At 41.6% G+C, this 69292-nt stretch overlaps 8 protein-coding genes across 9 annotated transcripts in view; 4 read left to right on the top strand and 4 right to left on the bottom strand.

Moving 5' to 3' along the window:
- cenpk (centromere protein K) overlaps positions 1-2349 on the top strand; it is a 5791-nt gene extending 3442 nt beyond the window's left edge. The window contains exon 9 of the mRNA XM_070828365.1: positions 1791-2349. Coding sequence (XP_070684466.1) covers positions 1791-1946 — 156 coding nt within the window. The 3' untranslated portion in view covers positions 1947-2349. The remainder of the gene's footprint in view (positions 1-1790) is intronic.
- Positions 2350-2735: 386 nt separating this feature from the next.
- Positions 2736-11678, top strand: LOC139199274 (stromal membrane-associated protein 1-like). The gene is made up of 10 exons (XM_070828321.1): positions 2736-2992; positions 3461-3594; positions 4512-4597; positions 4707-4782; positions 4902-4964; positions 5089-5164; positions 6662-6792; positions 8234-8441; positions 8752-9089; positions 11007-11678. The coding sequence occupies exons 1-10, from the start codon at positions 2875-2877 to the stop codon at positions 11139-11141; spliced, it is 1365 nt and encodes a 454-aa protein (XP_070684422.1). The 5' UTR covers positions 2736-2874; the 3' UTR covers positions 11142-11678.
- Positions 11679-17100: 5422 nt separating this feature from the next.
- krt94 (keratin 94) lies at positions 17101-20384 on the bottom strand. Its single transcript, XM_070854262.1, has 8 exons — positions 19849-20384; positions 19481-19563; positions 19211-19367; positions 18905-19066; positions 18611-18736; positions 17673-17893; positions 17496-17509; positions 17101-17389 (listed from the first exon to the last, which is right to left on the bottom strand). The coding sequence occupies exons 1-8, from the start codon at positions 20287-20289 to the stop codon at positions 17340-17342; spliced, it is 1254 nt and encodes a 417-aa protein (XP_070710363.1). The 5' UTR covers positions 20290-20384; the 3' UTR covers positions 17101-17339.
- Positions 20385-31392: 11008 nt separating this feature from the next.
- On the top strand, positions 31393-35256 carry krt98 (keratin 98). The gene is made up of 8 exons (XM_070854974.1): positions 31393-31796; positions 32503-32585; positions 32728-32884; positions 33587-33748; positions 33884-34009; positions 34631-34851; positions 34985-34995; positions 35113-35256. Exons 1-8 carry the CDS (start codon positions 31452-31454, stop codon positions 35208-35210), a joined length of 1203 nt encoding a protein of 400 aa, XP_070711075.1. The 5' UTR covers positions 31393-31451; the 3' UTR covers positions 35211-35256.
- Positions 35257-37351: 2095 nt separating this feature from the next.
- krt15 (keratin 15) lies at positions 37352-39816 on the bottom strand. Of its 2 annotated transcripts, XM_070854954.1 has the most exons (8): positions 39581-39816; positions 39258-39526; positions 38926-39008; positions 38664-38820; positions 38276-38437; positions 38030-38155; positions 37680-37897; positions 37352-37563 (listed from the first exon to the last, which is right to left on the bottom strand). In XM_070854954.1, exons 1-8 carry the CDS (start codon positions 39753-39755, stop codon positions 37464-37466), a joined length of 1290 nt encoding a protein of 429 aa, XP_070711055.1. In that variant the 5' UTR covers positions 39756-39816; the 3' UTR covers positions 37352-37463. The 2 variants fall into 2 exon arrangements, with proteins under 2 accessions (XP_070711055.1, XP_070711047.1); XM_070854946.1 differs by having other exon boundaries at positions 39258-39816.
- Positions 39817-45270: 5454 nt separating this feature from the next.
- LOC139223030 (keratin, type I cytoskeletal 19-like) lies at positions 45271-49276 on the bottom strand. Its single transcript, XM_070854964.1, has 9 exons — positions 48926-49276; positions 47562-47690; positions 47272-47354; positions 46903-47059; positions 46600-46761; positions 46343-46468; positions 45846-46072; positions 45716-45744; positions 45271-45601 (listed from the first exon to the last, which is right to left on the bottom strand). Exons 1-9 carry the CDS (start codon positions 49205-49207, stop codon positions 45495-45497), a joined length of 1302 nt encoding a protein of 433 aa, XP_070711065.1. The 5' UTR covers positions 49208-49276; the 3' UTR covers positions 45271-45494.
- A 4531-nt stretch (positions 49277-53807) lies between these two features.
- Positions 53808-54520, top strand: LOC139223049 (gastrin/cholecystokinin-like peptide). Its single transcript, XM_070854983.1, has 3 exons — positions 53808-53846; positions 53933-54190; positions 54329-54520. Exons 2-3 carry the CDS (start codon positions 53935-53937, stop codon positions 54406-54408), a joined length of 336 nt encoding a protein of 111 aa, XP_070711084.1. The 5' UTR covers positions 53808-53846; positions 53933-53934; the 3' UTR covers positions 54409-54520.
- A 60-nt stretch (positions 54521-54580) lies between these two features.
- Positions 54581-67444, bottom strand: hap1 (huntingtin associated protein 1). Its single transcript, XM_070854989.1, has 14 exons — positions 67150-67444; positions 62538-62614; positions 62271-62387; positions 62049-62143; positions 61125-61233; positions 60786-60864; positions 60569-60699; positions 60334-60408; positions 59420-59631; positions 58538-58756; positions 58017-58354; positions 57491-57679; positions 57186-57288; positions 54581-56338 (listed from the first exon to the last, which is right to left on the bottom strand). The coding sequence occupies exons 1-14, from the start codon at positions 67349-67351 to the stop codon at positions 55936-55938; spliced, it is 2349 nt and encodes a 782-aa protein (XP_070711090.1). The 5' UTR covers positions 67352-67444; the 3' UTR covers positions 54581-55935.
- Positions 67445-69292: the final 1848 nt, after the last annotated feature.

Genomic DNA, 69292 nt, shown 5'->3' with positions numbered 1-69292 from the left:
GCAGCCAAACTCTGATATCAAGCTGAGGTTGTGGAAGACGGTTTCATGTCACAGGTCATCATGTTCAGACTGACAACAGCAACAAGACACAAGGCAGTTATACTGTATCAGCAAGGTCTCTCCCAGGCAAAGATTTCAAAGCAGATTGGGGTTTCAAGATGTGCTGTTCAAGCTCTTTTGAAGAAGCACAAAGAAACTGGCAAGTTTGAGGACTGTAGACGCAGCAGTCGGCCAAGGAAACTTAGTGCAGCAGATGAAAGACACATTATACTTACTTCCCTTCAAAATCAGAAGATGTCCTGCAGTGCCATCAGCTCAGAACTAGCAGAAACCAGTGGGACCCAGTTATACCCATGTAGTGTCCAGAGATGTCTGGACAGAAGTGGTCTTCATGGAAGAATTGTGACCAAAAAGCCAAACCTCCTATGTGGAAACATGGGCAAGCGACTCAACTATGGATGAAAACACAGGAACTTGGTACAGAAAAATGGCAGCAGGTGCTCTGGACTGATGAGTCAAAATCTGAAATATCTGGCTTTAGCAGAAGGCAGTTTGTTCACTGAAGGGATGGAGAGAGGTACAATAATGAGAGTCTGCAGGCAGCTGTGAAGCGTGGTGGAGGCTCCCTGCAAGTTTGGGGCTGCATTTCTGCAAATGGAGTTGGGGATTTGGTCAGAGTTAATGGTGTCCTCAATGCTGAGAAATCTAGACAGATGCTTATCCATCATGCAGTACCATCAGGGAGGCGTCTGATTGGCCCCAAATTTATTCTGCAGCAGGACAACGACCCCAAACATACAGCCAATGTCATTATCATCAGTGTAAAGAAGAACAAGGAGTCCTGGAAGAGATGGTGAGGCCCCCACAGAGCCCTGATCTCACCATGAAGAGAAAGAAGGATCTGAAGCAGCTGACATCCACAGAAGATCAGTGGTTATTTCTCCAAGATGTTTGGAACAACCTTGCCTGCTGAGTTCCTTCAAAAACTGTCTAAGTGTACCTGGAAGAACTGATGCTGTTGTGAAAGCAAAGGGTGGTCACACCAAATATTGATTTGATTTAGATTTTTCTTCTGTTCACTCACTTTGCATTTTGTTGATCGATAAAAAAAATAAACAATTAGATTTCATACTTTTGAAAGCATTCTTACTACTTACCTAAAACTTTTGCCCAGTACTATATATGAATTCAAATTAAGTTTAGAAATGTGTCTTTGAGTGACATTTTACAACAATAACACAATCTTATATTTCCCGTCCACCTCATTGCTCTCTCAGCTAAAACTTTGTGTGCGCTGATCTGAAGTCTTCTTTAGCTGCACACATTCTCACTGCACATTTTTCTTTTATAAATACCAGTTCATGTTTGGGGGGGAAAGGTGTTGGCATGCTTTTTGTGCCACACAGCATTCATACAGCTGGCTTCAGCTCTGTCTGCATCGTAAGAAAATGGATTGAGATTGATTGGCTGTCAGTGTTTCTATCGTTCGTCACTCTTGTCTTCACTGTTCTCCCTATAGTTGTGCTGTGGACTCCACCCTCTCCACCATTTGAGTTAGAGCGATTTAAAAAAAAAAAAAAAAAAAAAACCTCTGTGCTGGACATGTTTTATAGTTTTCACTGTTTTATTCTCAAACAAAAAAAAATACTTTGTTACAGGGCTCTGGTGGCCATGGCACACACTGTACAACATCATGTGCACAAAAACATCCAGTAGCATCTGTTTCCACTGTATATCAAACAAACATGATACTTAACCCCAGTCTCCCTCTGTCCTCTGTGCCCCCGCAGCTGCTCATGAACAAGGTCCTGACCACACCGCACGACCCCTACGTGACCATAGATAACACATTCTGGCCGCCGTACATAGAGATGCTGCTCCGCTACGGTATTGCAGTGAGGCACCAAGAAAATAACTTTAAGATCCGTCTGGAAACCTTTTGTTAAGGCAGAGAATGAGGCATCTCAAATGCCACTTATCAGCTAGTGTTTGTACATTGCTATCATTATGTATATTTGTGTAAGCTGATATGAGCTAACTGTGCTGGGAAAGCATCAAGGCTTGAGGTTTACTGTATGTGTATCTCTATCACAGCTGTAGTGTGCATTATGAAATTAATATTTCATAAGTTGTCCATTTAGGCCTCACATAGTATTTTTAGGTGGGGAACTACGCAACCATGTGTCCTTTTTTTAAAAAGTCTCAGCACACCAAAATTTAAGTTACGATTTCAAAATAAAATTTGACTTTTTTGGACAAAGTGCTGGCAATTGCATGTAACACTCAGTAGGGTTTAAAGTGCTTTCTTAACTACTTATTTCCTTTGATCCTATTGTCATAGCTGCTTTCACTGGCAAGGTCTAATCAGCAATAAGAAATGTGTGCTGGTATTATTCGTCATCTTTAAATTGATCTCAAATCTTGAATTTTATTTGAAGTTTGTCAAATTTCTTAAAAGTTGACTATATGTTGTATATATGTATTTGTTTGTATATATTTTCTGTTATGTTCAATAAAATTCTGAATTGCACAGGTGCTGTTGTGTATTTGAAAATAATTACCATTGGTTATCTGAGCATCTAATGGACAAACTTTTACTGGAGATGCTACATTTTTCATGAAAATGTAAAACTTGATTCATAAGAAACTTTGTGCGTCAGACGACGTCACGGCTGTCGTCCAATCCGGTGCCGTCGCCGCGTCAGCGCTAGAATTCCTGTGGGCGGAGAGGGGATTCCGGTTCCGGGTGTTTTCATATCCCTCTCGGAGGCGTCAGTCCCTCTGATTATGGTCTTATAACAGAAACTTCTTTCGATTGACGAGAGATCAAACTAGCGTCCTTTTTAATAAAGGAGTCCAACTAAAACAGCGAATATGACGACCCGCTCGGAGAGAGAGAAGGCCCAGAAACTCAACGAGCAGCACCAGGCCATCCTGTCCAAAATGCTGAGAGAGGAAGACAACAAGTACTGCGCCGACTGCGAGGCGAAAGGTGCGACATTCACACTACCGACGGTTTTCATTTTTACTACAAAAAGTTCACATTTTCCCTCAGAATCCGCCGCTAACGCCAACTAACAATGCGGCATATGCGTTTGTTAGCTTAGCTAAGCTAAGTGGCTAGTGTGCAGCGGGCTCAGGCTAGTCAGCTGACATCTCTTCCCCTTAAGCTAAACTAAGTGGCTAACTAGCAAGCTAACTTCTCTAAATCTACATAAGCTGTCCACAGTGCCTCTCCCCGACCTCCGCCTCCAGCTCAGCTTCCGGGCGTTACACGGGTTTCACAAACTGTGGCAGGTCCTCCACAAGAAACTTGACTCTAATTTTCACGTTAAGTCATTGGTAAAGAATGCAGAGCTCGTTTCTGGCACTTTAAGCCACTACAAGATGGAGCACGTTTATGTTTTCTAAGCGCATCTCTCCAATTTCTAATCACAATCTGGGTTCCTTGCTCTGTCAGGACCAAGATGGGCATCCTGGAATCTGGGAGTATTTATCTGCATCCGGTGTGCTGGCATCCACAGGAACCTGGGAGTACACATATCCAGAGTCAAATCAGTCAATCTGGACCAATGGACCTCAGAACAAATCCAGGTACTGTTTTCATGTGTGTGCACTTTGGAGAAGAGACCCTTTATCATCTGGTTACAGCTTAAGTAATGTTGGTGAGACAAATCTGTGTTAAATAAGGATAAGGAGATTGATTCCAGCATCTTTTTACCTGTGCACATCTGTGTCCTATTGACAGCCAGCCTTTCCACATGCCTCAGAACTGTAACAGTAATGCAAATTTCCATGTTAAAGGGGTGCCCTTAGTAATTGAGCACTACACCCCAGTAAACTTGTCGGACTTGTGAGAGACATTTAAAAAAAAAAAAGCTGAGTGTTGAACTCCTGTGCAGCGTGGTGAGTAGATCTCTAGTTTGGTCCAAGCCTCAAACATACCGGATGCTACACTTCCAATGATGCGTATTGATAACACCTGACATTGTACTGTATGTCATTTGGGTATTACCATAATCACCTGTTTTCAACAGCAAATTACTGTTAATGTAAACACTCAAGTCATAATCTCAACTGGAAAACACTTTTCTGAAAGCTCCAACATGAAGTTTATGACTTAATGACTTAGCACTTTTTAGCCAAGGTCTGTTGTCTGATGTAATTGCACCCAAATATGAGACTCTTTCCTGCCTTCCTGCATTCCTGCATTCACCCCCCTGCCACAAACACCATGCCCCAGGCCATAACACAGGCTCCCTATGAAAGGGTTGAGCTAATAAACCACAATGGCATCACCTGGGATATTTTCCCATCGCATGCGAAATCTCCACTGGAGCAGGAGAGGACATGATTCCACTGTTTTCACAGGCCGATTAGTAGTTCTCCCTGGGATGAGCAAACTGGACGTCATGTGCAAATTCACTGGAGAGCACCTTGAAATATTTCACCCTGCTATTATAAAGAGCTTTTGTTGTCTATTTACCGCTCTGCCCTTCCCTTTTTTCCAGAGTATACAGGATATGGGTAACACCAAGGCCAGGCAGCTATACGAGGCCAACCTTCCAGAAAGCTTCAGAAGACCTCAAACAGACCAGTATCCTTCACTATGAGCAGACCCACTGAAAAGAACATAAACATGGCATACTGTATGTACTGCCAGCAGCCATTTTGTTGCCTTGTTTTACCCTTAACTCTGATCCAAGAGCTGTGGAATTCTTCATCAGGGATAAATATGAGAAAAAGAAATACTTCAGCAAGAATGTGGCCAACGGGAGCAGTGTATGTATCAGTGCATTTCTCTTATACTATATAGCTCTTAGGTACGTGCTTTTTTAAAGTAGTTTACACACTTACAGACAAGTAGTTTAAGATTTCACTTAATTTTTTCTCTTTTTCAGCCTAAAGATGGTAAAAAAGAGAGGGAGCCAGACAGAGGGAGCAAGGTGTCATCCTACACCAAGGTGAGTATCTCACATTTCCTCATGAGTACGGCTGTATAAACATGCTCCTCAGCATTCTTTGACCCATATAGAGTTTGCGCTGCTTATTCTGTACATTTTAACTCCTTTTTTTTTCTTTTTTAAGAATGAAGAGTCCAAGCCAGTTCCCAAAATCAGCCCCGCTAAGACTTCAGAACCCTCTGTGTACCTATTAGGCCTTGGTGAGTATCTTTGCACTTCTTATGCTACTGGAAAATAAAAATGTTGATAAAGTGTCATGTGAATGTGCTTACTGAAATTTTTATGGGAGCAGGCTAATAAGGTTTCAGTTTGTAATTGTTTTCTTTTTATTGCCAATTGTGCAGATCCTTGTGCAGATAATAAATGAATGGATGACTATAAACTCACTGAGTCAGGAGTTTTGTGCTTACAGTGCTGTGTTATCACTGATACTCACGCTGATATTAGTATGCATATGGCATTAAGGATGCACAGAATATTGAAATTTGCTGTATATATGATGAGTGCATGTTGCATGTAATTCCTGCTTGGTCTGTCATGCTCACGCTGTGGCATGTCATGGCTGCGAACTGGGATATTGTGGCTCTGGTTGTTGGTTCTATATGTGTTAATCAGTGCGTCTGAGAGAAAGAATCATCGTTTAAAGGTTCACCATGTTTCCTTTTCCGTCAGTCTCTGAACATGTGTAGCATTGGAGTCACTATGACTGTACATTCCTGTTACTTTGATCTAACAGGCAGCTGACTAACCGGTCGGATCTGCTGTGCCATCTGTATCGCAACTCTAATGATGTCTCTTGTTTTTTTTAAAGTTACTGTCGATGCAAACGATAAAACTCTCTGCTGCTCTGAGATAAAAATGTTGTACCAGTGAACCACTGCAAGGCTTACATGAGAAATGTTTAGAGGAAGCACTAAAGCTGCTGGCTCACTCACTGAGGTTAGCAGCAAATTCTTTTAGTAACTTCTTGTTTGACAGTTTGACACATCATAAAAGAAGGCAACACCTGATCACAGTTGCTCACAGCCCAACATGCGTATGCCAGCCATATAGGAAACTGAGGAGGCCAATTTGTTTTTCAAGACTAGGTTTGCTGGCAGTGTACAAGTGGCAGTTCTGTGGATATGTCTGTGTTAATGTTGTGCCTCTGTTACAACTTGCTGATCCTCGTGGTCAAATGGTGGGATAGAACTACATGTTTGTCTATAAGTGTGTGTACTCGTCCATCTGTTTTTACATTAGTGACTGAATGGGGATTTTTGGGCATAATACGTTTGTGTCATAGTGTCAGTTGCATTTCCTTACAGCAGCTTCATTTACAGTTTAACAGGAAATTACATTTGTGCTACTGCTTCGCTTGGTTTTGCATTATTTGGATGGCATGTTTACTGTAATTCTTGTTTTGTGACCAACGAGCTAATATGGGTAAGCTGATAAATTTTTTATTGTACTAACCGTTATGCTTACTGTGTGGGCAGCTCTGCAGCTGTGGGAGGGCGTCAAAGTTAAATAAGTACAATAACAACACATTTTTATTTATGATCTTTCATAAGTTCTTAGTGAATTCAGGCAGATTATCGTTTGGAAAACATCACTGAACAATGCTGCGTTCTGTTTAAATAGTCTCTGTTTTTTTCTTGTTTCTATAAACTTATTTTCCACCTGTAAAACCGGTTTTTCTCACCTTTCTGTCACAGACGCACCGACAGTTGTAACAACTAACAACGGTAGTACGAGCACAAGCCAGAACAACAATGACCTGGATATATTTGGCCCCATGGTGTCCAACCCCCTCCCCGCGTCCTCATCCACAGCTCAGTTTACTCAGGTAAAACCGAGCAGCGGCTTCCTCATCCAGACTTATTACTGATATCTGAATATCGCTCAGGGGGGCTTGACAGTAACGGTTGTCTTGTTGTAAAACTGAAATTAAGTGTGCAGTAAAGAATATAAATTCAAATGATAACTATCAACAGCCCAGCAGACAGTAACAGCAGTGCTGAGAGACGGAAAGAGAGAACCAGACAGAAAATGAACGCAGCTAATGAGGCAGTCATTTGGCTGAGTTTTTTTTTTTTTTTTTGATAGGGCTGCAACCAATGATTACTTTCATTTTCATTTCATTCATCTGTTCTTGTTTTGCCATGTAACTTTGCGTGCGATCTACTGTTAATTCACAGTTCAATCCGCAATTCTACTGCGACATACTGCTATATCACAGTAATCTAATACTGTAAAATCACAGTTCAGTTAGATCTGAACAATATGTTCATCTAATTGTGTCTAAATGTAACTGTAACTTGTGTAATTTTAGACCGATATTGTGATTCAGTGTGCAATTTTCCTAAACGTTCCTTCTGTATTATTTACGATAGACAGTAAATAATTCTTTTGTATGACCAACACAACATTGGATACAGTCAACATATCGTGTAAACTGCCCTTTCATGGAGACCAGAACTATGTGTTATGATGAACTGAGCATGTATTGGTGTGAAAATCTTTATTTAGCTCCTGAATTATAAAAACCTTCAATCAGTCACAGTAGCATATTGGTAACTTCAAGCCCTGTAAACATGTAATATAACTATAATGACTTAACTCTGTAATCAAATCTGAGAAAAGAACAACAAAGCACTGAGGAACAACAGGCCTGGTGTGAACGTGAATACATGAAAAATGAATAAATGAACCTTACTGATTTCCAGTCAGGTACAGTAACGAACAACACACTGAAGTGCAAAGGAGTATGTCTCTGCCGGGGTCATTTCATGGTGTTGTTTTGAATCAGGTTCACGGGGATTTCTGCTCTCTAACTTTTTGGTCAGTGATCCCTGGTGGGTGGTAATCGGCCTACTGACACATACAGTCAGGTTTTTAGCATTCATCGTACACGGCCTCGTGCTGCTTGTTTAAATGCCGGAACAAATGTGCAGTGCTGCCACCTGTTGTAGCTACGGTAAAGTTAGCAAGGCACGCTCTGCGCAATAGCTTGTGTGTGACATTTAAAAGTTTTCATTGCTCATTTACTTTCACTTGCATGTCACATGACCCACAGGCCCAGTGTTTCCAACTTCTGGTTGGTTAGATTGTGTAGCGTTAAATAAGCAAATACATTTTTCTTTTAATTGTGGCATTTGCGATTTTTCTAGTTTTTCTACAGCAACATACTGCTGTGTCATCATATGCATTTTAAACAAATGAAATTGACGTTAAGTCACACTTTCATCACCAAGCTCTCCAAAACTCTGGACCTTTCTTCCTCTCAGGTGAGCTCTAGTAACGTGGCCAGCACTCCGACACAAGCTCCAGCAGCAGGAGGCGCAGCCAGCTCAGGGTCAGGGCAGGCAGACCTGGACTTGTTCAGTGACAGCAGTAGCACCGCTAAAACTGATGACATGACCAAGAAGCCCCTGTCCAAGGACTCCATCCTGTCCCTGTATGGAACCAACAGCATGTCCCAGCAGGCCCCCACTGGTGAGAACACAAACATTTAGAAAAGATGAAGGGGGGGCACAGAGTCATACTTAGAAAAATAAAAAACAAAACCTTGGCTTGAGTAACATGCTACTCACCAAGGTAATGATGAGATCTGTGGATGTGCTGAGCTGAATCCACAAAGAGCAAACAGATACATGTCTGTCTCATCCTGCTTAACAAACAGGTTCCTTAAACACACACATCAAATATTTAAGTAGTTTTAAAGAGTCTCCCCACAACTCACGTACTAAAATACTGGCTTGAAAGGCATATTTGCATACACTGTGTTGTCTTCTTCCCTCCTCAGCTGGCATGTTCATGGGCCCCTCCCAGATGCAGTTTCCTGTCCAGGCCACTGCTGGTTATCAGGCCTTCCCTAGCATGGGCACGGCCATGCCGCCTACAACTGTCATGGGTGCCATGATGGCTCAGAGCGGAGCAGCCATGATGGGGCCCAGTCCGGGCATGATGGTTGGGATGACAATGCCTAATGGCTTCATGGGAAATGCGCCAGCCGCTGGTGTGATGGGCATGGCACCGAGGATGATGGGACCACAGGGTGGTGCGATGCCTGCCGGCATGGTCCCTGCTCAGGGCATGTACGCCATCCAGCCTGGGCAGCAGGCTCAGTGGAACATGGGTCAGGTATGCCGAGTCTTCGAGCCACGATGATCACTGCAGCATTTTAATAACTTACTCAAAAACCCCACAGTAAGTCTTGTTTTGTTCATTGCTCGTCCATCTGGTGCGATTGGTTTCACATGTGACCACACCCAGCTGTGATGATGCATTGCACAATAGTGCATTATGAAGTGCTTTGCCTCCGGGCTGTGGACAGAGCACCCAGCAGCCACCAGATGGCAGCACAAGCAGGGCTGTAAAACAGGAGCCGTGTCCCAAATTTCTCAGCAGACTTGTATTTGTAGTGTGACACTGACAGGGCGACAAAAAAAAGTGCTCTCAGCCAGATTGCATATGGAAAAGAAAAGACCCTTTTGTTTTCCCAAACCCCAAACTTTTGGGTTTGCTATTAATAGACAGTGTTCTACCACAATGCAATGCATGAAAGAAACAGAGGAGCTGCCCAGAGCGGGAAATAATTAAATCTACTTGTGGTTGGTGATGAAACGGCACCAGGAAAACCACAGAAATATCTAAAAACTATTATATAAATATATATATTCATGAAGTTTAATTAGCAATAGGCTTCTAAAGCTGCAGTATGACTTCCTTCCACGTCCTTGTAGTATCATTTTTAGGGGTTTTGTATACTAGCTGGCACAACAGAATAGTCGAGGGATTACTGCATAGTAAATAATGTATACACTTAGTATGTAATAAGGAATTGGGTCCCAGCAGAGATGTGGATACTCTTTAGAGCAGGGGTCACCAACACGGTGACCGCAGGCACCAGGTCGCCCCCAAGGACCACATGAGTCGCCCGCAGGCCTGTTCTAAAAATAGCACAACTCACCAGTGAGCTGCGTCTAAAATTAAATTTTTTGTTGCTATTCTTTTTTAACCACACTTGCATTTATATAGATTTGAAAATGGCAATATCTTAAAAATAAAATAATTAGTTTAGATAGTTTTAGGTGAACTCTGACCTATTCTAGTTCAAAGGTCAGTGTTGTGCACGTGACAAAACTTTCGCGCTTGTGGAGTGTAAGCTAGCTAGCGCAGCGAAGATGGGGAGCTGAATACGGTTTCTAACCCAAAAAACATGGCAGAAAAAGGAAAGAAAACTCATCATTTTCACAGTGAATGGGGGGAAGAGTTCTTTTTTACTACTGTGAAAGAAAACTACCCACTAGGAAGCGCGCTACGGGCAGAAACAGCCCGTGAGCTTTTTCACGAGGCCGGCGAAAAAATCCCAAAAAGCAACCGAAGCCTCGTTTAGAGCTACACATTTTCTGATAAAGAAGAAGAAGGCATTTTCAGACGGAGAAGTTATCAAAGAAGCAATGATGATAATTGCTAACACTGATGACAAGAAAAATGTAACCGATCTAATCTCCACTCTCTCCGATGTCCAACTGGGGGCTAAAAGAAATTAAATGTGTAATATTGATATTATCTGTTTCCCACCTTGTTAAGTCATTGTTGATAATTATTGTGAGAAATCACTAACGTGATCAGTGTCTTCACATAGATGAGTATCATTAATCATTAATAATAATATATAACTTAAGGCAAACTGAGCAAATTTTGTTATTTCAGAGGAGTGTGACAAACTGGTCGCCCTTCATATGACTCAGTACCCATGAAGTAGCTCGCAGTTTCAAAAAGGTTGGTGACCCCTGCTTTAGAGCGTCAATAATTGATTCCTGACCAGTAGAGGGCAGAAAGAAAACACCAAAGCCGGCCAGGATAGCCTGCAGAGGTAGTTTGAGCTCAAGTTTGACTGATTTGTCAGAGGCACGCTTTTACCTGCTCATGTCTCCATCTACAGAGAACACGGACTAGTTTCAGGCCAGGGCTGAGGTCAGATGTCAGATATGAAAGGTTTCAATCCACGGTGTTATGCTCTGGTGTTTATACACATCTCTCCAACATCCTCAGGTGAATCAGCAGATGTCGGGGTTGACTCTGAACGGCGCAGGTGGCCAGATGGCTTTCAGTCAGCCTCCGTCAGCTATGGGTGGATGGGCTGCCACTGGATCTGGCCAGACTCTGAGCACACAGCTATGGAAGTGAGCCTCTGAGCGGGTTGGTGTTTGGGCAGAGTAAGAGTCGAGGTTGCAGAAAGTGCAAAAATATATGTTGTGCTCCTCTGTGCCTCACTATGAACTGATGCCCATTTCCATCACGGACCAGCCTTCAGAACATGAAAATTGTATCTCTTTTTTCTTTCTTCTCCCTTTCTCTGTCTCTCTTTCTCTCTATTGTGTGAGTGAATTGGGAGTCATGCAGGATTACAGCCTGGCAGTTTCTGCCTGTCGTATGGTTTTTGAACATAACTTTTATTTTCCTTTTTTGGAAAAAATTACAAGGAAATAACAGTCCCAACAAAAATGATATCGACATATCAGTAAAGCTGCAGGACCAGTTACACAAGCTTTTATTGTATCACTGTATCATTATAAGATTATAGAACATTTAAATGAATAGTATTTAAAGGGAGAAGATATGACTATCAAGTCTGTCAGTACTGCTCCCAAATGTACAGCGCTGTATAACCTTCTTTTAAAGTACTTGTGATTCCCCTATAAAAATTAAAGTGATAATAGATTACTTGCTTTGATGTGTCTTCTATCATTCAAGTGGTTCATTTTGTAAAGGCTCAGTCTGAGTTAAATCATTTGCATTAGACTCAACCACAGCAGAGGGAGTGGATATGTTTATATGGGTGTTTGTTTTTTATTTAATTGTAAGTGTAGTATAATGTCTTTGAGCAATATAGACAAAAAATGGGGCAGTCATTGTGGTGGTGGAGAATATGGCTCAAATGGGCTTCAGGCTACATCAATCCTGGGATGGGAGGAAACATATGTGCAGGAACACAGCAGCTTTTATTTCCTGTGCTTGCCTAACATCTGATTCAGGTTTCCACCAAGGCACTGAACCTAGCTAGCACAGCGAATTACACAGTATTTTGTATATTTGTAATCTCAATAGCAACCATTGTTAAACGGGAGCAACGGATATGGGCTCTGCCTCGTTGGTCTGCAGTAAGGAATTCAAAACATCCACTTTTGGAAAGTGGTGAAACTGTTTTCCCAGACTATCGTCATGAATGACAGGATACATAAGATATTAATTAGTGAGCTAGGACCATAGACAAAATATATTTGTAAGACCAACCAAAAAGTAGTAGTTGTTTATATGCTGAAGACATTTATTACTATTCCTGCCCTCTAGATGGCAGTATCATGATATAGGAAAAGTCTGGCATGATGATCGCACACAATTGATTAGAAGAAATCTCTCTTTAAGAGGTTTAGTGGATCCAGACTACAACCCAACACCACCAACAGTTTTTCTCTGTATCACACTTGTCTGCTTGCAGAGAACAAAGTCAACTGATTGCCTTGTGAACGCTCGCTGAGTTAAGTAGTCCACCTTCATCGCCAAAACAATTATTCCTCTCTCTCACCTAGGTTTGACATTTTTGTGAGGCATGGTAGGTAGGTTAAAACAATAAATCACCTTATGGCAACATCCACATCATGTAACACCTCATTCTTTCTGTGCACTGATAATAACCCAAAACTGCACAGCAGATTCAGCCTTTTGTGCATCAACAGGAGATTCTCAATACAAATTTGTTTTAAATTTATGTTTTCATCAAACTGACACTTTAACAACCTCTGTATGAATTGCCAAAACATTGGGTTTTAAAAAAGAAAGGAGTCTAATCTGTTGTTAAAATTAGTTTCTTGTCGATTATGTGACACTTTTCTTCTTTAAAGTACACTAACCCAGCACATGGTGGCAGTATGGCATTATCTTTTAGAAGAAAAGGGAGTTGCCCAGGTTAAGCCTGTGGCCAAAATGAACATGCTGTATGTACTGTATCCTTACTGTATATGCTGTATTAGATTTATATTCGTATTTATTTGCATTTTAATTTGTATGTGCCCTGATTTAATTTAACCACATTTACATTTTACTTGTTGAGCTTCATGCAGAACATCAAGTTTTTTTGTTTTGTTTTTTTCTTGACCAGTGTTGCCTTTTTTTTTTTTTTTATGGCTGGTGCGATGAATGCCCTTTTGTTGAAGTTTCTCATGAGCCTTTAGGGCACATTCACACAAAATTACAGAATTTGGAAAATCAGAGTCATATCACGTGTTTACAGTCAGTAGCAGGTTTGTAGGGAAAATGTGCCTCACTCTGCCTCTAAGTGGTTTTAATCAGTAGTTCTGGGTACTTACTCTGAGTTTTGTGTATCTTAATAGGGATTTCAACAGAATGTATTTCTTTAAACACAAATGTTATCTAGATTTGGGTGTCTCCACCCAGTGCATGCTGGGTTATGATCCAGTACACACCCACCCAGCCCATGGGAATCCCTAATAGTGAATGCGGTCACTTTCACAATCACTACAGGAAAACCCAACAGGACCAAAACCTATTCTTTGCATAAGCTCGTAGACCCTGCCCAGGTAGGCCCATCCTGGTCTACGAGCGTGTAATTGTATCTAGGGTGTGGTCACTCAAACCAACCCTACCTGTTAAACTTCCACATTGCACGGCCACAGTCAGAACCTAGTGCTTTCTTGTTAAAACTAAAGATAACACTCTGTCAGTGACCATTCTTTAATGGTGGAAATGGCACAGTGACTGCACAGGGGGACCAAACTCACAGGCATGCTAATGGGTGAAAAGAAATCACATCTATCTCATGCTTGGCCGGGCCTGTCAGCCCCTGGAGTGTATTTGTTCTTGTTCCACCTCTCATCTGTTCCTACGCTTTGCTGCAGCTCGGGCACAGTGTGAAAACTTTCACAGTAAGGTCTGATGCCATACAGCCCCAGAGACCTTTAGCGAAGAGGTTAGGCATTCCTCTCAGCGTGTGTGTCAAAGCTAACACTGCTCCAGAATAGAGTCCGCCAGCCGAGTGAAGAATGTTCCCCGTCTCCACAACCCCTTAACAAACTTTCTGACCCTGAGACATCAACATTCCTGCTGATACCAACGTCAGCCTCAGATTCAACTGTTGCAGACATGACTAATACTTAACTAAACATTTCACTGATATGAAGGTTTACTGTGATTTGATAAAATCCGTCATTGAAATACAGCAGGCCCACATTCAAGTGAGTTTTTCTAATGACACTTTTTACAATCAATCTGTACTTTAAATCAGATTAATGCTGTAAGTGAATAGTTTCACATTTTGGGAAATGCGATTCATGATATGATGCAAATATGAGAGATACAGAGCTCCAGTTTTAGCTTAGCTTAGCTTAGCACAAAGACTGGAAACAAAGGGAAACAGCTAGCCTGGCTCTGCTCAGAGGAAAAAATTCCACCAACCACTAAAGCTCAATAATTAATACATCATCTCTAATTTTTAAATCCATAACAAATTGAAGTTTAAAGCTAAGCTAAGCTAAAACCAGCTGCTGGTAGCTTCATAATTAGCATACAGGTATGAAAGCGATGTCAATTTTTCTGGAGAAAGCGATTGAGTGTATTTCCCAAAATGTCAAACTATTCCTATCATTTTTTTCTATCATAGCTTACTGCACCAAATAAGAAAACGTATTGTGATTTACAGCTAACACACTATAACTTTGGTTGCAGGACAAGTAAAGGTTACAGACAGTACAGGAAAGTCCCTGTTGCATCCAGTTTCAGTAGCAAGACTGAAAGAATCCAATGTATCCAAAGCACACTGGCCTCCATGTTCTCTCAATGAACTTTTTAATTGTATTGAACTCTGAGTTTGTCAGTGACGTCACTTCAGTAACATCTTCTTTTCCTCATATCTTCCTCTCTCGCCTCAGGCCAGCCATGACAGGGACAAAATACGTAAAGGACAGTTGGTAGCTTGGCACTGCTTTCTATTATATGCCTTTGTGTGGCAGACAGTCTGCCTATTCATGCTGCAAATCACAACCTAACTACTACTCAGTGTTGGCTTTCTTGCTTTCGTGTTTCGCCTTATCTCCCAATCTGTTAAATTCATCATTAACCAGCATTACTTCACGGTTAATTTCTTTATGATGACAGCTCATCATTATGGCAAGAGGCTCCACAACAAATTGAAGCAAAGTATCAAACTGCTCCCACTTCCTGTTATCATAAAACTGCAGTAAATTTGATAACCATCATGACAGGGAATAGGCAGTCCTGGTGCTCCTGAAATCTACTAGTGGCTCCTTTAATTTGTTCATGTTGAGCTGCAGCTTTCTGCCGCACCGCTCAGTATACAAGGCTTTGGAGCACATAGATTGAGATGATAAAACTGTAATAATTGTAGGTCTGTAGGTCATTCAGCACAAGTTTCACATTGGGTTATGTACAGGACTACCACAAATTCATGTTTCAACAGTTTGGTTTTCGGTACAGATTTAAAAATCTATACATAATCACGTGTTAATATGTGAGCTTTAGAGGCGCTGAAGGTGGATTTTCAACTTTTGACAGACACAGGCTAGCAGTTTCCCACCATTTCCTCTCTTTATGCTAAGCTAAGCTAACATCTTCTGGTTACCATATCATATTTAGTGCACAGACAAGAGAGTGGTATCAATCTATTTGTCAATAAGTAGGCAAAAATGTGTACATTTCCCAAAATTTCAGACCATTGCTGTAATATTTGTATTTTGTCTCACTATTGCATCTTGAATCATCCGAAAGAGTACCTTCATAAACACATTCTGTTAATTTGTTTATTCAGATGAAATGATAAACTACATGAGATGTTCAGGTCTACAGTGTCTGATGCATGTAATATAATCAGTGATCACACAGTACGCACAGTATGTACGGGAGGGGACGTTTAGCATCTTTACTTTATCTCCTACAAAAAGAACTGAAACAAATTCCAAAGAAAAATAGACAAATAGATCTGAAATATTGAAAAAGCGACACCATCGAATGACTCATAAGCTTCGGATTTAGTTTGCTCGTAATCAGATGTTCAATTATTGTTTTGCACAGCAACACTGATTTGGGGAAAATGCTCTGTTGTTGGTGCGACGTCTTTTCATGACCACTGCTGTGGATTTTCATATCAAATTACAAGCATAGCTGGATGGGCTTTGTCATCAGCTATCATTATAACAGTGTGATAGAGACACTGATGTGCAACAAAATGGGTCCAAATATGGGTGAGTGCACCTCCTCAGAGGGGGTTGGTTTTTAGAATTTGATCCCATCTATAATCTCTCTCCTCTCCAAAACTAACATTACACCATCATTTGAGAATGGTGAACTCTTCACAGGATTTCACTGTAATTTCAGAGGATGTAACCGCTGACCCGTATAGAGGCCACTTTCTCTCCCTCTCTGCCTCTCTCTCTCTCTTTAAAACACACGCCACATGAACAGGACAATTTCCTAACTCACTGTCTTATAAAACATCCATTAAATCACCAGCAGCCACGGAGCTCCACCCTTTATGGTACTTTATCTTAACAGCTCATTGGTCATTTGCTATCAATCAGAGTTCATAAAAGAGGCCAAAGTGCAGTGCAGATAGCACCTGTTTCCACAATGACTCTCTTTGTTCAGTTCGTCAGTGTTTGCATTCCCACTCAGTATTTCTGTCCTGACTCATGTGTGTTCCTGTTACTAGGTGACAGACTTCATGTAACACTGTGTCGAAAGCCTCCAGGGCGAAGATTAGTCAACCATTTGGGTGTGCCTTGTTTAAAAAACCTCTTTGGGCAAACCCCCAGGCTGTTTGCTTTATTTGGTCATATAACTTGCACTTTTCTTCAAGTTTTCTTTGAGTTCTGAGAGCGATGAATTCAACTCAGTCTCTTCCTAATGCTTTCCACACTTGAGCTGTTAACCATTGTTCACCCTTTCCTGACAACAGCCCACTTATGTAACACAGATTTCCGCAACTCCGTGTCCCACCTCCCAAAATGTAAGGCCGTTTCCATGGCGACTGCATAAACAGAGCGATGTTGTTGAAAAGGACATAGGCTCTCACTTTTTTTTTTTTGAAAGCCCAGAAAAGTCACAAAACAACCTGTATTGACCAGCAGATTTATTTTTCAGACAAGCCTCACACACACAAGCACACACAAGTCGTTTCTTCTCATTTCTGCAAATGTTGTTTCGTACATAAACTTTAACACGGGCTTTACTTCCAACATATCTCAGTTTGTTTCAGTACAGTTTCACTCATCTCGTGTAACAGCTTTTATTAGTCAGACTGTGTGTGTGTGTGTGTGTGTGTCTGAGAACAGCTTGTCCTGCCAGTTGGACCTCCTAGCTGGATGTGCGCACAGTGGTGGTTGTGACTGTGGTCTTTGAGCCCCCTGTTAGAAAGAAGGGAAAAAATCATGATGGCAGTGCTTCTGGCTCTTATTACACTGACACTGCTGTTATGTAATGTCTTCTTAAAGCCTTTGAGATGTCACTTACCTGTAGTCATGGGTCTAGAACGAGGAAGAGGAAAGAGAAAAGTAGAGGAAAAACAATGAGTGAAGTGGGCCTGCGCATTATTTTCCAAATAAATATTAGTATTTTTATTAGTATTAAATAGTAGTATTTCGGTCTAAATGGTCCCATAAATCTGTGCTCCTGTATCATCGTGCCTACCTGGACTCCTCTGTTTCCAGCAGGCTCCTGTAGGTTGCGATCTCCTGTTCCAGCCTAGTCTTGATGTCCAGGAGCATCTTGTAATCCTGGCCCTGCTGCTCAATGCTAGCGCGTACGCTGGCGAGTTCTGACTCAAGCATGTTGATTGTGTTCTGGAAGGCGGCGAGCATGGAGCTGTAACGAGCCTCTGTCTCTCCCAGCGTGTTCTCCAGCGCCCCTTTCTGTCAGAGAGTAAAAGCGGAAAAGGAGCTGAATTCATGCACGTGAATTGTGACACATACAGTTTGCTGTTCGTACTTGCAAACCAGTTTACAGTAGTAAATCTTTTGTGACACTTCAAACCATTGGACGTTATAGACTGTGACCTCCAACCACACCCTGGATTATATATGTCTGACAGACACAAAAGCATGTCCCTGTTTGTCTACAATTTTCCATTCCTTTATGAAGGAATAATTAGCCAAGGCATGGGCATGGTGAAGGTTTTGAATGCATGTGTCTTTTAGCTGCCCCTCCACTGTTACATTGGAGCAGTGTGCTGCTTTCACAGGAGTGTTGAATGATTTACTCCAGCTGGACACAGATAATCCACGGGACTATGGCTTTTGGGTCATGCAGTTCAGCATTCCTTCAGCTTTCTTCAAGCTCTTTTATGTCTTCCAGAATTTGAGCAGATGTCTGTGAAATGTTTTCTTCAGCAGGGGCCCTTCCCTCCCTTCCCTCCCTTCTCCACAGCTCCCATCACTCTTATCTTTCTCTCCCTCCCTTCGTTCTTTCAATAAAGCCTCCTTCTCTTACCCTCCCTTCTGCTCTTTCACCCTCTATCATTGCCTGTTTTTCCATTTCCCCTGACAAGACGGCAATCTGGGAATTTTGCTCATATAAGGAAAGATCAGAGATGTGAACAGATGGTTTGGGTTCAGGTTTTTTTTTCCTACCATGCTGAGCTGAGACTGGAGCTCAATCTCCAGGCCCTGCATTGTGCGCCGCAGGTCACCGATCTCTGTCTTGGACGTCTGGATTGTCTCTGTGCTTGTGGCCACCTCCTTGCTCAGGGCTGTCGACTAGAGCAAGAAACAAAGACACAGCTGTGAAGACCAAGTCTTGGTGATTGCTCATCTTAGGTTCAAAGAAGATTATGTTTAATTACAGGTTAGGCTTTTGAGGGAGTAAGCCTAGTCATTTGCAACGTGTGGGATATGGTGCCTTTGTTTATGGGAAAATCCTTTCACCTTCTCATTAAACCAGGCCTCCTGGTCCCGACGATGTTTGTCAGTGATGGATTCGTACTGGGCACGGATCTCCTCCAGGACTTTGTTTAAGTCTTGCTGGGGCGCGGCATCCACCTCAACGTTGACTGTGCCGGTAAGCTGAGAGCGCATTGCTGCCAGCTCCTGGTCAACCAGGAAGAAGGAAGAAGAAATCAGCTTTAAGATCTATTTGAAGTTTGAGTTTCAAACAGTCGTGCAGGTGGGATAATGCCAGCTGTGTTCATAGTGAGCAGTGATCATTATAACGAGAGGAAGTGCATCAGTCACCTCTGCGTGGTTCTTCTTGAGGTAGGCCAGCTCATCTTGCAGACCTTCAATCTGCATCTCCAGGTCAGCCTTTGTCAGGGTGGTCTGGTCAAGCAGGCGGCGCAGGTTGGCGATGTCAGCCTCAACCGACTGGCGCATCATCAGCTCATGCTCGAATCTTATTAGTTTGGAGAGGAGAGAACGTTGTAATGAGACAGCTATAACCCTTAAGCCTTTTTGTTTGACATTATCAAGATGATGATGGGTCCACAGAAGTATGAAGATGCTTACTTGGTTCTGAAGTCATCAGCAGCCAGTTTGGAGTTGTCGATCTGGAGCAGGATGTTGGCGTTGTCAATGGTGGCTTTGGCAATCTTTAGAGAAGAACAACAATGGGAGTTGTTCAGAGAGATGCTTAGTCATGTCATGTCATATGCTATGAGTCATATTGCCATGCACAGTATTCCCTAATACACTTGACAACCTTCCCTTGATTACTTTGAGGTTTTCTAAATCATACATCATCATTAATTGTTCATCAAATAATCAAGCATTCAGTAGCTCAAGGAATCATGCAGACTCTAGTTATGGCTCTACCCTTTTAAGGCCCTCCCTTGGTAATCATTAACAGCACAGCAAATATTTGGCACACACTATACCTTGTCCTTCAGGTCGTTGATAATGGCCCAGTAGTTGCTGTAGTCCCTCTCTGCCGCAGGGCCCTTCTTCTCGTAATACTCTCTAATCTGAATCTCCAGCTTGGAGTTGGCCGCCTCCAGAGAGCGGACCTTGTCCAGGTAGGAGGCCAGACGGTCATTCAGGTTCTGCATAGTGGCCTTCTCATTCAGGTGCACGGCGCTCTGGTCCAGGGCGCTGGACAGGTCGAACCCGCTGCTGCCCATGCCCATGCCCATACCCATGCCCATGCCTCCGCCAAACCCAGAGGAGACGGTGCGCATGCTGGAAGAGGAGATGCGGGGTCCTCTGAAGCTGAGTCCTGACACGCTGTGGGCCTTCTGGGGAGCAGCACTTGATGTGTAGCTCCGGGTCTGTCTGATTATGGACGGACCACCGGTAACGCTGCTCTGGCTGTAAAACATGATGACTGACTGTCTGCTGGTCAAGAGAAGACACGAGGAGAGAGGACCGTTAAACAGCTGTAGACTGTAGCAGGACTGCAGAGTTTGATAGAGGGAGGCAGGCTCTTGATATAGTGCTGGACCTGGGGCGGGCCTGGCTGGGAGGAGAGAGGTGGAGGGGGAAGGAGGGAGTTTTCCTTTGCAGCTCAGCCATGGGCTTGGCAGAACTTCCATTTGTTTTCTTTTAAGGACCAGGGTTCGGTTTCTTTCCACTCCTGTGAGGAAACTGTTTGGGAATGTGTGTGTGTGTGTGTGTGTGTGTGTGTGTGTGTGTGTTCAGTTTGTGGGGTTCTCTCTTAGTGTTTATATGTGTGTACGTACCCATATACATGTATGATTTGTGCATGCATTGAGTACCTGCAGTTCTAGTCTCAGTCTAATGTCAATGCAAATAGAGAAGGCGTTGAATTATTGTCCCGCCATAAGTCAACATTCAGATTAAGTACTTTGTAAATAATGCCTTTCATTAGTGCTCTTTTGTCATGAATCACTGATCAGGTTACAGTCCAACTGATCCAACAGAAACATTTCATTTCCATATAACCAATACTTACTGCCCAATTAGTTTCATGAATCACTTAAAATCATTACTTGTAGCATCAGTAATTTACAGCAAGATGCTGTTCCTGTGTGAGTAATTAGAGTTTTTAGAGAGGCAAAGAGAAAGATAAGTGCTAGAAGACCATTTGAATTACAGCCTTTGGTATTTAATTAAATGCTACCACTATCTAATAGGCATTAAGGTCAACAAGATAAAAAGTAGCCTGTAGTCAATAAAAACGTCTCTGACTGACAGCTGCATGAAGACTTTGTAGCCTTGAACCAGCATTGTTTTCCATATTTTCAGTCTAACCCATTTGAGGGAGTTCATCAGTCCCCATTGTTCACCATATCACACTCAACATCCCCCCTCAGTCCTGTATCCTGTGTGTGGTGTGTATAGGTGTGTCTGTGTGCACAGTTCATTTGTTCATTTTGTTGGTTTTGTCCCATGTCACAGTCACACACAGTCTGTGTGAGGGATGAGAGAAAGTGTCTCGAGGGAATCTGTGTGGTTTCTGTGTGTGTGTGTGTGTGTGTGTGTGTGTGTGGGCAAACCTGTGGGTGGTTGGGTGTACAGGCATGTGTGTTTTTATGTGTGTGTGTGTGTCGCTCTTATCTCAGTCTTGGGCTCTGGCCAGTTTCTGCGTCAGCTGGGGGTTGGTGAGGGAGGCACATGGGGGGGGGTCACTTCTCAGTCAGAGGAAGAATTGAATCATGCGTCTTATGTGCTGCGTGTGTGTAACTGCATTACATAATCTCCCTCTGCTGTACAGTTTTTCCAGTTTTCCCAACACAGTTGTGTTATGGGCTTCTTTACAGTTTTCTTCTACAGTACGAGTTCCTTGTGATTCGTAGTGGTCCCATTAAAGTCTGCCATTATAAACTAGATCCAGGAAATGGTTAGCTTTGCTTTGACATGTGATGTCTTGCTTGTTTAGTATGTCCAAAAACTACAAGTGAATGTTGATTGTTGTGGTTTTATGGGGGGGGGGGTCTTGTGAGGGGCTTACACTTGGTCTGTTGCTAAGTCAGTTGTGCCTTGCCACTCTAAGTCCGACCAAATAATTATGTCAGTATGTCAAAATCTGTCACTCTCTTCCATCAATTTGTTGATACCACTGCTTCCCACCCAATCAGTAAAAGGAAACAAATGCACTACAAAAGCATTAATGTTGTCACTGCTCAGAGGGCTTTTCCACTTTTTTCCACAGTCATTAATGGCCTGAGTTATTTTCCTTCCAAGTGGTCATTGCAGTCAGAAGTTAGCTCTGTAAATTTTCTTATCTCAGTGTTCGAAGAATTTCCTTTTCTTTTGCTTTGATCCTTCATAATGTTGCCATAAATTAGAAATGAATACCTATAATTTAACAAGACAGCAGGAGATTATTGTATCCCAGCAATGTACTCTGCTAGGAAATAGTTACGTTGCGTGGGCCTTCACATGAACAGGCTTAGCCCTAAAACTAGGCTAAGACTAGGCTTAAGTTTGGTTGGTGTATCCAACATAAAGTCTGTTCTAAAGACTGGTCTTAACAAAGATTGACTTAAGGAGCAGTTAGGACCAAATTTAGTAAAGAGCAGTTGATGCAACCCATCTCTCGATTTTGGTCGTCAGGCAACAAGTGAAGAACTGACTGTTTCCAGTCTTATGCTGGGTTACGTTAGCCAACACTGGCTCTAGCTTCATATATGTAGGATTGCCACGAGAGTGGTCTTTTAATCTAACTGCCCAAGAAAGTGTACAGGCCTATTTACCAAAATGTCAAACTATTCCTTCAAGTGACCCACACACCTCAAAGTAAGAGTGCACTGTGGCATCTCATGCCAGACTTTCCTTTCCTTTCCTTTCTGTATTATTCAACACATTTTTAGACCTCTTGACATAGTTTGCTCCAGCAAATGTCTTTTTTAGGGGAAATATCCATTCTAGGAGGAAATAAATAACCACAGGAATTGAATGCAGTCCAAAAATATTATAGGGGTTGAAGACCAAGACCAAAATGTTCAATATGTGTTTCCCAAGTTTACCTTGATTGGACTTAAAAACTAGTTAAGTTTATTTGTGTAGGCCTTAATCGCTTTTATATATAATCTCAGCAGGCCTGTCAGCACCCACATTGTGAAAACAGTGTCTGAAAAATGACTCCTCCAAACTAAGACCCTTGCTGAGAACAAGAGAGAACTCCCACTAGGAGCTCAGAGGGGAAAAATACACAAAACCGTGGGAGGTGCTGCTTGGTGTCTCATGGGTGCAGAAAAGGACAAAATCTCTGGAGACTCGAGCCGCATTTATATAGAAGTTTACACCAGGCTGAGTTTACTGTTTGTTCTCCAAAACACATACTCTGATCCTGGATCCACAGCATGCCATGTGGGCTTAATGAATTCATCACAATTAAGAAGAAACCTTTCTGAGCTCAGGCTTTCTTGCTTTGCAGCTGAATCAGTGTCAATCTTGGCACAGGTACCAAGAAATGGGCAGGGATGGGCAAATACCTCACTGTCTGGGTTGTCTGCTGAGACATAGCTTTGTGTGCAGTAGGACGAAGATAAATGACAGCATAGTGGATTAGCTCATGTCTTTATGTGCTGGAGACCATAGATGGATGTTTTCACTTAAACCAACCTTGTGAATCATGTTCATGGTTGACTGAAATCTCACGTGTGCCACTTTTTCTTTTTCATCTCTATTTATTCTCTAGAATCAATGCACCCATTTTCAGTCATATTGTAATTACTATGGTGAGTGAGTAGGACATTTAATGACCGTGTATTTGCAGCTTCTTGTGTGATCTTCAAACACAGATTAAGCTACTTTTTGGTATCTAGCTCAGCAGGATTGAGAACAAAGTCTACAATACCGACTATTTAAGCAAAACAAACAGGACCCGCGGGACTTCCAGTCATCAAATATCTAATCACTGATTTAGACCATTAAACCCAATAAATCTTTAAGAGCCTTCCTTCTAACATTATCTAAATCTTAAGGTGTCTCCACCCGTCCTCTGTGAGAGTTTGTTTTATGCATTATGAGGAATAAACCGTTTGACTCAGTAGAGACACATCTCCATCCACCCCCACACCATCGTCAAATACCACTGCTTATTTAAAACATGTGGTGTAAAACTGATGATAAGATCTTTTGATAAACAGACGTCAACCTTTAGCAAAGGAGGACGGCGCTGTTGCTCCACACCTTCTGCATTGATTTTTTTTTTTCTTTTCATGGTGCAACTTGTTAATTGTTGTGTGATGTGCCGTGTAACACTGTCGTTTTATGTTTATAGCAGTGTACTCTACTTTAATTAACGATTTATGAAGCAAATTTCAAAGCGAAAGAAAATTAATAACTCTGCAAAATGCTAATTAAATGTTTTAAGGTCTGCACCAAGTCAGCAGTGATTAATGACTAACAATGATTATCCATGATGTTCTGTTCTGAGTTTCCTTCTTTCAGCTGGAAAGAATAGAGGGATGGTTTCTATTCAATGCAAGAACAAAGAGGCAACCTGAAGGGAAGGAAGTCCACTGTGCTATTCTTCCCTTATATCGCCTTAAAGTTACCATAGTCTCAAAATAGCATCAAAATAATCCACTATTTGTTTGCAACATAGCAACCACGAGGATTGGAAGAAGTGCTATCACTCATGTTGAGGTCTGGATTGTCTGGATTCCTGCACCTGAGCGCAGATGAATTCGGTGTCTTCGCCATTTGTTTCGGCATGCAGTGGGAATGAGAGATGGCTGGCATTCCCATGTCTTTCACAAACTGGTCACTTCCTTAATGTCATGTTTTCACATGGCGTAATGTCATGACAAGCAGCAAATCAGTGCACCTTTGTTCTTTGTTTTAACAGCTTGAGGTTTGTGACTGCTGCCGACACGTGTGGAGCCCACACTCGCACCAACAATACGCAGCGGTCAATTCCACATGTTGAATTATCACCTAAAGGTAACAGTTTACTGTTTATCTCGTTACCAATTTGTTTTTTGTCAAAAGACACATTTCTGTGAATATGGTCAAATTTGTAACAAGTCATGACTTTAATTAATCCAGTACTTTTTGTATTGTTTATGGCCAAATACCTGCAAAACTAATGACACTCCCATCAGCCTCAGTTGTACTTTGTTGTGTTTTTTATTTCCCCCATAGCACCATCTTTTCTCTTGAATTTGTTTTAGGGGGAAAATGTCAGCAACAGAAATGTACTCTTGCAGTAACCACTGAGTAGCCCATTACACCACATTCTGGAAAAATTGGCACAGCAGTTAACCAGGACTGACCTACGCAGAGGTCCTGTGACCTTATATATTTGTCTAAGCCAGTAATAGAGGGTTTGCCTCTGTGAGTGTTTTTAGTGATCTGTGAATCAGTTCAGAAGTTATATGACTTCCTGTGAAAAGCCAATGTGAAAAGTTAATCAGTTCTTCCTTGCTCAATAACCAACCAGTCAAAGTTTTATGAAATCTATTCTGAATCTTCTGAAACGTCCTGCTCGCAGACAGGCAGAAGAACAGTAACGTGCGCACAAAGCAGCAAGAGCAGCTCTGTGCAGAGTTAGTAACTATGAATCACAGATGTGAGCCCGTATGGAGCAACATGGTCCTCTGAGCCTCCTGTCAATGTAACACACCCCTCCACAGGCATTATCTCACCCTGCTCAACAATTCAACAAGCACTTTGTAATAACATCCCAGCATGGAATATTTCTGACAAAGGTCCTGAACTGAATCATGAACTGAACATCCACAGTAAAATGTGTTGAGAGGTGGGATTACTCCCGAGTCTGTACGTGTGTGTGGGTGTGTGTGTGTGTGTGTGTGTGCTCTATCTATGTGGGACCATTTTCTGTAGACAAAGTTAAACATTCACCCGCACATTGTACATTGAATTATCACCTGTGCATTTAGACTCTTTCATATCCATTCATCACGCGTAGCTTAACTAAACAAATGTCTGTTGTGTTAATAAACCCACCTATACTCATTCCAGTGGTACAGTTAATTAAGTAATATTAGAATAAAGCTTGTTCTGTCTACTTTGTGCGCAAACTGTTGCTTTATTAAAAAGATAAATCAAGCACCGATGCACAGTGATAAGGGGTGTATGCGCTAAAGAAAAAAAGCCTCTCAGGTAAATGCTTTGTGTATATAACCTGAACTCCTCTGCAGATGCTCCTTTTTATTTCAACATTAATAAAGCTGTGTACGGAAGAGAAAAAACAGGCACTGTTTGGATTCAAGGAACTTTATTGTCATACCAGCACACATTTACACATGAGATGGTACGAAATTTCGCTCTCAGGTCCCGGTTTAAGCCGCAATAAATATATAAAATAGAAGTACTTAAAAAAAGAGCACTATAAACTTTTGAATATCCTTGTTCTAACCATCCCTATGCCACGACAACTGATTGTCAAAGAAAGAAACTAAAAATGCAATGTTGCAAACCCATACAAAGTTCAAGAGAAAATTTTAATCAGGTCTTTAGGGATTTATACATCTCTGTTGACGAATGCAACACACTATCACACAGCCACACCTTTCCTGTGTAACACACTTCTGAGCTGTAGAGGCAAGATGCAAAGCTGAAGTGCACCATCTAGTGATAGTCGCTGCAAAAACTGCTCACCACGGAGATCAAGCACATGTACATGAGTCACAAGCGAGCCACCATGCCACACCCAAGGGAGCAGTGTGAGCTGTGCAAAGGGAGAATTTAACCTGCTGGTGCACCAAACTTTCTCTCTCTGGAGAGGAATCAGTCAGATTGTCACAAAAAAAAAAAGGAATGGAAGTAGGGGGCTAAGAGAAAAATGAGACCCAACGATGATTCTAATTTATTGTAACAGTATTAAAAGAATGTGTTTAATTGTGAACAGTTTACAAGATGTTTAAATCACAGCTGAATATTTGCCCACAAAAGAAGGCCCAAATCTTCCCTCTCTGCCTCTCCCTGTGTCACACAGAGTACGTGGCTGCACATGTATGCACGCACACAAAAGCAGCATGTGTCTGTGTGAAAAATTTAAGGGGTCATGACTGACGGATTGAGCAACAAAAGAAAAGGATTTAACGCAGGCATTCTTGTTCTTGTTTTTCTGCTTGTTCTTGTTCACAGATCACTCTGTGTCCACTATGATCTCTCTACTTACAGTTTTTTTCTCTTTCTTTTTTTTTTGAAAGAGAGAGAAAGTGGGCGTGCAGAGCTGATGGGAGGTGGTGAGTTTGTGCTTGGTGAGGATTGGTCCGAGTGTTGTAACTTTTTTTGGATTATATATCTGGGGGCATTTTTCCTTTAGCTCACCTCTAATCAGCCATCTCTAAACACAGGATGTTTATTTTAACCACTGAAGGATAAAAAGGGCAGCAACACATTTATGACCACTTACTGACAATATAGCCTGCACTTAATACCATTTTATAACTCAAATATCATGGACCACATGCCTTAGAGCTGTTCATTTAAGACACTTTCTCTGGAGTGCTTTCATTCTGATCTGCAGCAAATCCAGGGATTTAATTAATCTGTGATTAAATCAAATATATCGTGATTAATAGTGGGATGAATTTTATGCATCAAATAGTTTCCCTATGAAATAAAACTCCTCTACACAGGACTAGCGCATCACTGCACATAGACTCGATCACACAGGTCCTTATAAAGCACTTGTTGACTGTCTGTATGTACTAGTATTATGTGCTATTAGTCCTATATGTTGTAAAGAAAGTTAATACTTCTCTGGTAAATTATTTATTATGATCCTTTCTGTTGTTATTCATTTGTTCATTCATTAAAATTTGCAAAAGAAAACTGACAGTAAAGATTAAGTATATCTACTATAACAATAGACATGAACAATTAGGAAAAGTCTGATTACAACTCTTTGAGCTTCTGTGATTTTATGTGATTCAAATTACCTCTTTGGAAAACTAAAAGGTCAGCCAAAGTGTGTGTGTGTGTGTGTGTGAAACTATGCCCCAAATTACTTTCATGAATAGATAATAAAACACTGTTTGCACAAGCATGAGTACATAAAGGAGTGTTACTACACCTGAAATTCCTCTTCCCAATGTAAATGTACCCTCCGCATCGACTATCTTAGAGAATGAATCTGTAGTAACCCTGAAGGGTGTCGGTGTGGCCCAGAGGAGGCGGGCAGAGCAACATATTTGTCTTGAGTATTTGAGAGAACAAAAGACCGTTTCTTTAATTAGCACAGGCAAATATTTAAAAGGATTACGGTAAAATTGAGAAAGCTGTTTTACAAGCCCGTCGTGCCTGCTGGTTTACTGCAGTGCTGGATTGTTGGCCCGCAAGGCTTTGGGGAAAGGAGACTGATGTTGTACAACTTAATACGAGTCAAAGGAATGAACATGATGTACAGATCTACAGTAAAAACACATTGTTTACAATGCTAAAGGAACGCTCTTTCACTGCTTATGTGAACGTCATGTGGTCAAACGTTTTTGGAAGGAGGTGCTTGACATGATGAGCCAGATAACAAAACTGAAAACCCCTTGTTTGCATAAGTTGAGCAGTTTATTATTAAGAAGAGTAACCATTAGATGTGTGTCTTACAAGCTAAGAAAGTAGTAGCTATTGGATGGACAAATGTGAACAACACCTTTGGTGATCCATACCTTCTAAAAGACAGACAGAGCGCATGCTGATCCAATGATGATCAGTCAGTGCGAGGTACTACAAGATAATTGTCACAGATCTTTTTTCACAGCAGACATTTTGAGATGTCATGACAGGACATGTCAAACGTGTAACTGATAACACGCTCACAGAGACACTTAAATGGATCAGAGCCAGCCAAAACTGTCTGCTGTGGAAAAGACCTTTATTAGATGGGAAACCATCAACAACTGCTATGAGCATCTATTCTTATCAGTTAATCAAAATTGTTGATTTTGCTCTCATAGATAACGCTGATACTTCAATGTTTTGCCTTCATGAGCGGATTTGCCCTCTTGTGTTGATGCCAGAGGCTAATCATTCCACATAAATCATTTTGCTCCAGTCACTGGAATAAAATGTTTGATATGTACCTTTGTTGTTGTTGTCCCCACGCCACTCTTTTCAAAGAAGTAGACTAACTGACATTTCTCAGACACAATCAATCCATCAGTCATCCCCTTTTTCAGGCCTCACCCTGCTTATCAGTGTGGTTGCTGACTGAAGAGGTTGTGAAATGGTGATAGGGGAAGGCAAATCAGGCAGCCCGGCTGGATTGTTCAGAGAGACATGAACATAAAAACAACAAGGTGATCATTTTCTACTGACACAAGGACGCACTTCAGTTAGGAGTGAGCCACAATGATAATTATAAACCAGCAAAACTTGTTGGTGCATTTCTTTATAAAGCTGTTGGGGATCATTGTGGATTTTTCACAGTATTTCCAATACAATTGGTTTAATGTAGGCTTGTGGCTGTGGTCATCTCACCAGTGAAACTAATTTATTAGTAATTTGTCAGATTTGTTTTGCCAGGAAATCCGATAATCTAAAGAAAACTAGACTTTCTGTTATGTTTACTGAATCTCAGGGTTTCACCCTCTATGAATCCTAGAATCCGATAATATAATGAATAAAAATAATAGGATAAAGATAAGAAATAAAAATTGGACTCTACTGTAAGAGAAACCTTTTCTTTATCCGTAGCCTAAAACAGCTTCTTAAAAATCTAGTGGCCTGCCAGTGGGCAGTGTAGGGTCTGGGTGTGAAGCTTCATACATGTATGTTATAAGGGTTAGAGTTAGGGTTGGGTGGATTGTTGAGAGGTTATAGAAGTCTAGTTTACTTATAGTCATTATTTATATTGCTATAGACATTAACGCAGTTTTTTGCTTGCATGAGTAACGATGAAAAGAGGTATTTCCTATGTAACTTGCAGTATGCGATAATGAATGAATTTCTGCAAAAGAGTGACATGATGTGACTGTGGAATAGATTAACATGCCTGCCACTAAGTGAAATCTGTTAACATCATTTTTAAGATTACTATGCACAGGTAAAGGGAGCTTGTAGAAATATAAAAATGGTAAAAGTATTAAGACAACCAAACCTGAGAATACTGTGTTGAGAACATTTTCCATCCTGAGCAGTATCCATCCATCCATTATCTAAACCGTTCATCCGTCAGGGTCGCGGGGGAGCTGGAGCCAATCCCAGCTGACTTTGGGCGAGAGGACTGGCCAATCACAGGGCCAACACACAGAGACAGACAACCAATCATGTTCAAAGGGCAATTTTAGAGTTACCAATTAACCTAATGTGCATGTCTTTGGATTGTGGGAGGAAGCCGGAGTACCTGGAGAGAACCCACACAAACACGGGGAGAACATGCAAACTCCACACAAAACGACCCCAGGTTGGACCTTCTCGCTGTGAGGCAACAGTGCTAACCACCGCACCACCCTGTTGCCCATCCTGAGCAATATGTCAGCCCTAATATGAAATGTTACAAAAGGTCCCAGCCCCCATTTAGAGGTGCTGATCCTCATCCCTGCCGCTTCACACAGTCATTGATTTGCCCCTTAGTTTTTAAGAGAGCCAGTCAGTGATTGTTTTAATCAGGAAGCTGAGGAGCTTTGGCATTCAGCGGCACATACTTGAAATGCCACACAAAAGCTTGGATGAAAGCATTTTATCATTTAAAACTTTGTTCTGTTGTTTTATTCATACAGCTTATTGGCTGCTATGGGCTATGCTTATGGGCTATTGCCCATTTGCACAATTGTATATTGTATAATCTGTATGTTCTTCATTGAGTGATGTGTCATGTATATTGTATGTATCTTTCCTGTACTTAAGGAGAAGCCAAATACAAACTGACACTGAGGAGGGGAATAAAATCTAATCTGATCTAATCCGATCTGACCTAATGAAAGCACTGTATGTTTAAGTTTGTATCTGAAATGTTATGGACACAGTACCTTGTGTTCTGCTCACTTTCTTCTTGCCTGTAGGTAATAAAAGTAATTTCTTTTAAAGACCAATTAACACAGTCTTAAACACATTACCTAGAAGCCAATGTGATAAAAATAATAACCTTGACTATCTTAGAAATGCCTTTCCCTCAACCTTTGGCCCCAAGTTTCACTGAGGTGAAATTGTCGCTGGTATGTGCCATTTCTGTCACTGCTATGAGTGAGTATTTTACAAGATAGCTACACAGAGCAGTTTCTTCTATAGCATTTTAAATTAGATGTGTTTGTGTCTAAACCGGCTTCCATGGAACCAAACAAGGAGGGCTGCAATTAGAAACAGCTAAACAGTCAGGACAAGGAAAATATTCAGATGGTGAGATGATAAAATGTGGAATCACAAGTTCGACCTGAAAAAAGGTGGAGGAACTCTCCCCACCAGTCACCACTCCTGTGCTGATGGACGAGATTGCATTGAGGAGTAGGGGGGTAGCCTGTCGGGCGCATTCTTCCCTTTCATCTGCTCCTCTTGGCCCTTCCCACTTTGCTGCTTGTGGCAGCTATAAAACCAAGGACACCAAAGTGATGCCTTCAACTGCAGATCAGCTCTTGTTATCCTACCTGATACATCCAGACCTACCAGCATGTCTCTCAGCACCAGAGCCTACGGCCAGAGGACCATGAGTGTCTACGGTGGTGCAGGAGGCCGTGGCACCCGCATCTCCTCATCATCATCCCAGATGAACTACGGACAATCCTCCGGAGGTTTCAACCTGTCTGATGGCCTGGACCTCCATGTCAGCGCCAACGAGAAGGCCACCATGCAGAACCTGAACGACCGTCTGGCCTCCTACCTGGAGAAGGTGCGCACCCTGGAGAACGAGAACAACCGCCTGGAGAAGCAGATCAGAGAGTGGTATGAGAGCAGAACCGTCATCAGCCACGACTACACCCACTTCTTCGCCATCATCCACGACCTGAAGGACAAGGTAAGAGGAAGGAGACAGATATGGTTGTTTCTCTGCTTTCTGGAGCTAACTTTCAGTATGAGAGCATGGAGAGGGGTGGGTATCTGTTGGTATGTAATGTGTGTGCGGTTATGACAGTTGAGTGCCAGTAAACCCATTATTGTCATAGTTTTGACGTAGGCCATTGTATCAGGAAGAACATATTTTCATACCTCTATCGTACCACACAGTGTTACAGCCATAATTACCAGAGGATGCAGTGCAGGTGTTGAGCCCAAGAGCCCAACTGATTTATCAAAAACTTGATATTATGTGCCCATATTTTACAGAGCATCACTTCTGCAGGCTGCATATGTAGTTTTTTTCTTCATTCAAGCTTAAAAATGCCACGTATCATTTTCTTTCTATAAACATTTTAGGTTTTGTGTCATATGTACTGTTACATTCCATTTTTACTAAATTATTTGAACTGTGAAACATCCTTTCTGAGGAACCATCATCTAACAAACCATCATTTGTTAGAACTCTAAGAACCACATTTTTGAAGAACCCTTTCCAGAAAAGTATATAAATTGAATATGAACCATTCCATGGATCACTATATCAGGCATCAGGCATCAGGCTCAATATTGGAATCCCTTTGGTGATATATGTGTGGTACCGAATGAAACATGAGTTTGACTGTAGTTTTTCTAACTTATTTCCCTGCTGTTTCTTCTCTCTTCAGATTCGCATTGCCTCAAAGCTTAATGCCAAGACAGTCCTGGATATTGACAACGCAAAACTGGCTGCAGATGATTTCAAAATGAAGTGAGTGTATTCTCCTCCCCCCTCTCTGCATTGCCACATAAGTGAAACTTCACATGCACATCAAAGCGTGAACTAATGTCTAACTGACAGCTTTTAATTTTAACAACCCACCAAAACCTCTCTGACCTGCTCGTCCTCTCAGGTACGAGAACGAGCTGGCAATGAGGATGGCTGTGGAGGCAGACATCGCTGGACTGAAGAGGGTGCTGGATGAGATGAACCTGGCCAGGATGGATCTGGAGAGTCAGTATGAGGCCCTGAAGGACGAGCTCATCATGCTCAAGAGGAATCACGAAGAGGTGAGTGCGCACAGATGAGCGAGCAAAGCTGCACCCATTTTAATCAATGCAAGGTTTGTCAACGGCAGTTTCACAAGCAGTAAAACTGATCGGTTTACATCTGTCAACATCCCTGATGCAATCCTGCACACAGGCCAACACCCACTCTGTGTATGCACATAACCTGAAAGTTTATAACTACACCGGTGATTGATTATCCATCATGATCATCATCATCATCATCATCATTATCATCATCATCATCATCATCATCATCATCATCCATCTTTTCAGCAGCAGGGAGCTGAACACAGCAGCTATTCACTGTAAGATAAAGTTGTCACCTTTCATCAAAGCCGCCTATTGTGGCCTGAGATGGTCAGAATTTGCACACATGACCTCTGCTTTACCTCTGATAACACTGAGGAAGTTCCATGTTAGGTTAATGGTTTTTATAAACAGGTCTGCCGCCTTGTCCCTTTTCCCCCTGCTGCATGTCTTCTCTCTGCACACTTCCTTGTATTCTTCTCTCCCTCCATTAGCTCATTGCCACTGTCTCACACACACATTCAGGAACAGAGAACCCCCCCACCCACACACACACACACACCCACACACACACACTCACAAGTAACCAAAAGAATGCATGCAATACAGTACATAAAGAGTCCATTTGATTCTTTTATTACATTGACTGACTGAGGTGTCCTTTGACCCCTGCAGGAGATGGTTCTGCTGAGGAGTCAGATGGGCGGACAGGTCAATGTGTCCGTGGATGCTGTTCCCTCTACAGACCTGAACCAGGTTATGTCAGAGATCAGGGAACACTACGAGGGCATGATCAGCAAGAACCGCAGGGACCTCGAGTCGTGGTACCAGAACAAGGTGAGAAGTTAGAATACACCCTTGAAACCTGCATCCTTAAAGAGTTCAGTTGAGTTTATTTATCTTTGTAGTATGTCAATAATCTACGATAATTGTTGGGTAAAACAATTAATGTTGCTTCTCTGATCTGCTCAGATCACAGCGGTGGAGCTGGACGTACAGACAAACACAGAGTGCCTGGTGACATCCCGCACAGAGATTAAGGAGCTGAAGAGCACCCTCCAGAGGCTTCAGATTGAGCTCCAGTCCCATTTGAGCATGGTATGTCAACATGCCATAACAATTAACAATAAAGACTGATTATCTATTGGATTGGATACTGTTACTAGAATTATTAACAACACAGTATACATTGAATGAAATAGTTTGGGAAATATGCTTTTTCACTTTCTTGCTGAGAAGATCTGTACCACTGCCCATTAAATATGAAGCTAAAGCCATCAAGCAGCAGCTTAGTTTACCATAGCAGTTTGCACAAACACTTTCAGAAACTTCCTGGAGTCTTGCAAGAGGATGGTAAGGCTATGGGAAGTTACTGCACTTGTCCAAGAAATACTCTGGCAAACCAAACAAGATATAGGGTGTGAATTTGTGACCTTTACACTGACCCAGATTAGCTGGTCCATTATTTCTGATTTTAATGCTGAGCTGTAAGCTGACCATGTAGCTTCAGGCTGTGGCTTCATATTTACTTCATCTCTACCTCATAGCAAGAAAGGAGAAAGGAAAAAGTGTAATTCCAAAGTATGCAGAGACACATAATGCCAGTACCACACTCACACCAACGGGCCTTGGAGCAGACATTTTACTTGCACCCTGTTATACCAGCATGCAATAATGCCTGCCTACTCACCTAACAACGTTGACCTCTGACCTCAACAGAAAGCATCTCTGGAGGGCACCCTGGCAGAGACTCAGGCACGCTACGCTTCACAGCTAGCAAGCCTCCAGGCCATGGTCACAAGCCTGGAGACTCAGCTGTCCCAGCTCCACGCCAACATCGCTAGCAACAAGCAGGAGTACGACATACTGCTGGACCTCAAGACCCGGCTGGAGCTGGAGATCGCAGAGTACAGGAGGTTGCTGGATGGGGAGGATGACAGGTGAGAGCTGATGAAGAGAGAGACACACTGAATGGATGAAGGGAAAAAAATATTCACTCAATTTGAAACATTTAACGACAATGTAGACGCACTAGACTAATGTTTGCCTCTTTCTTTTTCTCTCCATTACCAGTTCAAAACAAGGTAAGCAATTTTTTTCACATGCATATAATTCTTATTCTATTATTAAAGTAGTACTTTAACGGGATTTAAAAAATGGAATATCATTTGTTGATTATTTTTTCTTTTTCTTTTCCTCAGTGGTCACAAAGGTCATCACAGTGGTGCAGACCGTTGTGGATGGAAAGGTGGTGGAGAGCAGCAAGACCGTTGACGTGGACGTGGATGAGATTCAGTAATAAATTAGAAGCATTAGCTAAAATCAATAAAGATCATGCAGTTGAACTTTCTTGCCTGTTGTAATTTTATAATTAACAAAATATTCCACATTTCTATTATTGTCCCTCACTGATTACTGAATGTGTTTCTACAGGACAAATCAGATATCGTTGCAACAGCTTGAGAGCGGATTAAAACCCATCCATTTTGTTAGAAAGGTGTCGCTCATAGTAACAAGCGCAGTGACAAACCCCCCAGAGAATTATTACCCAATTCTGCACCTTTAAGGCACTATTTTTAGTGCATAGATTTTGTTTTACTACACATTTACTACATGATTCTGCTGATTTTATAGAAAACAAGCTCTAACAAACCCCCTGTATGCCACCTGTCCAGCATCAACCGGCAGACAAACTTAAAGCATCAACAGTAATGTTAAAGTCCAGCAGCAGTACAAAATTAGCCACTACCTGCTAAAAGCATCTTGCATCTAAAGACCCAAACCTTTTATCAGGGTGGTGGAGACCAAGCCAGAGCTAAAAGGCCAGTTAATAGTGGACTTGCGTTAATAAAATGGCTCCAATGAAATTATAGTATTACTTATTGTATTAAGACTATTGGTCTGAAGCTCAGACTGTATTTAAGAAGTGGACATACCCAACGTGACGTCACCCATTGGTTTGTGGACTGCCATTTTGAATCCTCAAGTTTGGCATTTTCAGAATCGTCATCTTGGTTTATGGTTGTCGCCATCTTGATTGAGAAATAGGGTCATTTTCTCATTGACACACAACCAACCTATTTTTGGGGCCAATGAACTGCCCCCCCTGCTGTCCCTTAGAAAGAATGCAGGTTCAGGGCACTTCCGCATTGGTGTCACTTTTTAGACTAGGAAGCTACGTCTACTTCTTTTATATGCAAATATTAGTATGTTAAGTTCGCATTACATATAAAAAGGTGGGTCTCGTGCATGTGTACATCAAAAACTGCTACATCTAGAACTACAGGTTGATGTTTCTCCATGGAAGTACAGCATCAAGAGAGCTTGATTGTCAGTAAATCAGCTCTCCTGCCAATTTGTCTCAGAGGCCAATTGTGGGACTGCAACTAAAAAAAAAAAAGTCCCCACAAACCACCATAATCTGTCAAACAGGGCTCATCAAAGTGCAAGCAAAATCAGTTATTACTTCTTATCTTGTGAATTTTGAAACCATTAAAGCAGCAGTTGGTAAGATTGAGAAGAGGGTGGATTTAACTTCTGAATTTTGCACTGCTGGTGTGAACAGCCTGTGCTGTGTGACTGTGCAAGAATCAACATATCACAGCGATATACTCCACAGAGCTAGAAATAACATGCTTTTTCATTTATGGTGGTTGTTTCTCAGCCTTTGCGTTTGCAAAGCTCCTCCTGAAGAGGCCACTGAAGAAATGGGCTGTGCAATGTGTGCATGAGCAGTGACTGACACTATGTTAGAGGCTCTGCCACCTAACCCTGTGTATATTTGCTTACTCCCTTGACAAGTTGCTAGTCCAGTCTAACACTCAGTGAGTCAAATTCTTACATAAAGGGGTGCAGGAGAACACAGTTTCAAACCCAAGACTCTGAGACATTAAGGCTACATTGGTACATTGTAGGTATAGTGGTGCTGGTAAAAATGTGTTTTCAAATGGTTTAAAATCTTTATTTATTGGGGAAGAAAACCTGCTGAACATGCATGGAGTTTATAAACAAATGCTCTGATTTCGAGCTGTACAACTGTAGTGTTGTTTTGCCGAACACTGTGTAGCCTCTTGGTTTTAAATCCTGCACTCACTGGAATCTCAAAGGATATTGCTGAGGAGACCAGAGAGTATTATTACTCTTTGCACAGATTGTCCAAACTTGCCTCAAGATGCATATTACTGTGGTAACCTTGTATTAACAGCTTCAATTTCTCATTCATTTTACATCCAGGACACAATCTGGATGGCACTGTCCCAGTCTCAAGCTGTAATTATTTAATTCTGAGCAGGTTTTGCACATATATCTATCAAGATAATCATATCTCAGAACAACAAATGTCCAACGTTATGACGATTAAATATGCGATTCTATTAGACCCTTGGTTCAAGCCATCAACACATTATTTTGAATTAAGACACAAATAAGTCAGACAAATGGTAGGGAGCACACTGAGAGCCTTTTATTGCATTCACACGTGTATGTGAAGGTTTCTTGGATTCAGATGTTGAGCTTGTGGCCCTCAGGTGTTGCATTTTCTGTGTGAGACACATTATGCAGTGGTGGAAGAGGAGGACACCACCTTGCCGTCCTTCAGCTCCTCTGTGACCACTTTGATCATCTTGCTCACGGAAGTACTTGAACCACCAACACTGTGAACGGGGAGACATACAGTGCTTGCATTAACAAATGGTGTACTGTTTCTGTTTACAGAGCTAGTAATTACTTTACGATGAAATGAGAGGATTGTTTGTTGCGGACAAATTACCTGCCCTCTGCGTCAAGCAGTCTCCTGTATTCTGCTATTTCCATTTCCAGCCGTGTCTTGATGTCGAGCAGCATGGCGTAATCTTGGCTCTGGCGTTCTATGTCACTGCGCAGCTGGATCAGCTGTTCTTCCATGCTTGTCACTTGCATCTGGAGGCTTTGGAGCTGCATGGAATACCGTGCCTCTGTCTCAGCCAAAGTGCCTTCCAAGGACGCTTTCTAGAGGAGGAAGGGGAAGAGAAGAGGGAGGAGATGCATTAATCAAATTGTATCTCGCCAACTAGGATGGAATAAGTAGAGGATGTTCGGGTAAAGAAGGGGAAAGATTTGACCCAGGGCATTTTCATTTACCATGCTAAGTTGTGACTGTAGCTCGATCTCCAGGCTTTGTAGTGTGCGACGGACCTCACTGACTTCTGACTTTGACGTTTGGAGACTTTCTGTGTTGACTGCCACCTCCTTGTTCAGCTCTTCTGTCTGCAGTGGACAAGGGAGAACATCAGTGTCATGTGTAATCATGTAAGTTTGAGCAACAGTCTAAGTAGCCAAGGTAATTTCTTAATAAACATCACCACCAGGGTTTTGGTTGAGTCTTACCTTTGTTTGGAACCAGGCTTGAACATCTCTCTGGTTCTTGGCGGCCATTTGCTCGTACTGCTCACGCATCTCAGCCATAACGCTGGTCAGGTCAAGCTGTGGTTTTGCATCCACCTCCACGTTGATCTGTCCAGTCATCTGCGATCTCATGGCTGCCATTTCCTATTGAATAATCAGAGTTTGGTAAGAGGTGGATGTTCCCCAAATAGTTTTCATTCTATACTGGAGACAGCAAATTAAATGTAAATCCACTCAGATTACTGTTCATTACTGTTCATCAGGCAGTTCTTGAAGAAGGCTTAAGGGCCGAAAGGTCATCCTAATAATAAGAGAGATGCATGGAGAGCCAGAATCACTATTTGTCTGCTCTTAATCATTTCCTACCCACCTCCTCGTGGTTCTTTTTGAGGAAGATCAGCTCCTCTCTGAGGCCTTCTATCTGCATCTCCAGGTCTGACCTGGCCAGTGTCAGCTCATCCAACAGTCTCTTTAGACCGGCGATATCTGCCTCCACTGATTGACGCATGGCTAGCTCATTCTCGTATCTGTGAGGCAGAAAGAGAGCAGACATTTGCACTTCTACGTCAGTTTCACTGTTTTTGTGTTTCACTATGTTTTAGACACTTGCAGTCTCTCATCTTAATACTTACTTGGTTCTGAAGTCGTCTGCTGCCAGTTTTGCATTGTCAATGGCCAGATAGATGCCGCCGTTGACACAGGTGGCATCTTGGATCTGTGTGATGAGACAAAGTTTCATTTTACATAATTTTTTCATGAAACTGTCTCCAACTGCAAACAGACTATTAATGATAAGTGTGCTGTCAAAGGCATTGCATGTAACACAAGGACAGAAATGGTTAAAGTTCCTCATTTTTCACAAGCATCATTTTGAACATATTCAGCTGATAGTTGCACTGTATGATAAATTACAGTATGACAAGCTTTGGTATCTCACTCAGTAATCAGAGGTCATGTGACATACCTTTCTCTGGAGGTCTGCAATGGTGACCTGAAAAGTTGAGTAGTCACGGGCAGCAGGGGAGGTCTTACTCTCCAAGAAGTTGCGGATCTTGAGCTCCAGCTCACTGTTGGCCTTCTCAAGGGTGCGCACCTTCTCCAGGTAGGAGGCCAGACGGTCGTTCAGGTTTTGCATGGTGGCCTTCTCGTTGGCTCCAACATGGAGGTCCATGCTATCGCCTGCACCCCCTCCAAAGCCATAACCAAAACCGCCACCTGCACCACCTGCACCACCTGCACCCCCTCCAAAGCCATAACCAAAACCGCCACCGGCACCACCTGCACCACCTGCACCACCAAAACTGCGGAAACCACCAGAGGAAACAGAGATTCTTCCTCCGCTGCCGCCTGCACCATGCACACTTGAAGCATATGACCTTCGAATTGAGCCTCCACCAAGGCCTCCACCGGATATGGAGCGCCCAGAGTATGCACCTGACATGCCACCGTATGCAAAGGACATTGTGAAAACTGCGCAGGAGGTCTGAGTGCCTTGGAGAGAATGAGATGGACTGGGATGCACAGCTCTGCCTCTGTCCCCTTTTTATCCTGCACAATGCTGCTGCTGCCTCTGATGCGGGTGGGGGCGTGCAGAGCTGAAGGGAGGAGCATTACCTAAAATGGTTGCTCTGCCCCACATATCACACACCCACTTCAGGTTCAACAGTCAGAAGGTGAAAGTAGAATTAAATGTAATCCTATTTTGTTGAGCACGTCACTGAATTCATTCAACCCTCACAGCTACCTGCAGACCTCATAGGAAACATAGTGGCTTCATTATTTCATTGATTCTTTATCCCCATGATCCTTAAAAATGTTAAACAGCCACACCAGTTACTGTTAGCCTAAAGTTAGTTATCCAGTCAAATCCAGTTTTCAGCATTGTCATTGGCCTGACAGATGATGTGTCTTTATTGGATTCATGCCATAATTTCTGAGCAAGGTTTGGCCAGTGCTGGCCAAACCTGTTACATTACCAAGGCAACAAGCATTATAAACACAGTAAAATGAATGATTCATTTCAGCCAGCACACCTCTTGTTTTTTCTGTGTTTATCTTGCTATTTAAGTACTGGTTCTTTTGTTAATCACAGTTTCTGTTATTTTTCACACAGTATACTTCACATTTCATAAATTCTCATGCATAGATTCTGCTTTGCTCAACAATAGCTTGCAGGGTTTTCAGTTTGACGCTCATGATGTCACTTGATACCTGGCCTTATTCAAGGCTGGGCATGACACAGCACAGCAGCTGGAAAGCTCACCACAGATGTGGCTGCGTGTACTTTATTTTCTTGGCAGTGAAATTTGATGTGTGCATCATGCCCAAACAAGAACAAGCTCTTGCTTGTTTACTTCTTTCCATTTCACCACAGTATTCCTTTCAAGACTTTTACAATGTCGATTTTGCACCACCGTCTTACATGAAGTATGTGGAAAGGTTGATTTAATTACAAAACGCAAGCATTTAAACATTTCCATGCAATACTGACAATCATAAGAACAATGCATGTATCATTTCTGACATTTTGCACATGGTTAAATCTGACAAAGAGATGTTTTACTTCTAGGTAACAAACGGCTGTTACATACACAGCTTGCAGTAATACAAACCAGATGCTGCTTTTCACTACTGCTTTTCATTTTGAGGTTGCAAACTCATCTCAAGCATGTGCTAAATGGCTATAAATCATAAATAATGTTCAGGGCGCTGATTAGTTTGAAACCCCAGGAATGTATGAGTGAATATATATTGGTCGCTCAGGAGATAGCATTTTCACACCAACACACTGACTTCTTGTGTGCGCACACTTTACTGTGCATAGTAATGAATAGCTCTGAACTTAGAGCTCATTCGCACTTCATTAAGAGTGTCACTGCTTCATTCAGTGGTGCCTGCAATCTTGATTTTTTTTTTAGATTAATTCGCAAGTTTACCTGCATTCCACAGCACAGAAGAATGGCAAATAAATAAATAGATAAATAATCCTGCCCTTTAAAGCTGTCAATTTCTATTGCCAAGCAAATTTACCAGAGCAATACATAAAGGTGGATGCTATTGTCTTTTAACAACTGTACTGAACATTTATCTCCCAATCTTACTTTGTAAATGTGCATCCTTTGCACTACCGGTGCATACAGTGTAATACGACGACAAGAGTTTGTGTACTATGCTATATTTGTGCAATCAGCTCTCTGAGCTAAGGGAGTGGCACTGGTGGAGAAGTGAAACATATTTGTTTGTGTAAAGTTTACTTTAGTTAATGTCAGAGTTGAAATAGCAGCTGCCAATGAGATTTTGTGAGAAATTTGTTAAAGATTTTAGACATGAAACTCTGTGATAAACAAGGGCATAAGACTCTTAAGACAGAAAACTCATCTGTACTCGGTAGCTTGACAAAAGCTATGAGAACAGCTTATAATATCAAACATAGTGACACACACTGCACATAGTCCAAATTACTAAATCACTTTAACAATAAAACAAACTAGATGCTATGAAAATGTAAAGAACAGTTATCAATTATTTTGTGTAGACAGGGTTTCAAAATACAAGTCCTTTTCTGAATTAAATTCATTTATGCATGTTGTGAAAACCAGATAAAAATTCACCTTAAAGAATTTTCACTGCTTGTACCTTTACGTGCTCATTGTGTTACTGTCACACATCCTGAAATACAAATGTCCTTTTACTTCGGTGAGACAGGCAGAATGCATTCTCACTTTGCACTAAATATAATGAAATGAAATCATTTTGTGTTATGTAACATTTAACATGTTAGCATTAGAACATGGTTATGTATGTTTTGATATACAATGTGCTCTCAACATGCTAAGGTTTAGCATGTTAAGTTTAGCCTGTTAGTGATGGTAACATATTAACACGCAGTACGCTGTCATTCTCAGGTCAACAAATACTGATGCTTTGTCACGTTTGGCATCTGATACCTATACAAAAGTCCTACTTTAGCGGTCTAACGCTGCCGCTGGAGCGCCAGACTTCGTCGTCACGGTAACGATGATAAACACATGGTTAACGTTCTGAAATGGTGCAGAAATGTCAGCTGGATGATCCACCACTTTGGTCCAGACTAAAGTCTCTCAATGGATTGCCATGACATTCTTTAAAAACATTCATTGTCCCCAGAGGATGAATCCTAATGACTTTGGTGATTCTATGATTTTGCATGTAGCGCCACAAGTGGGTCAAAGTTTTCATTACTTATTCAGTTAAATAGCTTGACATCTACCCGATGGACTTAAAAGCTTGGTACATACATTTATGGTTCCCTGAGGATGAATCCTACTGAATTTGATTTGACATTTGTGGTTTGGAGTGAAATGTCTCAATAACTGATCAAATAGGCTGCCATGAAATTTGGTTCAGACATTCATGTCCCCTCCAGCATGAGCTGTTATCACTTTAGTGATCCCTTCACTTTTCAACATTTTTTCTTTAGACTTCAGACTGTAGCAGTTCTGTGGGACATCGTAGCTCCTATGAGGTCCTGACATGAGCTGATTCTTGGCTATACCTGCAGAACCAACTCATATAGCACTAAAATCAGCTGAGTCTAAACTTTCATGCTTTACTGACTGTAACAGTCTTTAGTCTTTGAATGCCACATACTGCAGTGAAAGCTTAGAAGGTTTGTACTTGACTCTTGACTTGGGCACTTGACTCCTAACTCTAACGAGCTGCTCAGTTGTCTTCACATGAGGCCGTGGTTGTACAGACTTTACATGTTGTTTTAACACTGTTACCAGCAACCCACACTCTCTTACAGGTTGCATCTCTTTGCTTCCTTGGTGTTATCAACTGACACTTAATTGGTGGATTTAATTTATTTGAGAACAGAATTAAGGATTTAATGTTCATTCAATGCTCTGCAACTCACTGACACTATGCACATTCTTCTAGTCTTACAAGAAAGGACAGAGCAGAGGTTAATGTGAACTTAGTGATTAATGGTGATGGTATGTAGGTGTGGCTGTGGTTCTCATGTGTGAAGCCAAGTATGAATGGGTATGCATTCTTTTTTCATTTGAGATCATCTTAAAAACTGGTGTATTCTCTGTTCAAGGGTTTTCAAAAGATTAATCTTAAATATATTCAAACCTCGCTGCAGAATGGTGCTTTTTGCCCTGTATCTAGGGGATGACAATCTGCTGTGCAGTAGCATGTGAGGGAGTTGCACTTGCAGTTCAACTTGCAGGGCTTTTGCCAAAAACCATATCAATAAGTCTTTTTGACACATTTACTGTGTCACACACCACATCCACTTTTCATACAAATGGGAAAGGCTTCTCAGAATGCAACAGACTCATTCAAGTCAGAGTACGAAGTGCCCCTCTGACACGAGTAACCACAGCTTGGGTTAAAAACAGGAACAGTATGTTCGAGATGTGCTGTGACATGAGAGTTAGCCCCGAGTGCTTTTACCTGGGTGTGTAGCCCTCACATACAGGCTGGCATGAAACAATAGGTCATCTCATATCTCATGCAGGAGATGAGGGCTGCCATGACTCAACGCACTCAGGTGTACTTTGACAACGCGTGTGTTTCTTGCTAACTCCATTTCAGGCCAAGGCTGTTTCTGTTGAATCTTGCCATACCCTGCAGGTAATGGTCACACCCTTAATATGCATGCGCACTGAGAACTCTGGAAATTTACAAGAGAATTCTGATTTTTTTCTGTCATTAAAAAGATAGAAAAGTAACCAATTTATTAAATCAACAGCTTCATTGTCTCTTGGTTACTGTAAGTCAACTGAACTGAACTGAATGCAGAGCCCATGTGGACAAAACTACACTCTTAATTACTACTTAATTACTTACTCTTGGTAATAACAGAGATGGTTTCAGTCAGCTGAGAGAAAACCTACATTTGCTACAATTTGCTCACCCTGTATGACAACTTTTTACTTCTATAATTAGGCTTGAACACCAGGAAGGCAAATTCAATGTTAGCTTTTCGTTTTTGAAGACAAAAGACCTGTTTCGTCTAGTCACGCAGAATACATGAAACTGCAAGGTCTAGCCAGAGGCAAATGAATCCGTCCGAAACTTAAAATTTGTCTGCTGCACAAAGCTGCTGAAGAAGCACAAAACATATTTCAGGGAATTCTAATTACAGAGAGCACCATAAAAGCAGTAAAAGGACAGGAATCTTTAACATTGAGTCATCTTGATCAACACTTTCTCTCATTGTGCAGGTGAGTCATTGACGTGACTCCACTTGATTCCACTCCAATCAAATAAAGAAGCCTTTGGTGACTCATGGGTAATCTGTGAACCTCATCAAAAGACCAAACTATACTTTAAACATGTTTAGAGCACAAAAACATTTTTCTATTCTGTGTGTTTCTGTGAAAAACATATTTGGTATCGCACATTTTTCCTCCAACACACAACATGGCATCAATTTTGTGCTTAGATTTTGTGCTATTTGCAGACTATTATCTACTTTCTTGTGACTTGGTTAAAATAATGGTGTTTTAAATGTATTTCACACAGCAACAATCTGTTTCTACTCAAGCAAATCAAAAACATTCAGTGCAATCCACTAAAGCTGTGCTCATACTTCACTTTTAGAGTGAAAGGGGACACCTGGTGGTCAAGATTAAAACTCTTCCTGAGTACTATGTGGCACTGAAATGAATGTCAGACTTTATTTCATTTAAGTGTATTGTTGTGTGTGATTTTCTGTGCAGGAAAAGTACAGGAGACACCAAACTTGTGTCTCATACAATAAAAACATTATTAGGTTTTTCTCATTTTCTTTGTGTGACCAAAAACTGGCTTGAATCTTCTCCCTTTTACAACTCCTGTGTTGTTTGTATGTCCAAAATGTGACGTTTTTAGCGACAAAGTCTCATCTATGATTGAATTTTGCTGATGAAAAATCCATGTGCAATTTCTGATGCACCTTTCTGAACTGTAATACACATCAATGATTAAGAATGCACATCTTCAACTCTGCTTTGTGGCTTTTAATGATATTCACACACTGACAAAAGCGAGCATCTGTCAAGGAAAGATCATCATTTACTGCGATCTTTTGCCATAATTGCAATTAAATGAGAAGAAAGATGTCATGTCATGGTGGTTTATGGAAATATTTTGGTTATTATTATTAGCATTCAGGGGCCAAACCAACGTACAAATGTAAGTTTAGTGGTAGCAGAGGTGGGCAGAGGTGTTAGTTAATGTCCTGCACTTGGGTTTCAGTGCTGGAGGACACCACCTGTCCATCGATAATCTCCTCCACGATGGTCTTCACTCTCCTCTCGATGTGGGGCTTGTGCTCTACAGAGGTGGAGAACAAACATCATGCATCAGGTGGCTACAGTGGAGGAGCCTGGGTAAATGATGTGGTTAGAAAATCTGAAAGTTGGTTCATGGAATGATTGAGATTCTCACCTTCCACAACCTTGCTTATGACCACAGTCCTATGGAGATGGGGAACATTATTTTAAAAATGTATTTTATTGCTTCAGCTATTGGCCGGCTACTTTCACTCTGAGGAGTTCTAAGAAACTGAATCTCTCACTTTTTCTCCTGCAGCTGTCCGTCCAGCAGCCTCCTGTACTCAGCGATCTCCAACTCCAGCCTCATCTTGATGTCCAGCAGCAGGTTGTACTCAGTCTGCTGCTGCTCAATGGAGACTCTCAGCTGCTGCAGCTCCGTCTCCAGCGTGCCGATGATCAGCTGCAGCTGGCTGAGCTGAACGCTGTATCGTGTCTTCAACTCTTCCATGTTCCTGTGCAGGCACTTAATCTGCAGGACACGCAGGAAAGCTGTGAGTGTGATCAAAGAAAAGAAGTGTAGCCTACCTTAAAGGGCAGGTTCACAATTTTTTCAAGTCTGGCTCAAACCAATAGTCAAGTGCCCCATGTGAACACTGAATGAGTAAATACAGCCAGCAAAAAGTGTTTCACTGCAGACATGGGTAAATGTGTGCTGTTTCAGATCTGGAAAAAAATGTGAACCTACCCTTTAATCTAGTTAGTGAAAGTGTGCTTTTGCATTCTGCCGTCTGTGACCAACCTCTGTGAAGAGGCTTTGGAGACTTATCTCCAAAGTCTGATAGGTCCTCTTCAGTTCTGACAGCTGCACGTAAAATGTCTTCATATCTATTGTACATGCACTGATTTCCGTCTGGAGAATTTCCGTCTTTATTACACACACACACACACACACACACACACACACACACACACACACACACACAAGAACAATAAATACTGTGATATTGCCATCTGTAAATGTAAAAAGAGTCAATGTCTACATTTTCAATGTCTCACCTGAGATATGTACCATTTCTCAATGTCCATCTTGTTCTTCAGCACCAGAGCTTCATACTGCTCCCTCATTTCCTCCAGGACCTTTGTCAGATTAGAAGACGCTGTGCTATCCACTTTGACGTTAATGTCACCTGTCTGGTTGATCCTCAGCAGATGCATCTCCTGCAGCACGGAAAAGGAAGGACTTCAGCCTCCTGTCTCTCTACAGGTGCCTGAGACACCATCAGCAGATGGCGCTATTGTTACACATTTCGTTTTAGACATGATAACAGAGACATTTCTCTGAAGCTGAATGGCTCTCACCTCCTCGTGGCTGCTCTTCAGGTACACTAGCTCCTCTTTCACACCTTCTATCTGTATCTCCAGGCTACTGATGGTGAGAGTCAGGCTGTCCCGGACCCCTCTGAGATTAATCACATCCTCCTCCACAGTCTTATGCATGTGCAGCTCCGTCTCATACCTACAGCAGGACGCCAGGAGTAGTTGTAATGCTCAGTCTTTGTGCTGTTCCAGTGTAAATCAGTCATATAGAATAAACCATTCTTTTTTTTATATTTGCTTTATGAAATTACAGACCATAATCACAACACTTTCTTTAAAATGTGGTTAATGAATATCAGAAATCGATGCATGTGGCTTTTAGCATGAAGCAAAAGAGGAACATAAACCTACTTCAGTTTAAAGTCCTCTGCAGCCAGTTGAGCATTGTCAATCTGCAGGAGGAGACTTTGATTCTCTGAATATCTCCTTGTAATCTAGATAGAGAAGAAAGTTTATTCACATGTCCACATGTCTCACTGGACAGACGCATCAGTACATTGTCATTTTTATACAGCAGCGTAAAATTTCAAAACAGATTTTTCTACAGCGGAGTTTTGACCGAAAGCCACTATATTTATTGTGTTGAAGTTTTGTTAGTTATAGAATTTAACATGTCATGATGTTTAAAATGTGAGCAGCACCTGAGCTCGGATGCCAGAGATGGTGTCGAAGTAGGTGGTGCAGTCTTTGGAGACAGCAGGAACTCTCTTTTCATAGAACTCTCTGATCTGCAGCTCCAGCTTCCTGTTGGCTGCCTCCAGGGAGCGCACCTGCACAAGCAACCAGAGACTTATATCTCACAGTGATGGGTGACAAATGACAGATGACAAATTTGTAAAGCACTCAGGTCAGTGTATTAATTTCCAGGGACAAAGCATATCAATCAGCATCACTATAAACATGCAATTGTTAGTCAAAAGGCAAATTATCAAGTGATGTCTGTTAACCAGAAGTCAAGTTTTGGCTATTTTCACCTGATGTCTGAATATCTCTATTGCATTCATATGCACAAAGCTTTTTCAAGTAATGGTCAAGATGAAGCTAATCTCCAGTAAAGTGACACAGTACAGTCAGTACATTCACGTACTTATTATTTTCCACCACTGCACATCCACATTTCCAGAGGCCTCTCATCTTTATCATCTTTATCATCAATTTTCAATTCTGTTCAATTTTGTATTTTAATATTTTGTATTGTTGTGACGACCTCTGTACCGCACTCTGGCACAACAATTTCCTCCGGGATAAATAAAGTCGGTTTTATTCTTATTCTTATTCTTATCATAATATTTATTCTGCTTTTGTCAAAGGCTGAGCTAATATATACATGTATGGTTCAAAATACCATGAACAAATAAAATCTTCTGTTTTACATCACTAACAAGTATTGTATCCTCAGATTATTATTAGTAGTATCAAACTAATAATCAGGTGCCCATATTGATATTGAAATCATTCCTCCTGCTCCTCCTGGTGCTTACAATATAAGTTGATAAATGTATTCAAAGGTTTATCTGAATCTATTATGAGGTTTGTTATTCATCTAAATCTGACCTCTGAAGCCTCATATTAAGTTTAACTAAGATGAACTAAGAATGATAATGACAATAATGAACTCTGAAATACATTTATTACACAAAATGAGGACTGTGGGTTTTGCCCCTCATCACTTTAAAGACTGGTATGAACGGGAGTGATGATTACAGCAAACAAAACCTGTTTTAAAGTACATACGAGCTCCTGATTATTATTTCTAAGACAGACTCAGAAAACCATTAGTGGGTGTGCGCAGGTCCCCACATGAATGTAAGGTATGAATTGGTGTATTGTGACAGATCAAGCCTCTCTATGCAGGTTCAAAATTTCTCTACAGTTGTATAAAGGATCTCACAACGGTTCAGAGGATTCTGGCTTTAAGGGAACAGGAAAATGGGAGTGTTGCAGCCACAGCAACAGAGTGTAGCAATTTTTAAATATAACAATAATCATCATCATCATAGCTTACCTTCTCCAGGTAGGAAGCCAGGCGGTCATTGAGGTTCTGCATGGTAAACTTCTCATTGGTGATCACTGCAGTCCCCCCGTATGGATTCAGTGGTGCGGAGCAGAAGTAGGACTGGGAGATGCGTGTCCCGTAACCTCCCGCGCCCCCATACACACTGGGTGCACGGATTTGGAAAGGCCCAGTGGGTATGAGGGTCTGACCGGCTCCTTTCAGCTGCATCCCCCCATTCAGGCTGATCCCTTGGGTGCTGTAACTGCTCAGACGGGTGTGAGAGACAGACATGGTTGTAAGTGAAGGTGAAGGTGAAGGTGAAGGTGAAGGTGAGCTGACGTGCAGGTGATGAGCGGTGCTGGAGAGTCTACGAGGAGTGTCTGTGCCTGAGACAACAAGGCATTTTATAGGACGCTTAGCATCTGGTCCCATGTCACAACTATGTGTGGCATGCAGATAACCTGTTGTGTGTAAAGTAGCACTGGTGACGCCCTGGTGAGGATAGGTCGAATGCCTTGTTTGGTGGCTTGATGGCTAGTCAGTTGATATCAAGACTGATAACCAGCTGCACATGAAGATCATTGTTTTTTTTCTGCCACAGATTGTTATGACTTACACTTATCTGATTGAACATCTGCTCAGGCATTTCTAAATATCATACAGTGCAGGCCTACATAGTATCTAGTATTTGAGAGAATTTTTTTAAAGCAAGACTGTCACTATTGATAAATAGAATCATAAAAAATACATGATCTCCCTCCTAAAAATGAAAACTTGGAATTACCATAAATCAGACAAAACCTGACTTAATTTAATGCCCCCAGCTAAAGTTACACAGACTCGCTTCAAGTTTATTTAGAAATATTTTGACAAATGTAGGGGGGAGGGACGTATTAGTAGCATCAGTAGTAGGATTAACATGTTTTCTTCTGGAGTTTGCATGTTGGTTTGCAATTACAGCAAGATTCTGCCATTGCATCAACAACAGCTGTGTTTATGGATGAGATTCAGTCATAGCACAGCAGAGATCAATAAAGAGTGACTTTCATTCATTCATTCAACCTTTATTTAAATCTCGACGGATCATTGAGGGCCTGCCTTTATTTTTAAATGATGTTGAGAATACACAACAGAATACATACAAGAATGATTAACAAGAAAACAACAAGCACAACGCAGTTACAAACATTTGCATTCAAGAGTGCAGTAATTTGAAATCATGGTTTTAAACTGACCAATAGGCACAATTATGTTAAGTTTTAATGAATTTTCTAAGAGTGTGCAGTATAAAAACTAAAAGTAGTTTCAAATTCAGTGTTTGCATGTTGAACTTTGAACTCCAGACATTCACTTGAACCGGCTGATTGCTATAGGACCAGTTTAATAGGGAGGTAACATACAGTTGCACTCAAAATCATTCAAGAGCTAAAGTAACACTCGCTACACTACCTGGACATGGCAGAAAAAAGAAGCAACAGCAATCAACAACGGCCGCCTGATTTCTAATGAGGCAGGACATCAAATCGCCTCGAGTGACTGCAAAAGACCTGCAGTGAAAAACCTGGTAGCAGCAGGCACTGAAGTTTCAGTTTCTCCAGTAAAGCACATACTTAACGCTGAAGGCCTCCATGCCCAAACTGACCACTACTGACCCACAACCATAAGACAATGTGTTCAAAACCATATAAAACATATATAAAGCCACAGAAGTTTTGGGATTCTGTTCTGTGGCGCGATGAAACAAAACTGGAACTTTTTGGGTCTATAGATCAGCAGCATGTCTGGGGGAGGAAGAATGAGGGATACACTGAGAAGAACATCCTGCCTACAGTGAAGCATGGCGGTGGCTCAGTGATGCTCTGGGGCTGCTTTGCTTCTTCTGGCACTGGAAACCTGAAGCGTTTGGAAGACAAGATGGATTCAATCAAGTTTGAGGAAATCCTGGGAGAAAACTTCAAGTCGTCTGTGAGGAAGCTTGAAGCTTGGGCATCATTGGATCTTTCAACAGGACAATGATCCCAAGCAAGTCCACCAAGGCATGGCTGGAAGATCCTAAAGTGCCTGTCACAGTGGTCTAACTTGAATCACATTGAAAGTCTCCGGTGGGATTTGAAGAAGGCGGTTGCAGCATGCACACCCAAGAACATTAGAGAGCTGGAGGCCATTGCTCATGAGGAATGGGCTATGATTCCTCATGGACGCTGTCAGAACATGCTGTCTGCTGTGCATCATGTTTGCAGCAGGTCATAACAGCAGGTCATAAAGGGTGCTCGACTAAGAACTAAAGATGCTTGAATCATTTTGAAAGTTGAAAGTTTTAAAAGTTGTGTATTGGGAGAAACCACCTGTAGTGTCATTTGTGCTGAGCTATTTCAATTGTTCTCATTTGAGTTGTTCATTGAACATTGAGCTAAAATATTGTAAATTTCACAAATACACCTAATTTGCGAAGGGGGTTAAATGATTTTGAGTGCAACTGTATGATGGCTTTGAAAAATAAACAGAAAAAATAAATAGTGCCAATGCCTTTCCTGTCTTACATTTAGAGATGGCCGCCCAATTGTTTCATACAATATGCAATGATGATTACAGCAACTATCACTGATAAAAATCTTAGAGTGGAGTGATAAACTGGACTGAACTGGAGGTTTAAGGGTGGAGGCAGAGCATTTCTATAGATAATATCTCCATAATCCAGAACAGACAAGAAGACGGCCTCAATTGTTCATTTTCTACTGAGCATAGGCTTGCTGGCAGATTTCTGATACCTTGTTACTAAGCAGTCATTAAATGTACCATTGGAAGGAATAGATGTGCAGGATTTGTTCGCATTTACATTTACTGCTTTCCTAAATTTTGACGCTAGGGAAGAGCTAGGGATTCATTCTGTGTAATAATTGGAATACTTTTCTTAAGGAATGTATGTAATTATTTCTTAAACGTCAGTCAATGTGCTGCTTCAACTAGAGCCCAGGCTTTGTCCCTCGTCTTAAACAACATCGATAATTCTGTGGAAAACCAGTGGCTTGCAGCGTCATTGAGAGAAGCCTGTTTATCAAAAGATTTTAAATTTCTTTTGAAAACGTCCTCCATCATCATCCATTTGAATTTGCATAATGCACAAATGTCAAAGAAACCGTTTGAAAGGAATGTCTGGCAAAGCAAGATGTATTTAATAACCAAACAAACTGGTTCTTCTTAACTACTTTCTGCTATCTTCTTAACAGCCAGAATATGTCTGTGCTTTCCTGCAAAGAGAGTAGACAAAGGAGTTGTTGACATACTAGATCATTTAGCAGATACAGTTCTCCCCAAGCGCGACCGCAACACATGACCTCTCTTTCGCAGGAAGTATGTCTAAAATATGATAATAAAACTACCTGAAGTGATTGACACAAGAATCTAAGAAGTTGCACGCCACTGTTTCGCAGGAATTCTGTACAATGTTTACATCCCAGTCTCAGTAAATGGTTTGCATTGAACCCGTTTCCTATTTCTGTTCTACTTCATTTAACCAAAAGGCATCATCATCTTTTTCTGTAAATGTCCATCTATTTCATTGTGGACTTTTCTAAAGTACTGCTGATACTGCTGACTGTTGCTGTTATCGTTTACTTTTTGGGACATAATCAGGCCCACAAAATAATAGCAGAGAGATAAGCAGTCGCTGATGATGATGAAGAAATAGTGCTTTCGCTGACAGCATTACACAAGCACGACACGGTTCAAAACCTTATGATGGCTGTGAGGACACAAGTGAGCATCTGTGAAAATAAAACAAAGCAGTGAAGAGCAACTGCTGCAGCCTTAAGTGTGTGTAAATGTCTGAATTTGACCTGGACACCACGTTGAAGGAACAAACTGTCTACGGCTTGTTGTGTCTGATACCCTTATCAGATTTTACTAATGGCTGTGTGCGTGTGAGCATTAATGTCAAAATCTTAAGACATGTCATGTCACATGTCATTATCTTTCCACCTATGGATTATTAAGAATATTGACTGAAGTTAAACAAAGTTCACAAGTATCAGGCTTTAATTTGTTTTAGGGCTGCTCAGAAATACTCGTTAGTCTGAACATCCGGAGGTTTTGTCTGCAGGCAGACACATACATGCACATTCTCTGCTCTCCTTTGTGTTGCTGTCACTTCCACTCATTGTGTAAAGCACAAAATACACCCAGTCGCTGCCACAGAGTTAATCCATCTGACAGATGATGCTTCACTGTCTTGCAGAAAATATTTTGTTCATGGTAATACACCTTTTCACAAAGGTTACGCAATAACTGGGCCACTTGTAGAAAATCTATACGGTATGTAAACAGCTCTGTAGTACTTTTACTAAAAGGATAGTGTGTACGCCATCTGGAAAGTCCAGGCCACAACATGGCAAGGCGAAGCCGACCAATCATTACATTATACAGCTTTTTTTATAGATTTATCATCACCCAGCTCTACTGTCTTCAAAAGTGAAAAGCTCTTGTCCACAGCCCATACTGAAATAGTTCTATTGTCTGTGTGTCTTTTCCAACATGTCTTAATTGTTTTAGAGGAAGGTAGTTGCTAACTTGACGGCACCAGAAATCTGTTTTAAGCCAGTGGCCACACACTTACATCAGATCCTCTGCACTGGTCTCCAAAGGAGTATTGGATTTCTTTTGTAAACACATTGATCTGTTTTAGTGTTATTGCGGTGCAAAAAAGGCCTTTCCAGGCAAGTGAAAAGCATAATAATGGGTCTGTTGATGTATGTGCCCATCGTTTCCTTTACGCACATCCTTCCAGTGCATCCGTGTGCCAATCGATCAGTGAGCGCTGTTATCTGTCTTTGATTTGATCACTCACACCAAACATGTGGTATAAAAGAGCATATCTGCTCTACGCACACCAGCAGCATCACACTTGTTGCATTCTGGTCTTCACAGGCAACAGGTAACCTCTTTGAAATCATTTTAAACTGAATTCTATTTGTTTCTTTAGGTGAATTTAACTCTTTGTTTTATTCCTCTTGCACACAGACATGTCAAGGAAAGTTGTTGTGGTATTTGCACTGTTGGTTGCACTGCTAGGATGCAGTGCAGGCTCCTCACCTGGAAAGGCTGAGGAGACTAACATACTACAGCAGCTTCTTGCAAAGAGGGAGAAAGTGAGAGACTCGTCCGGCAGACAGGAGCTGGCGCCTCGGGCGGCTCATCCTGCCCGCATGGAGAGAAGGGCACACCTGTCTGAGGATGAACGCGAGATAATGACCAAACAAATAATGCAGGCCATTTCAGGTATGCTGTGGGTCAGGGTGGCTGTTTGTTGGGCTTGTATCAGATAGATGAATGAGTGAGTGAGCAGAGATTCAGGGCGTTGCTCACATGTGTACTCAACCCTTGTGTGTGGTTCATGTAGGAATGGTTTGTTCACAGAGATGATGAGCAGAGACGAGTGCATGTCGGATCGGGACTACCAGGGCTGGGTGGACTTCGGACGCCGGGGCGTGGAGTGAGCCGCGACAACCTGAGAGCTCAGACTCACAACTTTTTGTTCAGATTTTCTATATGAAGTCAATGTTTTACTTTTCCCCTGCAACTTTAGAAATAAACTAATTTGCAGATTTATCAAGAGATTCGTGTGTTGATTCTTTGCCGTTAATAAATAGACACAAAACTGTGCTGGATGGAAATGCAAAGTTTTATTCACAGGTGGTAAAATGTATACGTACACGGACATACACGGCTGTGGTGCTAACACAGAAGAGAGCAAACAGCAGTGCAGAGAAACAGTGGTTTGGTTGATTGAAGTCAGAACACAAATCATTACAACCTGTGTTTGTGATTTCTTCCCTTTTTTAATCCACAGTATCCTATGCCTTTTTGCTACAGTTGATTGTTCAGAAAGATTCTCAAAGAAACATGCTCTTAAATAACTACGTCCACTCTTCTACTCGTCTTTAAATAAGAATTCCCCTGAACGTCACAGAGGATTCACTTTGAATACAATTTTTTGATTTCATTTATATCCCAGCGATTTCAAAATTCCTGATGAGGTGAAATACAGCAGATTTGCACGAGCAAGAATTTCAGTCAGCGCAGTGCAGGAAATATATGTAGGCTGTTGCTTCTGCACCGTCTTTGATGCAGCACGGCAAACCTGATTTGGTTTTGCTGAGGTTTGGCTTCGGATAAAGTCCACAAGGTCAGAGACAGCTAAAGGGAGATACTGTACAGACTACAGCCAGAACAACGATTGCTATGTGAAAGCAGGTGATGAGCAGCCGGCTAAAGGACGTCAATATTATCAACGCTTATCGATTCAGTCAGTGTATCAGGTGTCAATGTGATGCTTCTAGATCAACGTCTCAAGCGTTTAATTCAGTATATTTAACAATCTTATATACAACATGCTTTTCTCAATGTAGCAGCTAATAAGCAGGAAGACTAGAGTGTGTTTTAGTGCATTTGAAGGTTCTTCAGTGTGACAGTACTGGATTGGTTTGTGGTTTCAGCTAACAATAATTTACAGTACAAAGTCTTCTTTTTAACTTTCCCAAATGACAACTTTGTTATATACACACAAGTGATGTTCCACTTTGGAAACTTAAAAAAAAAAAAGACAGATGATGAGGTTTTTTTAAAAGCAGTGGCAGGGAAAACGTGTAAAATGACAATCACGAAACAAAGTATAAAATGTTTTTTTTCTTCGTGATGTTTCTGTTTTTGTGTAAAAAGACGCTATTTTTGCAGTCAGACTGGTGATCAGGTAATCGGGTGATTGTCCTGAGATGAAGATGTCTCTCTCTCACACACACGCACAGACACATTCAGAACTACTGTACACAAATTCATAGAAAATAATATTACTGTACACTACTGACAACTTTAGGTATGGCTCTAGCACATTCTGTGGCTTTTGTTTTGAAGACACCGGAGCTGTGGGCCCTGATGTGCACAGTGGGAATCACATGGCTGGATGCAAAGTCACTATGGTGAATGAGTGAGTGAGGAGGAAGTGGTGAACGGCCCTCGTCACGCTCTCAGACGATGTCTGCCTGCTTCTCTCTCTCCGCCTCAGTGCGGCCCGTCATCCCCCAGGCTGCCACTCTGTGCAACCCCAGACTCTGAAGCTTCTCCACCAAGTTCAAACTGAAAATGCTCCTTTTCCCCAACGATGAGCCTCCACCATGGTCTTTTGCTGTGGAGCATGAGGGTTTAGTACTGTTTAGGCTGTGCTGCAGGTTGTGGGTGGGATAAAGAGAGGCTGAGATTCCACGCTCCTGCAGCAGCTGCACGAGCCCCAGCGATGACGTGGTTACATTTGCGGTGGTGGCGGAGGCGACAGTGATCCTGCTTCCTGGGCCGATGTGCTGCTGGTGGGATGGCGATGAAGTGCTCACGAGCTCACAGTTCCGACAAGATGGCAGGCTGAAAGAGCGAAGGCTGCCAACAGAGGAAAATGATGATTAAAAACAAAAACTGAATACACCAGATAAGAGGAGCATTTCCTTGTTACACAACCATGCAGGCTCATTCATAAATAATTAAAATAAAAAAAAGATGTCAACAGTTTGAGTTAGTTCATTTGTCTGTCAATCATTGCTGCAAGATGGATAAACATGGTGTTAGTTTGGCAGCAGTGATGACACACGATCTGGTGGTTTGCTGTGTGAAGGACGAGAGACATTAAAAAAAATGGCCATGAGCCAAGAAAATGCCAGGAGAACAAACAAGTTAGAGCAGATGTAACAGGTAGTTAGTAAGAGGGAATGTGTGTGACAGAAGCACAGAGCACGGCTTGCCCATAAAAAAGCTATGACCATTTTAAGTCTCTGATCTTATACAAAGACATAAAGGCTCCTCAAATGATTAACCTATTTAGTTGAACAAACATGGTTCTGTGCCTCGTCATTAATAATAAATGGTGTGTTCATCCATAACCCTCAGCTCTTACTTTGCCCTGAAGGCTCCTTTTAGAGTTGGAGAAAGAGCCTCGAGAGACGTTTTCTGCCACTGCTGGAGTAAAGAGCAGAAGTTAAGGGGGAGAAAGAGCAGCAGAGAGGAAATCTGGAATATGCACACCTATTGAATGCAAAAAAGGTGAGTATTAATGAGCATAGAAAACTTCTTCAGGAATCACTCGTTCCTTCTCCAAGTTCAAGCTCAAATTTAACTTTATCATCCAAGAAGGAAATTGGCTTATAGCTGTGAAAAAAATACACAAAGACAACAAAACATGTCAAAAACACACACTTACACACACAAAGTCACTGATAGAGCACACTCTTACCTAGTGGAGAAGGAGGGGGTGAGGAGGGAGGGTTGGAGCACTTGGCAGGTGGTAATGGTATGTGTGGGGGAGGTCTGAGGGAGGTTGGGACCAGATGGAGAGACTGTGAGGTCATGGAGGGAGAAAAAGCACGTCAAACTACACATAAAGGAAATGGCACTGAATGAGAAACTACAAGAGGTAACGAAGCTGGAAACTAAAGTAATTCTACACAACTAACAAGAGAGGGTTTAATGATGTGAGTGGGAATGATAAAGCCGGAGGAGCTGTGTAGCATGTGTGCAGTGTGTTCACGTGTGTCCTACCCATGCCGTGTGCTCCAGCGAGCTGCGACAGGTCGGGCTCATCCTCCTCCAGGTCGTTCAAGCTGTAGACATGCTGTATGTCCACCTCAAGCTCCCTGAAGTCTTTAGTCAGGACGCCCGGACGTGGGTGCAGGATGCCTCCCAGGTTCGGTTTGGCCAACTGCTGCCACTGGTGCAGAGTCACTGAGCCTGACGATGAAAGAGTCAGAGGGAAACGCAGAATGTTGTAATACGATGCAGTTACATGTTATTCATACTGTTGGGGATAATAACAGAGGTTTTCATTTTCATGTGCATATCATATGCAACTTTTTTACTTTTGTAATCATAATCAAGTTTTGCCTTGCTTTTGTTTATGTAAAGAATACTTCAGACTTTTAAGAGCAGGGTAGCTTTGCACCTGTGATATTTAATGAACGGCATACTTTGTCTTGATTGGATTTTCACCAACACATTCTTATGTTTCAAGCTTCAAACTTAAGTTTCAAGGCATTCATAAGACGTCCTATCGAGCTGAAGCTCTTACCTTCCAGGGGTTTGACGATCTGCAGGCGATCGGGCAGGTAGGACCTGGATCCGCCTGAGGAGCCACAGGAATGCCGCGAGCTGCCGTTGGAGTAGTTGGTGCCAGTTGACGCTGCTGGGCTGGAGGCCAGGCTGTCATTGGGTGTCAGGAAGCCACTGGAGCCCTCACCCTCCTCGCAGTTTGCTGCCAAGGCATGGAGTTTACGCTCACGCTCCACGTCGAAGAAAGGTCGCTCAGAAGAGTGATTCTGCTGGCGGGCTGACAGGTTGCGCAAAGCGGCTTCAAGGTCCTGGCCTCCTGGTGTGCCTGGCTGGCCCAGACGCTTTGGCCCGCCAACACTGTGGTGAATAGATGTGACAATGTTTTACCTGCTTCAACCCCGTGGAAAGCATTCACTGTTACAACCCAAACAGAGTCATTTTAACTTCAAGTTAAGACACTAAAATGATTTAAAATAGATCTGGAACTTTCCATTTGATATAAAAGTGTGAGTATGTGCATGAACACGCACTAAAACACACCTGCTGTCTTCTTTCTGAGCAGTATTGGCGCTAGACTTGTCCTCCAGAGTAAGGCTGGCATTATCTGAGCCATAGTAGCTGGTTCGGGGCGTGCTGGTACAACTGGAGCGAGTGGACACCGGGCTGGAGCCTGGCAGCGCCGGGGAGTGGCACCGAGACCGCAGCCTCACCACCTTGTTCACCACCTTCACGGTTTCAAACACACGCCACGGATGGTTCCTGCCAGGAGAAACAGGGCACAAGTATTATTCCAGTTCTTTGTGTAACCATAACCAGAACATGCCATGATCTGAGTAGTAAAGATGTCGATCTGCTGTTTCCACATATGTCCTCTATACTATTATGACAGACAATTTATATTCCACCTGAACTTTCTAGGTTATTTTGGTTTGGTTTATGGTCAAGTCAAATAGTTATCCACTGTAGTCTGACAAAAGTATTCTCCTTTGCAGAGAACAGCAGCTGTAGTCAGCTTGTATTTATACCTGTTAGAACACAGTGACAAGTCTCAGCGTAGAGAAAAAAATATTAAGGCAGCCAAGAAAACTTCTCAAACCAGTCCTGCAGCATAACCTATTTTCTGTTGACCATCTCTGTGCTCAGCATAATGTAATCAAGTTTTCACTAAAACAAGATGCATGGCTTCCTTCTCAGTGGGACTGCATGACGACGTCAAGCAGGTTGGTTTCACACTCCAGTGGTGGGTTTCATTTTATACGAACAAAATGTGAAAATAACACATCGAGGCATATATGTGTTGGTATAATAAGACTTATTATATATATCTTAGTTTAGGGCATGCTAAAGGTAGGAGGGTAGACAAGCATCAGATAAGCCTTGATGACTCACATTAAGTAAGTGCAAGTGTAATCACAGACTCACTTGTACTCTGAGGGAGCCGGGGTGTCCAGGCCTTTGCGGAAGGTGCCCTCTATCTCGGCTGCCAGTGAGTCCATGGGGAGGACGGAGGCCAGCGCAGTGTACCGCTGTACCGTGCTGTTGGGCAGGCTCTTATTCCGCAAGTTCTTAATGTCCTCTCGGGCCTCACGGAGCATGTCCTCACACTGAGAGTACTTGTCCTGCAGGTCCTTGAGCTGCAGACAGGGGGAGACATATCTGTCATACTGTAGTAAGAAGAGTTCTCACTCTGATCATTTCTTCTATTTATCAACGGTTTTGACATTATTGTATTTATCAAAAGCATTTCTCAGTTGGCGGATCATTTCCATACATTTGGAGCACTCTGTCATACTAGCAGGAGGTAACAGAAACAATATATTTTGGTGAAGGCATTGACTGCTCTTTCTTTACAATTTGAGCAAAACTGCAGGTGATTTACTGCTGAAAAACAAATATCTATTAAAGATATTATAAGCAGCCGTGGAAATGGTTTACAGACAGAACCTCCAACAAAGACAAACTAGATAGATATTGTGAATAATCTATCTAAAAGTATGGAGAGCGTGACTTTTAGTCTAAATTGTCCAAATGATAAATTCTTGTAGTACTGGCAGAAATGGATTGTTTGTAATAATTGTTGTATTTATATACGTCTTTGAAAAAAAAAGAAAGAATGAAAAAATAAAATAAATGTATTACTCAAGTTGAAAATAAGGTTCAGTAACTGGTTGGTTACATTCAATTCCAAGTTACATTCAAGTAACATAGGTCTGCAAATGTTTAGGTAAGAGACGTGAAAACACAAAAGCATGTTTAAGTGTTTACATTCTAATTTCAGCCACTTGGAAAGAAGAAAACCTGACATCTTTTGTCAAAGTGATTGTTGGGTGTCTTGCCTCTGATTGAAGTTTTAGCTGGCTCTCACGGGAGGCACTCAGGTGTTGGTTCAGCTCCTCGTTCTCATGACTGATCTGGAGGAACAGAGAGAGGACAATTAGGGGAGTTTTACTGCGATGTGACAGAAGTACGGTTGAAGAGAAAATGTAAACAGCGGTAAGTATTCAAAGTGATCTATCGCAAAATTGTATAATGTGAGTGACTGTTTGATGTAAGTGGACATGTTTCTCTCACCACTTTGCAGCGGGCCTGCAGGTCAACGATCTGAGCGAGCAGACAGCTGATCTCCTCCTGCTGTCGGAGAGAGTCCTCTACTTTCCGCGCGAGCTCCTCTGAGAGGTCGACCACCTGCTTATTGACAGATGCTGAAACACACAAGTGCGGTAAATACATCTGTAACTGACCGTCTATGTTTTAATTTCTAATGATGGTACAAGCATGTAACACTTACAGAGTTCTTCCACACACACCATCATCAGCTCCTGCTCTTGCTCCTCGTAATTGGTCGTCTCTGTTGTGAGATCATTGGCCTGAAAAAAATGCCATACTTTTAACGCTAGAGGGAATCAAAACTTTAAATCATCCAAATATTGAACTGTACAATACATTTTGGGAATCATTACATCTTTGATATTCTTTTAATGTAGTCAGTAGTTCATAAAAAAATAAAAAGCTAGAATCTCTACTAAATCTAACTATAATAACAATGATAATAAAAAAAATAAATGTATCTTGTGTGTATGAGCAACTTTCATTTCATTCTGTGTGAGAACTTTACAGTGTCTCATACCTCTAATCGCAGTTTGCGGTTCTCATCCTCTAAATCCTTCAGTTTATGCTGCAGGAAGTCATAGTGGACGAAGTTGCTGAGAGAGTTGCATGATTCGTTCCTTTTTATTCTACGACAGAGAAGAAACATTTGCCTATTTTAAGTATCTTTCCATTTTTAAGAAAAAAAAAAACATTGGTTTGCGGAACAGGTGAATTATTATCAGCTGTAGATAGACAAGAAAATGTTGTGATAACACAGATATTTTTGAACTGAGTGGTAATTAATGTACTTTAAAAAGGGTTAAATAAGCTGCTACTCAGAAAAGACATGAAAGAACAGTAATGGATAGAGATAATGATTAACTGCTGATGGGAAAGAGTTTAGCAGAAGGCTTAGCTGGAGAGGATAAGTGGTGATGTTCTGACTTATGTTCACTTACATACACATTCAGTGCACTGAGGAAAATAAACATGTAGGGGTCTCCTTCATATCACTGAATAACTATAGCAGGAAGGATGTTTTAAATAATTTTGTGATGTTACATTGCAGCACAAATTACTGGTTTTTGTCTGTTGTCTTTCTGACATATCAGACATACTGTATGTCAGATATGGGGGGTCGTCCCTCAATCAGAACCCTTGGCTCCTATGAGTCATGTCATGTCATATCTCCTGATAGCAAGCATAGCTTCAGTGTGTGAATGTGTGTGAAAGAATAGTCTCCTCTGACTTAGATTCCTCCTGAATGAACGATGTGTGAATGACGATGTAATGTAAAAGCACTTTGAGTAGTCGAAATGACTAGAAAGGTGCTATACAAAATAGAATTGCAGAAAATCGTATTTATTCTTATGGAACTTAAATGTGAAGCTAAATATTTCCAGTGGTATCACTCGTGAACCTCTGACTCCATACTACTCAGTGTGTGTGTGTGAGAACTCACGGTGAGTGTGATTCTCCGTTCTCGATCTCCTCAGTGCTTGCATAGAACTGAAGGAGGTCGTCTCGCATGGAGAGCTCATGGCGAAGTTGAGCGATCTGGAAAATACAGCGGGCTAATATCACCTGAGCTCAGCAGGCTGTATAAGCACCACACTGGTAACAGAATACAGATCGTGCTTTTCAGTGTGACTACACAAGTGGTTATGATGGGGTTTGTTTGTACCTCTTCCTTTGCAATTTCAAGCTGTTCATCCAGCATTTCATTGCGTGCTGTCAGCTCTTGGTTCTGCTTCAGGAGGGACTGGCCGATCCGTGCTGCTAACTCGAGGTCTCGCTCTTTCTGCAAAGTGATACATAAATAGTGCTTTTATTTTACTGAATGGCTGCGCTGACAGAAACAAGGGAGCTGAAAAGGCTGACAAACAGTCAGTGAGGCAGATAAATCTAATCCTCTATAATCCCGCTCATCTGCTATGTGTCTCTCTCTTACCTCCTCCAGCAGGTGGGTGACTGCCTTGATGTCATGATACGTCTTGGTGACCTGGCCGACTCTGTCTGAGCACAGCACTGAGGGAGGAGGGAGAGGGGGATTTAATGAATGGAGGAAGAGACGGAGCTGCACGCAGAGCAAACTGATGAGAGCCGGGTTATGAGCAATAATAAATAAACTAGCCAATGGGCGAGCCTTTTTTAATTTCAACTGATCTCTTCCCCTAATTCTATTTTTCAACCAACTACTGAACAAACCAACATCACTACAATAAAAAATAAAGAGCACAGGTTTTACTTACAAGGAGAATTAAGTTTGTTATGTTTTATCTTAGGTGATGTTTCTGTTTCAAGAAATAACTTGCCGATCAAATCACATGTACAGCGTTGGTAAATCTGTTTCCTTTTGTTTGTTTATTAAAAGTTTCTGGTTTTCTGTTGCATTTTGGGATGTGCTGCGCTGTATCTAAGTAAGTATCTAAGAAATGGATTATCATTCATAGGTTGCATCAGAAATCATTCATCATCCATCACCAGTCACATATCCCCACTCACCATCTGGGGAGTACAATAGTATCGCAGAGAATGGAAGAGGACTATATAGTGAGCTCATCCACAAAATGAATAAATACTTTTGGACACGGACAACATCAACCTGTAACACCACCATCTACACACCCAGAGTTCTCTGTATGAATGAGTTCCTTGAGTAGCTCATGTTTCTTTTTCAAGTTTCCACAGCTACAGACCACAACATCCCCATGTGGACAGCCAGATACTGATCCTCTTAGCTTGATCCTTTTTAGCCCAGATAAGACGCCAATAAAGACCTTGTTCTCCTGGCCACCAATATAGCTCAACAGGAGAGACTGCCAGGGCTTAACTGATATAATGTTTGCACCAGCAGGACAGGTACAGAATGGAGGGGATAACGGTGACTGGCTATTGACCTGTAACTTTGTTTATGTCCTAGAGCCTGTTTTGTTTATGTCCACTTCAATGTCGATAAAGCTAAAGAGGTGTTGAAAGCCATTTTCTCAGTTCTGATGGATCAAGTACCAACGTGGTTCTTAACTGAGGCCAATAATGTACCGTGAATGAGCCTTACACTGAAAAGTAAACACTATTTGCAATTTGTTAATTTACCCAAATGTCATCAGAATCAGGTTATTACTTTGTTTAGCACACAAGTTATGAACACTAATCACTGAATGCAATGACATGTTTTCCTTTTTTGCTTCTGCAACACAAGCTGCAAGTGTAGGTTTCATGCCTTTGGAGCAGAACTCGTTGACTTAAAATGCATACCATTGTTTCACATCCACATAACATTTACCTGGACTTGCGTGCGATTCTGAATGACATTGCATACCTCTAAACTAAAATCAGTTCTGTAATCTTACTTTGGTAGGAAGCTTAGCTGGACTTAAGAGATGGGAAGTTGCCATACAGCAAAGTAATTAGATCGAGGTCCTTGAATTTGGCCTGGAAACTAGCACGGGTAGCTGTATCAGTGTCTAATCAGCCTAATGGAGGGAACCTAACCTTGAGCCGAGCTACTGCACTACGAAGTATATTGCAGCTGCCCATGAATTATACAACATTAAATCTTGTCTATAGCACTGCGAGGTGATTTACTGTAAGGCTGTATGGTAGAGGTTGTGTTTCCATTTTCACCAAGTAGATTAGACAGTAAGCAATGAACAAAATGTTTCAAAAGTGTGACAATGAAAGCATTTAATCCTTCGCAAATAACCACAGGATTTTTTGTCAGACAGGACATGACAGGAGGGACAGCAAACAGTGATGAGCATCATGTGTCAAAGCCTCTCCTGCAAAAGTCTAAATCTGGGACACCTTGATGACAAAACTGACGAATGGATTAGAAATTGGAAACTCTCCTCATTTAATTTTAATGCAGGTAAGTGCAGGTCAAGGACACTTTCAATGTAATTTGTTAAATTCTGATCATAAAATGAAATATCTCCAAGTTCTGAAAAGCTAAATGTAATAGTCACATCAACTCCCAAATCAAAAATCTATCATTTTTGAGCCAACGTGGAAGAGAGGTCCTTCAAATGCTCACGAAAAATTACAAATGAACATCAACTGCAGTACAATCTCACAAATAAGCAAACGACCTCTGCTGATAAAGATCCTGCCATATGATTGAAAACTCCACAACAGCTACTAAATGGACCTTGAGGGGAAATTATTTTGCCGTTTCCAAGGTCAAGGATGAACTATGAAGCTTGACATCATCCACTTTCAACAGCCTAAGCTGCAAGAGAGTCAACATGTCTATTTCTGATAACAGGATTTTGTGAACTGGTTATTCATTCACTAAAATTACTTTACATCAGTGGTCACACAAACTATACGCCAAATTAATGTGTGTGTGTGTGTGTGTGTGTGTGTGTGTGTGTGTGTGTGCGTGCGTATATGTCTTCTTGAGCACTAAATGGCTAACTGCTTCATTATCAAAATACATTCTATAAATGAACAAAGGTTAATCAGATAATAGCTTACTCTAACTTACAACGTATTCAAATCCTATTGTACTTAAAAGTGGATTACAGCACTTGTGCCAAAAGCCAAGTCAGCAGCAGGACTAAGTGGGTTTCAGATACTGTCCTGTAAACACGTGCATACAAAATAACATCCTGTTCACTACAAAGTCATTCAACTGTCGTCAACAGTGCAGCAAGTTAAAAACAAATCATTAAATAAGCCTATGATATACTCCCATCTGCAGCAGAATACTAAAAGTGAAGTACAGCTGCTGTTTATTATTTACAAGTTTTATGTTGCTGTCATTCTAATTCAACTGAGCATGATGTTACATCTTGAATGCCTCCTTTGCACTTGAATGAAAGCATCCTTCATCAGGCATATGGACCAAGTCTCAGCAGCTGAAATACCTGATCTATTTCCTCTTGACCTGACTGCCACAGCGTCAAGGAAAGAGACACTGCTATGCCAGCTAGGGGTTTTAGGGTTTGAGTTTAGCTAAATCCAGGCTGCTACTCTGAACTGCTAGCCTAATGCTGTACATAAGGATGAACCTTGCTCACTTAGGCATACTTATGACGGCGGTTATGTTGTAGGGATCAGACAGGCATGGTCGAGCTCCAAGAATAAGATTCACATTGATCCCTCATTGATCTCAATTGTTTTGAGGGTTCACGCTTAACAAGATTGGCAGGAGCTAAAAGTTGCCTCACAGAGCTTCCTACTGTAAATCTGTCTGTTTTTTATGAGGAATCAAAGTGTCAGCTTCATCACTGATCGGTTCAAAATTAGAGCTGGATTTTAGTCTAAAGACCCTGGCAATACATATCAAGGCAATGCACATGCAAGAGAATATCCAATAAAAATCAGCTAAAGTTTAGGTGCACTGAAAATATATCCACATTTATTTATCTTATTGCATAACAGAGCGGTCACAAATTCGTTCAGAGTGTCCCGTTTCTCTGGAGTGGTGCCTGTGTCGCAGTATTGATGCGGGTGCCAGCCACATGCCCGTTCAGACAAAGAACACCCGCACAGAGGAGAAATGGAGGAGAATCTCTGCTCACATTAAATTGCTCTACAAAAGCAAAAGATCAGTTCTTTGATTTTAGATGTATAACCAGTTTCTTCACTATAAGCACATAAATCTATTAAAAAATATTGTAACAAGATTAAACAGTGCAAATATAAAATGTTCTGCACTTTAAGCCATGCATCATCCTCAAACAAACAATCTTTTATAAAAAAAAAATCTTCTTTTTGGCACATGGTCATTGAAACATATCTAAAGCTGAACAATGCATTGCAGAAAAAGCAAAGACAACAGATGATACTGCACTGAAACTAGGGCAGTAGCACAGTTAATGTGTCTGCGCTCTTTGCTCTTCTGATCCTCTGACCCCAAAGTAGAGGGTTTGGAAGCATTTAACAGCGGTCATTTATTAGACAGAGCATTCAGGTACATTTTTCAAGTCTCAATTCTGCTCTGAGATTCAAACCACTGTAGGGGGAAAGAAATATATCACATATTAAAAATATGGAATCAGTAAAATTCCCTCCAATCTTCTATACAATAACACCCGCAGTACAAGAGAAAATTCACCATGCCGCTAATGTGTGGACACATGCATGCACACACACACACACAGAGTCTCAGTGACCTTCACCATACCAAGGGGAAAGATTTAAGCTGAATATATAGTTACAGAACTTTACATCTCGGGGTTCTTTCATGTTGAACTAAAGGGGTTTTTGTGACAAGAGCTGCAAAAACCATTTAACAAGCATTTTGTTGAATGGGAATCATCATTTGCCTGATGTAGCTTCAGTGACATCACTGCACCCTGCAGCACATGCAGTGCGCTATAAAGTATTAAAGCACTTAAATAGCAAAGACCTTGACAATGCAATGTACAACAAAACAGACCAGACATAAATACTTGACGTGCACAGCAGAATAATCACAACCACAACACTTCATACTTCATGGCTGCTATCTTATTTTGTTGACTCTCTCTCATGGCCTCTGCAGATCACCGATCAGTCTCTTGAGTTTGTCACCTGTCTTTTTTATCCTCTGCCTCATCACACACGCCTCTCACCTTGTGTCACCTCCCGGCAAAGGCTGTCGTTGTTGTTGTTATTATTGTTGTTATTGTTATTGCTGTTGTGGCATTTCTTCTCCTCCAACACGCCTTCATCCACAAGACTGGAAGCGTTCTTCTCGTCTTCCTCCTCAGAAGCCGATGAGCTCCACACCTCCATGGTGACTGGAGAAAAGCTGCCCTGCGTGCCTCCGTCCATCAGTTAAATCCCCTGTTCTTCTGATTCTACTGTGTGTTTGCTGTGCTGTCGCACACCAGCTGTGGATCTCGCATCATTCTGCTGGCCTGTGTGTGTATGTGTGTGTGTGTGTGTGTGGGTGTGTGTGTGTCAGTATCCACTAGCCTACGTGGGTGTATACACACCTGTGTTTGTGTGTGCAAGAGAATCTGAGCTGCTCAGTGTTAATATATAATCCCTCAGACTGCCATCTGTCGTCATGCCTGCCTTCGTTCACCTGGCCACGTTGGACTACCGGGTAGGAAAAGAGGGAAGGAAGAGGAGGAGGGGTGAAGGAGGAAGAAAAATCTAAACCATGAGCCACATAAGCTGATATTGATCACAGTGACCGCACAATAAGACGAGCATCTTCTGGCTATAATAGAAAAAATAATTCAGGATGGGGGCTGTTGATGCAGTTTAAAAGGATGCTGCATTAAGCCCACCCACCCCTGTGAAACTGAGGGAGATGGTAGGTTCCGCCCATGCCAATGGCTGTGCACATACGTAACAGCAGATAGAGAGAGGGCTCTGCGTAATACTGGTGCAGACAGAGCCACACCCACTTCACAGGGGTCTGATGGAAGCAATAGAGAGAATAGATTTCATGATGCGTTTTCACTGGGATTATTGAGAGGGCACCATACATCCATTCACATTTCTCCTTGTACTAAATGATTCTCTTTGTGTAATATTTCAGAGCAAATGATTTCTTTCATTATGAATACTATTATAATTATTAAATATTCATATATATTCATATACATTGGTTTCTGTGAGCAGATAGTAGCTAAATATTCTGTTTATTTTAGGACAATACAATCATAACAAAGGAATTTCCAATGGATTTTCCAGTGAACTCCACTGTGCTGTCATGATCCAGTCATCCTACACCTGATCATCTTATTCACTGTATTGTCTCAGACCGTTCCATGCCCTCGCAGTTGCTATCCCAGGCACATCTGTTTTCTTCAATCAAATATTAACCATGTCATTAATTTTTCACACACAAACGGACTTTTTCCAGGTCAAATGTTGCACGCAAGAGACAGAGGAAGCACAACTTTCGCCTCTGTCTTTGGAGACTAAAATCTTTGAGGGCAGCAAATCTAAAGGAACATGGTTTAAGTGGAAATCCTATCACTCTCTACAGGAATGGCTCAACTGTTAGAAGTTAGCATGCCAGTGCTGAAAACACAACTAAAAATGTGCAAGTGAATATACTGTAGGTTGTAAGGAAGTAATGTCTTAAGTACTTTGCCCACAATAACAAGCAAAGATGTGACAAGGGCTTTGTTTTTGAGTCACCTCCCAGTAATAAAACCAACTCCAAGTCCAGTGCTTTGATTCAGCCTTCTCTAAACCTCATATTACCTTAATGATTGAACTATATTAACATATCCATACAGGGCAGTTTGATACAATAACCCAGGCAATAAAGTGCAGCTTGAACAGATTTAACTCAGTCCTCTACTGTAACTCTGTGTGAGGATATAATGAGCGCCGTATCACCAGAACAAGTCTCTGCAAACTGAGAGCTGATATCACTGGTCAATATTTATCTGAGGAAACACCCTGAAAGGTTATTTGCAACAATGTTTTGGTCCACAGCCTTTACAGAAATACAGCAATACCTCACGTAGTGCTCGGCTTCCTGATCTAATATATAGTATCAACAATCATTATTTGTTATTACATTACATTATTTTATGTAATTACTTACTAAAGATCAGACACGCTCTACCTGCAGTCTGCCAGCTCTGCATTACAAAAGTAAAACTTGCTAAAGACAGTGATCACAACTTAACCAGACAAATATAACAATCAAATCATGTTTCATTCTTTTCCAAAGAAAATCTGCCTGTGTGCAAATACTGAAATTAAGAAGGTGGGAAGAAGCTGTGAATAGGGATGCACCAATCT

The sequence above is a fragment of the Pempheris klunzingeri genome, chromosome 3, assembly GCF_042242105.1.
Source record: "Pempheris klunzingeri isolate RE-2024b chromosome 3, fPemKlu1.hap1, whole genome shotgun sequence".
NCBI classification, from domain to species: domain Eukaryota; kingdom Metazoa; phylum Chordata; class Actinopteri; order Acropomatiformes; family Pempheridae; genus Pempheris; species Pempheris klunzingeri.
This window is presented reverse-complemented; position numbering and strand designations above follow the sequence as displayed.

Coding starts and splice junctions, on each gene's coding strand:
- krt15 (XM_070854946.1), bottom strand. CDS start 39,755: ATGTCCTTTGCATACGGTGGCATGTCAGGTGCATACTCTGGGCGCTCC. Junction 37,898..38,029: donor TACAGTCACAACTTAGCATG/GTAAATGAAAAT, acceptor TTCCTCCTCTAG/AAAGCGTCCTTGGAAGGCAC. Junction 37,564..37,679: donor CTGCTTGACGCAGAGGGCAG/GTAATTTGTCCG, acceptor CCCCGTTCACAG/TGTTGGTGGTTCAAGTACTT.
- hap1 (XM_070854989.1), bottom strand. CDS start 67,351: ATGGACGGAGGCACGCAGGGCAGCTTTTCTCCAGTCACCATGGAGGTG. Junction 62,615..67,149: donor TTGCCGGGAGGTGACACAAG/GTGAGAGGCGTG, acceptor CTCCTCCCTCAG/TGCTGTGCTCAGACAGAGTC. Junction 56,339..57,185: donor ACCCCCTCCTTCTCCACTAG/GTAAGAGTGTGC, acceptor CTCTGTTGGCAG/CCTTCGCTCTTTCAGCCTGC.
- LOC139199274 (XM_070828321.1), top strand. CDS start 2,875: ATGACGACCCGCTCGGAGAGAGAGAAGGCCCAGAAACTCAACGAGCAG. Junction 4,598..4,706: donor AGAAGACCTCAAACAGACCA/GTATCCTTCACT, acceptor CTCTGATCCAAG/AGCTGTGGAATTCTTCATCA. Junction 9,090..11,006: donor CTCAGTGGAACATGGGTCAG/GTATGCCGAGTC, acceptor CAACATCCTCAG/GTGAATCAGCAGATGTCGGG.
- LOC139223049 (XM_070854983.1), top strand. CDS start 53,935: ATGTCAAGGAAAGTTGTTGTGGTATTTGCACTGTTGGTTGCACTGCTA. Junction 54,191..54,328: donor AATAATGCAGGCCATTTCAG/GTATGCTGTGGG, acceptor GTTTGTTCACAG/AGATGATGAGCAGAGACGAG.
- LOC139223030 (XM_070854964.1), bottom strand. CDS start 49,207: ATGTCTGTCTCTCACACCCGTCTGAGCAGTTACAGCACCCAAGGGATC. Junction 47,691..48,925: donor TGGCTTCCTACCTGGAGAAG/GTAAGCTATGAT, acceptor TTGCTTGTGCAG/GTGCGCTCCCTGGAGGCAGC. Junction 46,469..46,599: donor AGAAATGGTACATATCTCAG/GTGAGACATTGA, acceptor TGTGTAATAAAG/ACGGAAATTCTCCAGACGGA.
- krt98 (XM_070854974.1), top strand. CDS start 31,452: ATGTCTCTCAGCACCAGAGCCTACGGCCAGAGGACCATGAGTGTCTAC. Junction 31,797..32,502: donor TCCACGACCTGAAGGACAAG/GTAAGAGGAAGG, acceptor TTCTCTCTTCAG/ATTCGCATTGCCTCAAAGCT. Junction 34,010..34,630: donor TCCAGTCCCATTTGAGCATG/GTATGTCAACAT, acceptor TGACCTCAACAG/AAAGCATCTCTGGAGGGCAC.
- krt94 (XM_070854262.1), bottom strand. CDS start 20,289: ATGTTTTACAGCCAGAGCAGCGTTACCGGTGGTCCGTCCATAATCAGA. Junction 19,067..19,210: donor TCAAGAAGAACCACGCAGAG/GTGACTGATGCA, acceptor CTGGTTGACCAG/GAGCTGGCAGCAATGCGCTC. Junction 18,737..18,904: donor AGGCCTGGTTTAATGAGAAG/GTGAAAGGATTT, acceptor TTCTTGCTCTAG/TCGACAGCCCTGAGCAAGGA.